The sequence below is a fragment of the Capricornis sumatraensis genome, chromosome X (assembly GCF_032405125.1).
Source record: "Capricornis sumatraensis isolate serow.1 chromosome X, serow.2, whole genome shotgun sequence".
Taxonomy (NCBI): Eukaryota; Metazoa; Chordata; class Mammalia; order Artiodactyla; family Bovidae; genus Capricornis; species Capricornis sumatraensis.
Genome location: NC_091092.1, coordinates 124,127,064 through 124,199,152, shown reverse-complemented (window position 1 = coordinate 124,199,152; position 72,089 = coordinate 124,127,064). Strand labels below are relative to the sequence as shown.

Here is a 72,089-nt window from a genome sequence, read left to right as displayed (position 1 = left end):
AGGGGCTTGTTCCTCTTGCCCGTGTAGAATTTCCTGAGGTTCATTTTCTGAGTCGGGTTAATGACGCTGAGTACAGGCAATGGATTTGCCAACAACTTGAATCTTAGCAAGTTTGGAAACTGTGCCACCTGTCACTTTAGCCACACATCTGGGACAGCTCTACTTTCAACTTCATCCTCAGCTCTTTCTTTTTCCAGGAAGGTCTCAGGCCTTCATCTTGGCCAGGGCTGTATAGTCTGCCTCTGCCACTTTCTCAGAGGGAAAGAGCTCTGTTTTTGTTTTTATTTATTTATTTTTTAATTTTGGCCATGCTGCCCGGCATGTGGGATCCTAGTTCCCCAATCAGGGAATCAAACCTGCACCCCCTGCATTGGCAGAGTGGAGTTGTAACCACTCGACTGCCAGAGAAGCCCCTATTCTGGTTGTTTTTAATTTGACTTTTAAAAAACATACATTTTGTAGGGTGTGGAGTAAGGCTCTAAAATATTTTGAAACCAAATTAACTAAATATGTCAAAAATTTACTGAGTTTGTGTCACTACCATTGATTTATGGTGCCTCCTTTATCATGTGTTAGATTATTACATGTACTAGTGTCTACTTCTTGAGAATATAAATTTTAAATTCTTGTGCCACTCCACTCATGTGCTATACTGGCTCATTTAATTGCATCTCTGACATTTGTGGTATTTGAAAAATAGTAACAATAGCAAAAAAGCAATAATACAAAAAAGTGTTCAAAAATGCCTGTTAAAGAACAGAATGCCCAACCTTGAATTGAACCGATATTGTCCAGAGGTCCTGAGCAGCTGAATCTTTCAAACCTTTCTAAGTGTGACCCATGGTAAGAAATAGATTCTTTTTATTTGAATTCATCACAAGCATACACGTATACACATATATGCAATTCAAACAAAACTTTCTCCTGACAGACATCTCTTAATAAGTGATGGGGCCCGCTGATATTTCTTATTCTATGCCATTTCAGTCCATTCAAAGAAATGCTGGCCAGTGATCTGCTATTTGCGAAGAAGGAATGAGCTGAAACAGTTTGATAAACATTGGACTGGATGAATTCCAAGGACTCTTGGACTCTGAGGTTCTATGATTTATTTGTGGGTCATATAAATAAGTACAGTATTAGGGAGGGCAGATGTTTTCAAGACATGCTCTTATTTTATTTTTATCTCCAACTCTTTATTTTGGAAAATTTCAGAACTACAGAAAAGTTGAAAGAATAGTTCAATAAATGCCCTTTACCATTTACTTAGATTGGCAGTTTTTTTTTTTTAAACCACATTTGCTCCTCTGTCCAAACACATACACACACAATCATACGCATATTTTAAGTCTGTTCTTTTTCCTTTTTCTCTGAACTTTTTATTTATACATTCCTTTCTATTTATTGATTTCTTTTTGGCCTCCTTGGGTCTTCGTTGCTGCACACAGGCTTTCTCTAGTTGCAGGGAGTGAGGGCTACTCTCTAGTTGGGGAGGCTCTAGGGCTCGTGGCATGTGGAATCCTCCTGGACCAGGGATTGAACCCATATCACCTGCATTGGAATGTGGGCGCTTAACCACTCGACCACAGGCAAGTCCTGTTCTTTTTTTAATTTGAATTATAGTTGATTTACAATCTTGTGCTAGTTTCAGGTGTACAGCATAGTGAGTTTTTTTCAGATTATATCCCATTATAGGTTATTGCAAGATAATGGATATAATTCCCTATGCTGTACAGTAAATCTTTGTTCCTTATCTATTTTATATATAGCAGTTTTTAATCTGTTAATCCCATTTTCCTAATTTGTCCCACCCCCATAAGTTTATGGGCTTCCCAGTTAGCTTAATGGAGAAGGAAATGGCAACCCACCCCAGTATTCTTGCCTGGGAAATCCCATGGACAGAGGAGCCTGGCAGACTCAGTAGTTGTGGGGTACAGACTTAGTTGCGCATGTGGGATCTCCTGGACCAGGGCTTGAACCTGTGTCTCCTGCATTGGTAGGCGGATTCTTAACCACTGGACCACCAGAGCAGTCCCTCCCCAGATGTCACTTTACAGCTATTTTTCTCCCAGGATCCAATCAAGGACCTTGCAGTGACTCTCCCATATGAGACCCTATGAAAGAACTACTCAGCTAAGCCCAGTCAACCTACAAGACAACTAAAGATAATAATGTACTTAAAATTTTTTATTGACGTAATTTCAGATTTACAGAAAAGTTTCAATAGTACAAAGAATTCCCAGCTATCAAGTCCCCAAATGCTTTACTATATTTGCTTCATTCTTCTCTCAGTTTCTATCATCTATCACTCTCTATATTTCTCTCCGTAGTTTTTTCCCTCAACTGTGTAAGAGTAAGTAGCAGTATGATTCTCCTTTACCCTTAAATACTTCAATGTTTCCTAAAAATGAATTATCTTATGTAATCATGTTCGTTGTTAAGTCGCTAAGTTGTGTCCGACTCTTTGCAACCCATGGACTGTAGCACGCCAGGTGCCTCTGTCCTTCACTATTTCCTAGAGTTTGCTCAAATTCATGTCCATTAAGTTGGTGATGCTAACTAACCATCTCCTCCACTGTAACCATATAAAACTGTAAAAAGCAGTTATGTAACATTGATGCACTACTGCAGCCTGATCTATATACCTGATTAAGATTTCACCAATTGTCTCCATGATGATTTTATAGCAAAAAGCAAACAGAAAAACCCCAGAAAATTCCAAGATAATGTGCTGTTGTCAGCTATCATGTATAGTTAGTCCCCTTTAATCTGGAAGACTTCCTGAGGTATTCTCTGTATTTTGTATAACACTGACATTTTTAAAAGAACACCCTCCAGTTACTTTGTAGATGCTCCATGGTGTCACAAAAGAATCAGACGTGACTTAGCTACTAAACAACATGAATGTATTCTTCTTACTTTTGCTGAACCATTTGAAAAGAAGTTGCAGACATTCTGATACCATATCCTGAAATATAGTGCTTCATTCAGCTTATATCTCTGAGAATAGGGATACCGTCCTCTAAAGTCACAATATTATCATATCCAGGGAATTTAATATTAATGCAACTAGTGTACAGACCACATTCCCCAATTATCCCCCAGATGTCACTTTTTTTTGGCTGCACTGAGTCTTCGTTGCTATGTGCAGGCTTTTTCTCTAGCTGTGGCGAGCGGGGGCTGCTCTCTAGGCGCAGCGCACAGACTTCTCACTGCGATGGCGTCTCATACTGCAGAGCTCGGTCTCAGAGTGTGGACACTCTTGGAGTTTGTGCACTTTTCCTCATTGTTAGATTCAGATCGTGCATTTGGGGCCAGAACACTTCAGGAGTGATACTGAGTTCTTCTCAGGGCATCCTACCTGGAAGCACATCCTATCGACTAGACCTGTTACTGAGAATGTTAATTTTGATTGTTGGGTTAAGCTGGCACCTGCCAGTAACTATAAAGTTACTGCTTTCCTCTTTATAACAAATATATTTCTTCTGAAGAGATGCTTTAAGACTCTGTAACTATCCTGTTACCACTTCAAATGTTACCTACTGGGTTTAGCACACATTGATAATTATTGTCTGAATCAGCTATTATTATGATAGTGGCCAAATGGTGATTTTTATATTTTCATCATTCCTTCTACATTTATTATCTGACTTTCTACTGTAAGAATGATCTTTCTTTTATTTATTTACTGGTTCGTTTGTTCATTCAGTTAAGTGTGGACTCATGGATCCTTACTTTATTCAATAAATTATAACTCTTAATGGTATTATTTATGTTTATGCTCAAATCGTTCCAGAGTTAGCCAGTAGGATTTCTTCAAGCTGGCTTCTGTGAACTTTTAACATGTCCCCATCATTTTTTGAGCTCTCTTTTACTTTTTAGCACAGATAATCTGCATTCAGTTTGTATTCTCCTTACTCCAGTCATTTCTCCAAGGATTCCTTGTTCATTTTAGTGGAGAATATTATTTGAAAGCTATGATCTAGGTCCTAGGTATGTTTATTGTTACTGGAATCATTACTTCTAGACCATCTCAGCAGACAGAGCTGAGAAACAGATGTATAAATGTAATGAATACATATACACAGTCACACACAACTATATCCACTTCTGTATCGATCTATCTGATATCTCTACTTCCCATCCAACACAGCAATGTTCAGTCGACTCCTCCCTGTTTTCCATAATTGTGGAAACAGAAAAACCTGGATACCATTATGCAGAATATATTTATTTATTGGGTTAATCATAGAAAGTAGTTACAAAATTGCGAACTTTTCCCTATCTAAAAGAAAAACTTTCTTATTAGAGAGTTCAGTATTTGTTTAGAGTTTTTTCTCTTTAGCCTGAGGGCATGTGGTGCAAATTCTGTGTCTCAAAGTTACTAGGATTAATACTCCCTCCCCAATGTTATTATGTTATTTGCTTGAAAAATGCTTTGGTTCATTGGTTTCTGTTTGTATTCAATTTTAAGGTCCCCCTCAATTGTTATTTTAAGCCACTAACTTCTGAGGTGGTTTACCAGGCAGCAGTGGATAACCCAGACACCCATGGCATCATATCATAGGCATAAGATGTCGGTTTGCCCTATTAACAGTGATGAAAAGTTATATCATTTGGCTAAAATCTTGTCTACCCAATTGCTTCATTATAATTAATAAGTAATCTGTGGCATGTCTCATCATTTTTCTTCCATAACTCTTGCCACATGGATTTAAGACCACCATAACAGTGATAATCAAGGGACTCTACTTCAGAGTTACATTTTTCTCTGTGGAAATATCTGCCTTAATGCCATTGGAATACAGACAGAAGGTGAGCTCTGGTAACTGATTGCCCAGCAAGTGGACTCCACAGCTGGCTTAAAAAGGTAGAAATCCAGGTGTGATTAAAACATTTGATTCTATTTGTAGATCAACAGAGTCTGTGCTTAAAACAAACTCTGTAGGTTTGCCAACTGGTGATTCTGACCCCAAATCATGAGATTTGGAGAAAGAAGAAAAGCAAAGAGCAGTCTTTTTATTTTAAGCTGTCAAAATGGAGTTAGGATCCGGTGCCCACTGAGAGAAAGTCTATTAAGGACCTTCTTTCTCTTTCACAGCAATGCAGTTCTTTCCTAGTCAGGATGAACATCCCACTGTACAAAACTAGTTGGGCCTACGTTGCCTTCTTGGTTCCATGTCTCTTCATTTCTGCTTTTGTGTGCTAAGTTGCTTCAGTTGTGTCCAACTCTTTGTGACCCTCTGGCCCGTAGCCCACAGGGCTTCTCTGTCCATGGCATTCTCCAGGCAAGAGTACTGGAGTGGATTAGCATGCCCTCCTCCAGAGGATCTTCCCGACCCAGGTGTTGAACCCATGTCTCTTAATTCTCCTGCATCGGCAGGTAGATTCTTTACCAACAGCACTACCTGGGGAGCCCCTGATGTAAATGTAAATATGTTTGTAGTTGTATTTATTTTATAAGGCATTGTCAAAATATTCACACTTTAGGGACACTGAATAGGGAAGGGCAAAAAAAAGCACAGCATCTCAGAAAGCAGCCCAAAGAACCTAACATAGTTATAGAAAAGACAGAGAATTAATTGCACAGGCTCAGTGCCATTGCCATCATCATCATTTTTAAAAGTAGCCCTTGAATTGGGACTTCCCTGGTGGTCCAGTGCTTAAGAATCCACCTGCTAATGCAGGGAACATGGATTCAATTCCTAGTCCAGGAAGATGCCACATGACACAGGGCAGCTGAGCTCATGTGCCACAGCTATTGAAACCCATGCTCTACAACAAGGGAAACCACCACAATGAGAAGTCCACGCACTGCAACTAGGGAGTAACCCCTGCTCGCCACAATTAGAGAAAGCTGGAGCAAAGTAATGAGGACCAAGTGCAGCCAAAACTAAATAAAAACATTTTTTTAAAAAAGGTGGTGCTCGGGACTTCCCTGGTGGTCCCGTGGCTAAGACCCTGCCCTCCTAATGCAGGGGGCGCAGGTTTGTTCCTTGGTCAGGAAACTAGATCCCACATGCAACTAAGACCTGGTGCAGCCAAATAAATATATATATTTTTAAAAAGTGATACTTGAATTAACTGACAAGTACCTAGGATTACCAGTGTTGCTAAACTGCGGTAAGAAAAGGCCTCCTGCAGTGAACCTGTGTTAAAATTATAAAATACTTTGAAATTTTTCTTTGTATAAACTGTAGTTTTAAAAAGGAAGACAAAAAAATATTTTATTTTCTATTATTACATTTTTCTGGCCTTGCTGCATGTGGGATCCTAGTTCCTGGATCAGGGATCAAAGCACACCCCCTGCAGTGAAAGCGTGGACTCTTAACCAGTGGACCACCAGAGAAGTCCAAGAAAAAACATTTTAAAATCGGGTATGAGTCCACCCATAGGTAATGGTAAACATCTTTGTTTATATCTTTACTCTTTTTCTAGAATGTATATACTTAAAAATACATGAAAATAGGACTGATCTATATTTTCTTTTGTAACGTATTTTTTTCTCACTTAACAATACTTTATGATCATCTTTCTACATCATCACATATTATCCTAGGATATGAAATTGAAGGGTACCACTATATGGAAAGAATGTTGGAATAAAATTGCTGACTAAACTACAAAGTTAGATATAAATGCAACTATTAGTGTTATTTTTATTGGGCAGAAATTCTTTGCAATTGTACTGGACCAAAATATATACAGTTTACTCACAAAGGTGGCGCTAGTGGTAAAGAACCCACTTGCCAAAGCAGGAGATATGAGACGCAGGTTTGATCCCTGGGTCGGGAAGATCCCCTGGAGGTGGAAACGGCAGCCCACTCCGGTATTCTTGCCTGGAGAATCCCATGGACAGAGGAGCGTGGCGGGCTACAGTCCATGGGGTTGCAAAGAGTCAGACACGACTAAAGTGACTTAACACACATGCACTTACAATCTTACCAATCTTTTCCTCAAGTTAACATGTAAATATGTAACTTCATAGAGTCTGGACCCTCAGTTCAGTTCAGTTCATTTCAGTTCATTCACTCAGTCGTGTCCGACTCTTTGCGACTCCATGAATTGCAGCATGCCAGGCCTCCCTGTCCATCACCAACTCCCAGAGTTCACCCAAACCCACGTCCATCGAGTTGGTGATGCCATCCTAATCAATAGTAATTAATAAGTCAAAGTCACATGTTTCTTTGGCTCCACTAACCAATACGTAGCCACTAGCCACACATGGCTACTGAGCACCTGACGGGGTAGTGTGACTGACCAGGAAACTGAAGTTTTAGTTTTTTAAAAACATTTTACTCAGCTTTAATTTAAATTTAACACTGAAGCAATGTAAAATATTTTCCCATTAAATTCAACTTGGTTTCAGTAGGACTACATTTCACTTTGTTACATCAGGTGAATATTACTGTACTGAATTCTGAGAATTGTCTCCAATATTGCATGTAAATTCATCATACAACTAGCTAGTGTCAATGAATGGAATCCATTTAAATTATTTTTTCTACATATTAAGTTTACACTGAAATGTATTTATTTGAATATTTTATAGACAGCACTGTTTACAGTGACACCTTTGTGAAATACTTATACTTTAGATGATAATGTAATTAAGCTATTTTAAAATAAAAAATAGTATGGACTTAGCCCTGGGTGTTCTTTGGAAGGAATGATGCTAAAGCTGAAACTCCAGTACTTTGGCCACCTCATGTGAAGAGTTGACTCATTCTATTAGTCTACGGTATACAGTATAGTACTTCAGTTATTTTTTTCTCATAATACTCCATTACAGGTTATTATAAGATAATAAATATAATTCCCTGTTGTTGTTTAGACTCTAAGTTGTGTCTGACTCTTTCGCAACCCTATAGACTATAGTCTTCCAGGCTCCTCTGTCCATGGGATTTTCCAGGCAAGAATACTGGAGGGGGTTGCCATTTCCTTCTCCAGGGGATCTTAGCAACCTAGGGACCGAACCCACCTCTCTTGTGTCTCTTGCATCAGCAAGTGGATTCTTTTCCCACTGAACCACCAGGGAAGCCCATAATTCCCTGTACTATACAGACTCTTTGGAAAAGACTCTGATGCTGGGAGGGATTGGGGGCAGGAGGAAAAGGGGACGACAGAGGATGAGATGGCTGGATGGCATCACTGACTCGATGGACGTGAGTTTGAGTGAACTCCGGGAGTTGATGATGGACAGGGAGGCCTGGTGTGCTGTGATTCATGGGGTCTCAAAGAGTCGGACACGACTGAGCGACTGAACTGAATTGAATTTTTAAATTTAAAACAAAGATATACTACTGAGGCAGAATTTAATGGGGACGTGGATACTAGCATTAATACCAGAAGAGGAAAGAAAAACAAATTAGAAGAGGGTATTTCATGTAAATTTCATGTAATTTGCTGCAGCAGACCAAGATTTAAAAGCTGTTTATTATGTAAAAATTGTTTAAAGATAGTAAAGTGGATAGTATTAAGAGACATTTTCAGTAAGTACAGAGTGAGTTTGATGGGAGCAGTCCATAGTCCAAAAAGAGTCAATAAAATTAGTTGCCTGCATTCAAAATGAGCGCCCAATAAAAACTGTTAAAAAAAATGATCACAGACTCTGAACTTGTAACTTTGACCAGCTATTTTTTTTTAATGTTGGTTAGCTTTATAATGGGTTGGATTCTTACACGTGAAAGAAAACAGTTTTAGATAGTGATAGCAAAATAAATTATTTCTGTTATGGAAATTCTGTTTTAAAAATATAAAAGGAAGACTGAAAAAGTTATTCTGAAAAAAAGAGAATGATCTTCAATTAAACTGTAAAATAATTGTCTGTAGAATACAAGAGCTTTCTAACAGTACCCAGGATTAACTGATTCAAAAATTGGAAATATTGCAAGTACTTTTCTTTAGTTTTTGATGATTCATGTCTTATTAATACTTTGGGTGTGTTTTGTCTCACAGTACTGTTGTATTTGAAAAAAAAAAAACAATTCGTAGCCTAAAAAATTGTGGCATAGATATTTTTGAATCTTTTACATCTGTCAAAGAAGAAATTCAGTTAAATATGAAAAAAATATATCAGTACTCCAGCTGTTAGGTCAAAATTTTGGATCTCTTGGAATTTTAAAAACAAGAGACTGATGTTTTTCTGGTGACTTCATATCAGTGTATGATACATACTGAAAATATTTGTGCTCCATTCTCTGAAACAGACTCTATGAAAAGCATCATGGATACAGTTGTTACAATTGTTCAGCATATACATGCAAATGCTTTGACTCATCACCAGTTCATGGAAGTGTTGAAAGAAGTAAATAGTAAATTTAATGATCTTGTATTTATTACCGACGCTTCTTGCTTGAGCCACAAAGGGTTTTATAAAGTTTTACTGTGCTGTTAACTCCAATTCAAGATTTTCTTGAAACAAAAGTAGTTCTTGCCAAATATTGATTAACAATAATTAAGAAAAGGCAATGTGTCTTACATGTTTTCTCATGGATTTCACACTGCATATGAGCAAGATAAATTTGAAAGTCCAAGGAAAAGCTTATGATTTAGCTAGACAGATATAAGAATTTATGTTAAAGTGGAAATTTTTTCATGGTTCAAAGCATTAACAGTAATTTTATACACTTTTTCAACATGAATCAACATATAGAAGATTTTAATTGTAATAGCAGTCTGTAAATAGACTGTAAATACTGGAAGAAAATTTGAAGAATGCCTCATTTATGTTGACAAATGTAGAATTGCTTCTCAAAAAGCACAGTACCCCTTGGGTTTAGCGTTAAGAATACTAAGTTAAAAAAAAAAAAAAAGAATACCAAGTTGACACAAATTAGTGCATTTGCTTAACTTGGACAGATGTGGTTTTGAAATTGACATGCTTTAACTTTAAAGTCAAATCAATTCTTAAACTAGTTCTATCAGGGCAGATGCAAATGTTGAAGGAAAATGATTTTTGGTACTCTTTTCTAATATATTGAAAGGATAATATTTTGGATATATTGGGTAAAGTGATATGCATTATTAACATCTATTTTTCTAGTTTCCTTTTATTTATTTCTTATTATGGCTACTAGCAAATTTTAAATCGCATATGCGGCTCCCCTGGACAGCACTGCTCGGAATCAGGTAACACAATCTTACTTATCTGACATCCTCCAGTATGACATTGAAAGAGCACAGGATGGTTATTTTATTATTTGATAAGTAATCTTATTCCCAAATTTTGGATAATTTTTCTTAACATTACTGCGTCATGAGAGACCGTGACATGTCTGAGACTTGCAGTAACTCACCAGGTTTTGAGCCTGTGTCTTTGGAAGAATGATAGCAGTTGAGTCCAGAAAGGAAGTCGACGGCCAGACTGTAAGAAGTCCTTTTCTTTTTTTCTTTAAATTTATTTGGCTGTGCCAGTTGTGGCATGTGGGATCTAGTTCCACTGACCAGGAAGTGAACCCGAGCTTCCTGCTTTCGGAGCACGGAGTCTTAGCCAATGGACCACCAAGTAAGTCCTTGTGAGAAGTCTTTTAGCATTTGATCTTTCGTCTGTAGGCAATTGGCAGCCATTGAAGAGTTTTAGCAAAGGGTTTTTTTTTGTTTTTCCATCATTAGATTTGTATTCCAGAAAGGTAACTGTTGAAGCCTGTGGGGCACGGTTTGCAAGAAGCCAGTTATTACTATGCCAAATAGAAAGAATAAAGACTCAAATGTAGGTAATTGGGAATAAGGGGTAGGGGAAACGATGAGATTGATTTAAGAAAAATTTGGAGATTTGTAGAGTGTGGGAAGTGAAGGTAAAGAGTCAAGAATGAGTCTGAAGTTTTTGATGTGCTCGGCTCAGTGAACGGTGATGGTACAGACCATCACTATTTTCTAACATGTAAATACCTCAAGATTGCGATTACTTGAGAAAGATCAAGTTCAAGAGTTCAGTTTGGTCATTTGGCTTTGACTCTGTAAGGTGTCGGAGAAGGCGATGGCACCCCACTCCAGTACTCTTGCCTGGAAAATCTCATGGACAGAGGAGCCTGGTGGGCTGCCGTCTATGGGGTCACACAGAGTTGGACACAGTGAAGCGACTTAGCAGCAGCAGCTGTAAGATGTGAATATAACCAGTAGACATGTGCAAAGCTCGAGGGAAAAGGTGGGAGCTAGGAATGGAGATTTAGCAATTTTCTGCATCTAGGTGGCTAGAATTGTGGGAGTAGATGAGATAACCTTGGTAAAGAAGTTTTCCACCTTGGCTGCACCTTGCAATCACTCAGAGGGACTGAAAAATCCCAATGCCCAGGCCATATCACCAACCAATCAAGTCAGGAATGAGACCCAGGCATGATAACTTTTTTAAATTTCCCAGGTGATTCTGTTCCCAGTGAAAGGCTCTTGTCTCAGAAAAAATTCAGAAATGAGACAGGGAGGTCAGGTAAGTTAGTAAAGTGAGGATTTAAGTGATAGTATGCTCTGGAGATGAGAGTGGGCAGTTTCAGGAGCATAGCTGCCCTGAGTTTCTTTGGCAAGCTGGTTATGTGGGGTGTACAAATGAAGGGGTGGAATATTCATTGGGGAGGGTGAGTTTGGGGGGGTCATAGTCCCTGATTTTCACCCCGTCGCCACCTTCCCAAGGGGAGGAGGGATTTTTGTCCTTATTTTGCTTTAATTGGAAGTGTCATGGCCTTGGTGCATGATGGGTACTTCTTATCTACAAGGCTAAGTATATTGTAATGACAACATAAGAGCAAAAGTCAACATTCAGATGCTGGAGATTCTCACCTTTGCCCACCTTTCTTTGTCTGCCTCCAGGGCACTTTTCACGCCCTAAATGAGTGCTTTCCTGTAGTCTGGAGGTCTTGCTTTTCTTTTCTGCCCATGGACCCCTGCTGTTTACAAGCTGTGTAGTTTCCTGCCATCTGCCTCACACACCCCTTTCTCTGCTCATACATAGTTGCCTGCCTCCTGTAACAATTCTCATATGCAGCCAGGTGTAAGGAAAGAAGATATGCCAAGGTAGAACCCTGAAGAAACTCAACATGTAGAGAGACAACAGAGAGCAGGGCAAAGAAGTAGTGGAAACCCAAAGAGATTAATGTCATGGAAACTATGGGAAAAGGAGGTTTCAACAATATGGAATAATTTCAAGGAATAAAAGAATCAAGAGGAACTTCCTTGGTGGTCCAGTGGCTAAGTCTCCATGCTCCCAATGCAGGGGGCTTGGTGTTTGATTCCTGGTCAGGGAACTAGATCCCACAAGCTGAAACTAAGAGCCAATGCAGCCAAATAAATAAATATTGAAAAAAAAAACAGAGAAAAATGAAAACAGATTGTCAAATAAGGTGGAAGCCCAATCATGTTGGGGGAAACAGTCCTATAATCATATACATGTGTGTGCACGCACATACCAGTCAGCACCAACATGAGGTTTTCCCCATTATCCTGAGTAACAAGTGGGAAGGACCAGAAGAGGCAAAAGGCTACATTGATCCAGGGTTGGGAGTTTGCAGGGACAAAGTACAAGGGCTTAAGAGGTTGAGGATGTGATGACTAACCATAGAGAGAGAATAAGGAAATAAGGTGAGTGATACGGTGAAGGGAAATTGGGTGGTTTGGGGACTGAAGGTCCTGATATGATCAAAGAATGGGTACAGCACATATACTGGGAGTAGCCAATGGCCTTTCCATGAAGCTGCTTCCTCCTCCTGCCCCACCCCAAGTATCCGGAATTACTGGAGTTGAGATTAAGGAATTGAGGCAGGGCGGGGGCTGAATCTTCCACAGAGAAGTCAAAACTCCACCCAGGATGAGGCAGCATGGCATTGAGGTCACACAGGTGTCAAAGCTGTCAGTGAAGGTGAGCTGAGGCCTGGAGGCCTGGTAGAGAGTGACTAGTGATAAGGCATGTATCTCCTAGGTTGTTGTTTTTTCATTAACTCTGGGAACAGTGAGTTGCAAGTATCCAAAAGGCCCCCTTCCTGTTTTTCTCAACCCTGCACTTTAAAAGGCAGACTGTTTGTTTCCCTGAAGTCAAGCTTGTCTATTACTGAGAGATTTAAACATGTCTTAGATGCTGCTGTGTCATATATAATTCAGGAGCATTGCTTTTCTTTTTTCCTTCTTTTTATATTCTTACATTTTTTACACATTCAATGTTTTTGGTAACTTTTCATTTTGATATAATTTTAAATGCATGCACTAAAAAGCTGTAAAAAGAGTACAAAAAATTCTTTTATACCCTTTATCCAGATTCAACCATTGTTGATATTTTGCTCCGTTTATTTCTCAGTCACTCTCTTTCTCTTTATTTTTACGTTCATGTTTTTGTTTTCCCGCAAACCACTGGTTAGTTGGAGACCTTATAGGCCTTTACTCAAAATGGTTCGGTCTGTAATTCCTAAGAACAAGGACATTCTCTTATGCAACCACGGTACACTGATCAAAGTCAGGAAATTGACCACTGTGATAAAGCTGTGGTTCAATCCACAGTTCTTGTTTCACTTTTGTTAGTTGTCCTAGTAGTGTCTCCTATTTCTATTTTTCTTTCCTGGTCCAAGATCTAGTCCAGACTAACAAACTGTGATTTAGTGGTCTGGTCTTCTTAGTTTCTTTTCATGTGGAACTGTTCCTCAACTTGACTTTGTATTTCTTGACCTTGACATTTTTTGAAGAATATAAGTCATTCATTTTGTGGAAGGTCCCTTAGTTTTAGTTTATCTGATATTTCTTCATGAGTAGATTAGATTCATTTTTGGCAAAAAAGACCATTGTAAGGATGTTGGGTTCTTCTCAGTACATCCCAGCGGGAGGCATATGATGTTGGTTTGGCCCAATTGGAGATCTTACCGTTGTTTTATAACAGCAATGGAAGGTTTTTTGAGCTTTATTTTTCCCATTTGGCAGGCATCTCACATTGCAGTATGATTTTCTATTTTGCACAAGCATGATAATGTGAAGTTTCTGAATTAGTTTTGATTAATTGCAAATAACCAAAGCACAATAACCTGTTTTTTCTTAAAGGAAGCAAGTTTAAAATAATACCCATTCGTTTTTACTTGTGAAGTTTTAATGACAACTGGTATACTTAGATCAAAACAAAATATACTTAGACCCAGCAGGCAGGAGTGGGAGCTATATATATATATATATATATACACACTATTTTAGACAATAATGAGAAAAGTATATATTTGTAAATCTATCTTTTAAATATTAATTTATCCTTAATGATTAATATTATGATTAACAAGGCGCTATACCACGTAATATACTGTAAAACCAGAAGAAACCCCTATGGCATACTGGAGAGAAGTGAATTATTTTTGTAGCATGGATCTTAACAGTAACTGCTGTATAATGATTTTAGGCAGATTCTCAGAGCCTGACAGAGGGGAGTCATGGGACTGGTTGTGCCAAGGGGAAGAAGCTGAAAACTGAGCCAAAGAAGATTTTAAAATAAGAGCTGTGTCAACATGCATAAATTCACTTGCTTTGAAGAAGCTGTAATGGGATCCAGGAACAGGAAAAAAGAATATTTATTGTTTTGCCTTTGCATGCCAAAATGTAATCTCTCCTTTTCTTCTCTCCTTTCCTTAAAACAACAATTATCTGCATGTAGAATGAGTGAGTTTTAAATGAACCATTCAGTGCTCTTTTCTGCTCTCACTTCCAGTACTGAAAGGCAACACCATAGACTAGAAGTCTCCTGACTTTGGAGTCAGACTGACTCCATGCACTTGGCCTCAGTGTCTGCCTTTATTTTCCATTTTTATATTTTAATAACAATCCCTTTTATTTATTTATGTATTGGCCATACCACAGGGAATGTGAAACTTTCCTAGCCAAGGATCAAATCCATACCCGTTGCAGTGGAAGCACAGAGTCTTAACCACTGGATCACCAGGGAAGTCCCAATGTCTCTGTCTTTAAACAGGGGATAAACCTTGTTGGGTTGCAAAGATTAGAAATGACATATGCTTCCCTGGTAGCTCAGATGATAAAGAATCTGCCTGCAGTACAGGAGACCTGAGTTTGATCCCTGGGTTGGGAAGATCCCCTGGAGAAGGGAATGGCAACCTGCTCCAGTATTCTTGCCTGGAGAATCCTATGGACAGAGGAGCCTGGCGGGCTACAGTCCATGGGGTTGCAAAAATTCGGACACGACTGAGCGATCCAAACTTGAATGAGAAAGAACCTACAGTACTTGACAAATACTATGGTCCATAGTCGACATTCAATAATGAAAGCTGCACACAAGGACAATGGAGTTTAAAGAAAAGAACCCTGGCCTGGGAACTGGGGCACCAGAGTCCTGTTACCCGAAAACTAAGTTCATCTCTTGGTGGGTGTCAAGTCAAAAGACACAACCAAGCCAGAGATCGATTAGGAGGAGGAAGGAGTCATTACTTGCAGCAAGTAAGGAGAACACCCACCGGGGATCTTTCCCAAAGCAGTATCTCCCCAAAGACCAAACTGGGGAAGTTTTAAACTAAGGGTACATGCATATTTGTGAATTGGGCAGAGAATTCAGCATACCACTGGGGCAAGGGTTGACAAGCTTTAGGTGACTGAAGTCTTAAGGATCAGAAAAGGTCAACATCCTCATTCCATCCTCCACCTGGCTGCGGGCCTTAGTTCCCACAGAACTCAAAGATAATGTTGCAGATTGTTGTGTATATCCCTTAAGGAGGAACTGGGACTCTGTTTTACTGCTGAGCTATTGTTTCTTGCCTGATTTTCCTTTGTTCCTGCATCCCCTCACTTCCCTTGCAATCGTCAATTACTGAGGCTTGTTCAAGGGCAAGCATTGTGGCCAGGCTTAGATCACAAACTGGCTTTGGCCAAAAATGACTTCTCCCCTTTCAAGAAAGCCATGCCTGGTTCTCTTTCTCTGGGGACCCCCTATCCTATCTGTTTACAGTCCTGTCCCTGAGCCTTCATCTCACTAACAAGCATGTAAACTTGGGCTGTGCTTTTTCTGGATTGTTGTCTCATTTGAGAAGTGATGGCTGGAGAGAAACACAGGCCTAGTTGGAGGAGCACTAGCATGCTGCCACTAATGCAAGCTGGAAAGTTCTTCACTAGAGAGCTGACCAATGAGCTGTGGGAACACAGGTGAACAAGCAAACGAGCAATCGGCTCTGCCTGGATCAGGGGTGGCATTTGAGCTGGCCCTTGAATGCTCATGTGTGGGCTTTTCCACTGGAGAAAGGAGGTGTTTCAGGTGAGGACAAAGACTCAAACGCCCAGCAGATGAAAGGGCATGGTGCTGCAAAATGGTGGCTTATGTCCAATCCCAATGCAGTCAGCTTCTGGGACTATCTCTGACTGCTGAGTTGTAGCAAATACATGTAAGATAAGTGGACCCTCTGTGAGCTTTGCAAATTTTTTACCGCTCCTCTAGGGAAATGGTAACTGAAATGGGAATTGCCCTCTAAACTCCCAGGTACTCACCATTTGGACTGGGGCAAAGGAAACTACCAATTAAACACTAGTCTTAACTCACTAATAACTGATCATTGCATGGGGTGTTCTATGTGCCAGGCACTGTTAAAGTGCTAGTATACTTCTACTAATTTGTTTAATCCTCAGAACAATCATGTGAAAGAGACGCTGTTGCGATACCTCCTTCATAGTTGAAGAAACTTAGAAAGATTAGATCATTTGCCATAGGTCACCTGCAAGCAAATGGAAGAATCAAAACTAGGATCCAGGGTGGTTGACAAAGGCTTTGATCCTAACAATTCTGCAAGCTACCTCCCTAGAGACAGAGGAAGCAAGGAATCAATATGATAGAAAGTATGTATCTATTGTTTGTCACAATTTTTTTATTGAAGTATAGTTGTTTTACAACAGAAATGTATTATATATATGTAACTAGTGCTAACAGTTGAGAATTTAGATACATCTTTGAATATAGCTGTGTGGAGTAGGAAATGGCAACCCACTCCAGCATTCTTGCCTGGGAAATCCCATGGACAGAGGAGCCTGGCAGGCTACAGTCCATGGTGTTGCAAAGAGTCGGACACAACTGAGCAATTAAGCAGGCACTGAGTATAGCTGTAGTGAATGCTGCATTCAGATGAGAAGCCAGGGCATTACTTTTGGGACCAAAACATGTTCTATTATTTTCTTGGTAACAATTTTGATTGTGTCATTATTTGAGCATCGGCACTTAGGTAATGCCTTACAACAGTTTAGTCTCCCCTCCCCATAAGGCGTCATTCTTTGCTGGAAATGAGAGGAAAGGAGGAAATGGGATGGGTTGGACAGCATTTCTTTTCTTTTTTTTTTTCCAGATGGCAATTTAAGTGTTTATTTATTTATGGCTACACCAGCAAGGCATGCAGGATCTTAGTTCCCTGACCATGGGTTGAACCTGTGCCTCCTTCAGTGGAAACGCAGAATCTTAACAGCTGGACCACCAGGGAAGTCCCTGGATAGCATTTCACTTGCAGCAATGAGCACTTTGTAAAGAGTCTCAAGGAGGTTCTCTTTAAAAAGTTTGGCCCTATGTGTCTTCTCCAGGCTGAGCGATGGCGCCTCAGGCTTCCAATTTTCCGTCTAAGTCAGGCTTTCTCAAACTGGAGTAACGCTGTGGGGTGGTAGAGGGGAAAAGGAGGCATAGAGAGGTTGATGAACCTGTCCACTGTCACACAGCTGGTAGGAGGTTTGGTAGGAATTCATCCCAGAAATTGTGTTGTAGAGATAGGCGATGGCTCCAGAGAGGAGGGAGACAGGACACCTTCTCCAATCGCATACTCTCTAATGGAGAGGGAGCGTCTGCTGGTGGGAGGTGGGCAGACTTATGTCCCTCAGCTTTGGGGAGTTGTAAGAAAAATGGGGATGCTTTGAGACAACCGGCAGGATGATCAGAGGCAGCACCATGAAGGGGTGAATAGCCAGACTCTGGAGCCACCTGCCTGGGTTCGAGTCTTGGGCCCAGCACTTATAGCTACATAACCTCTTTGTGCCTCAGTTAACCCATCAGTAAAATGGGGATAATTGTACCCACCTCTTAGGGCTGTTGTAAAGATTCAATAACAGCATTTGAAGCCGAAGGATGCTCTTCTCTGGGAAAATCACAACCGTGAGGCTGGTTTCACAGCAGCCTTCAATTCTGCTCCATTTTGCAAACACTTCACTTTCTCACTTCAAGTCCACTCCATCAGGCATTTACTTAAAATTTGCTATGGGTGATGTAGTTCACTTAATAAAAATTTCTATAGAGCTTTACCTTACAAATTTGGTTTAGTCTTTTTTTTTTTAATTGAAGTAAAATGTATATAACATGGAATTAGCCATTTTACAGTGAAAAACTCCCTGGCATTTAGTACACTTACAATTTGGGCACTTGTATGTAATTGCAAGACATTTTCATCCCCTGCCAAAGGAAATCCCACACCCATTAAACAGGCACCTCTCTTCCCTCCTTCCCCCAGCCCTTGGCAAGCTCTAGCCCTGTTTCTGTCTGTATGGATTTACCTACTCTGGACACCTCAAGTGGAATCATACAGTGTTTGTCCTTTTGTGACTGGCACCTTCCACTTAGCATAATGTTTTCAAGGTTCATTTGTGTTGTGCCATTTATCAGTACTTCATTCCTTTTGTATGGCTGAATAGTATTTTGTTTATCCATTCATCTGTTGATGGAAATTGGGTCGTTTCCACCTTTTGGCTATTGTAAACGGTGCTGCTGTAAACACTCGTGTACAAGTTTCTGTTTGAACACCTGTTTTTCCATTCTCTTAGGTATATATACCAAGAGTGGAATTGCTGGGTTGCATGGTAACTGTATGTGTAGCGTTTTGAGAAATCGCCCAACTGTCTTCCACAATGACTCTGCCATTTTACACTCCCACCAGCAATTCCTCCACATCCTTGTCAACACTTGCTATTTTCTGGCTTTTGAATGTCTTTATTTACTTGTATCAGAGCCATCCTTGTGGGTTTATCTATTGGGGTTCACAATGCTTTGGGATCTGGCAGTGTCACACTTCACTTTACATTGGAATCTCCTGGGTTTTTATTTATTTATTTTAATAACCCAATGCCTGAGCTGCAGGCTCAGGGAGCAGCAAGAGCTTCTAAAGTCCCCTAGGTGATTCCAGTGTACAGCCAAGTTGAGAATCATTGTATCAAGGATTCCAGGCCCCTCTCGGACATATACTCTTTAATCAGAAATTTAAATAATGTTTAACTAGCTAGGCGAGGCCCACATTCATCTGAGAAATGGTGGGGGAGTGATCCAGATTTCTGTCAGCCATTGTAACCCTAACAGCTAAGGCCAGTTCTTCTTTTTTTATTTTTAAGAAAGGAAGTGATTTCACCACAGCTGTACACAGGAGGGAGGGAGGCAGAATGTCTCCAAGGGTCCCAAGTGAACTGGTGAAAAAGCAAAAAACAAAACAGTAAAACAAAGGGCTACTGGGTAGCGCTCCCTGCCGGTCCCCTACCTCTCTTCACAAGGCAGGTTTGGACTGTAGCCCAATAGGTGGCCTCTGGGTTCTTATAGCCCGAGGAGGTGTCCAGTCAGCACCCCCACTTCCCTGCCACCACCATTGCCTTCTCCTTTTTAACACAGTTCTTTTCTGTTTTCGATTTTCTTCTTCCCAGAAGGTAGTTACTATTATTAACTGTGCAGGATAATGTGGTTCTTCTGAGGTTTTAAAAACTGTTGCAGATGTGCAAGTTGGCATGATTGCCAATAAGCAGATGGACCCCTGCAACATGAGTTTTGGATGAGAGAAGTGTCTCACAGTAGGTAGCATTTTGCTAAGAGGGTCACCTGCAGTTTTTCTCCTCTAAGTACTGACTTAATCTTATTGTCATGATCTTCCACCCACTACCACTGGGCCTCCTCCCCACCCCACCCCACCCCGTAGCAACACCTGGGGTGGAAGAGCCCTGCAGCGTGGGGATCCACGGGGCAGCACAGAGAGAGGGTTCAGGGAGGACCACATGTAGCGGTGGGGCCTGGCTTGAGTTCTCTGGGGAACGCTGAAGGAAGCTGGGCATTGCTCTGGATTGGGTGCTGTCAGGAAGCAGGGTTGAGTCCTGATGGGGTGTCTTAGTAACTTTACAGAGAAGGGGGAAGACCAGACTAAGGCTGGGATTGGTGAAGAAGCCAAAGTCGCTCAAGGAGCCAGGACCCAGGGACGTTGGGTGATTTTGGTGGTTTGGACAAGTTCCTGCTCCGTGTTCTCACAAGATTCCGGAGTGGTCCTGTTTTGGTTCAGTCCCATCTTGAACTCAGAGTGGCCTTGTCTGATGTTGGAGTTCTGGGGAATTGTTTGTGTTCAACAGGAGAGTGCCTGGCCAGCTTTTGTCAGATACCAGGCGTTGCTTTTCTCTGTCTCAGGACTCCTTTGGGCCAAGAATAGATGAGGGCAGTCAAGAGGACATTAATCCCTGATGTCTACATTTTTACCATTGCCAAGATTTTGTTGATGATGAGGAAGTTGCTTCGAAAATGCAGGCTGGAGTTGGGTAAGTCTCTTCTGCTTTTTAAAAATTTATTTATTTAAAATGGCTGTACTGGGTCAGATTGTTGCAGTATGTGGGCTCTTTAGTCATGGCATGTGGGATCTAGTTCTCCAATGCGGGGAACCCAGGTCCCCTGCACTGGGGAACTAGATCCCACACCCCAGCCACTGGACCACCATGGAAGTCCTTCTTCTGCTTTTTTTGTTGCAGGATAAGTTGCTGAATTCTCTGATGTGACCACAGTTGCACAGAAGACATCAATCAACTCTAATACAAACAGTTCCCACAAACAAAGTGATTATTCATCCTCTAACAGGCCTTGAAGCGAAGGGCCTAGATTATAAAACCCAGGCAAGCAGAACACCTTCCAGAATCCAGATAGGTACTCACAGCCCAGTTGGAGTTATTTAAAAAGGCCTCAAGCCTTTGATTCCTGTCCATGTCCTACCTTTAACAATCTTGCCAGGATCCTGTCATTGGTAGGTGATACAGCCATTGTAAACATGCTGAAAATTACCCCACCAATGCTGGCTCCATTTCAAGGCCCATTTATCCCTGATGCTATGCTAACATTATGAAGCATTTCTGTTAAACTCCGCTTTTGTTGTGGTTATCTGATGAGTTAATGGCCGAGTGTCTTGATTTTCCTCTCTGTCTGTTTTGCACCTGCAGAGTCAAGGCCCGGCACTAGCTCCGGCCGCTGTCAGCTGTCCTGCCAAGACAAAAGCTGTTAAGCAGGACTGGCTACATAATTTGTAGGCCCAGTGCAAAATGAAAACAAGGGGCCCCTCGTTCAAGATTTATTAACAATTTCAAGACAGTGAGAGCAGAAAGTTAAACCAAGTACAGGACCCTTCTGAGCCTGAGGAGGCCTGTCAGAGCCCTGTTGCCCCTGCAACATGGCAGACAAGGACAACTGGGTTCCCAGGGCCCTAACTCCAGAGGAATGGCCAGAACTGGAGAACATTCCAGGAAGCAAACAGGAGCGGCAGTCTGAAGATGAGAGACTGAAGGCCAAGATAGCAGAATAGCTACTGAAATTGAGGACCCTGGGATCCACAGAAGAAAGCAAACCGTTCAGGGCAACAAACAGGTGGCCTGGGCAGGAGGAAATCAATGTGGGGGCTGAAAGCAGATCCAGTTCTTAACAGGATGGTCTATCGAAGGCCACTGATGAAGAAATTGGCCCAGTTCTTGACGAAAGGTGAAGGACTTGGCAAAATAGCCAATAGGGAGTGTTTGCAGAAGAGAAGAGTTTAATATCTAGGTTCGCCCTGTGCTTGTAACAAGGAGGTAGAGTTCACTGATCTAGGCTTTGTCCGGCCATTTCAGCAATTCCTGAGGAACTTGGGAACGCAGCGAGAGGCACTTAGGACTGATGTGATGATGGAGGCCTTTGCCCAGTGATAGTGTCATCAAGAAGGCTTTAGTGCCCAGATACTGATATCCTCTCCTTTGCACATCTTGTTGAATACCAGCCAGAGCCCCGAAGTCATAGAGAAGCCCGCAGCAGAAAGGTTCACTGCCATGAACAGAGCCAGCCATCAGTGATGGACGAGCAACTCTAGAAGCTGTAATTTCTCAAATTAACATTAACCACGTTTGCCTCTCACTTGCTTCTTCCCGGTGCCCATTTTTCACAAAAAACGTAGGTAACTAACATGTAATACCCAAGAGCTTTCTATTCGGTGCTGAAACGCAGAGCCGGCCCCGGCTGATGATAATGGAACTGACAATTCTAATGGATTAAATTGTAGCATTTGAAGAGTTAAGAAAAAGGCGGCAGTGCTTTTAGACTCCAGGGTGGATCCAAGCATTTCATTTTCTTGGCTTGGCCAGGAAATCAGAGGGGCCTGGGCTTGGGGGCCGGTCTGGGGGAAGTGCGGGGGGTGGGCCCCCCGGAAGTCGTGCTGCGCGGTTTAAACCTAAGGTGACCTAACGGATGGCAGGAGCGCCCGCCCGATCCTCCGCGCGGGGCGCGGCCATTGGTGACGCACGCCGGGGAGCACGGCGCCCACGTTTCCACCATTGCCTTCGCGCGGCCTCACACCCTGCGCTCCGAGTCCCGGGCTGCGGTCGTCCTCTTCTTCCCTCCCAGAGGCGGGCCCGACCCCGCCCCCGGGGCCCCGGGTGGCTCCCGGCGGCCCCTCCCTCCTCCTACCCTCGGCCTCCCCGGCACGGCGCACTCCCCGCCGGCCGCAGCCTGACACGCCGCGCGGCCCCCCCAGTCTCCCCGGCCGTCTCCCCCAGGCATGGCCCAGGGCCTCGCCTCACTATGGCAGCAGCACGGCACAGCACCCTCGACTTCAAGCTCGGCGCCAAAGGTGAGGGCGCGCGCCCGCCACCTGCCCTGTCGCTCCCGCCACCGAGCGAGCTGGGGCCGGCGGGGCCGGGCGGGGCGCGCGCCGCGGGCGGAACAATGCGGACGGCCGCGCGGCCCCGGCTCCGGCGCGGGCGTCTCCCCGGCTGCCGCGTGCACCGGCGCCCGCGCGGAGGCCGCGCTCCTCCTCCCGCCGCGCTCGGTCCCGGCGGGAGCGCGGGGCCCGGAGGGGCCGCGCCGGCTCCCTCCTCGACTCGGACCGAGCCGCCTTCCGGGGCCCGGGTCGTCCACCCGCGTCCCACGAGGGATCGGCCGGCCTCGTGGGGGTCCCCTCGCGTCCCCCGCGCGAGAGGAAGACTCCGGTGTGGGGGGGGAACGGGCTGTTCCCCGTTCCCCGTTCCCAGTTCCCTGAGGCGGGTAAATTCCCCGGGGGCGGGGGCTCCCCTCGTGGGAGCCGGCCTGGGGCAGGACCGCGCCGCGCTCGCAGAATTCTCAGACAACTGCATAGGAGACAGATTCCCCCGGAAAGGAACGGGGCAGGGGAAAAGGAAACGATGATTATATTATTATTGGGCGGGGAGAGGGGGTTGAGGTCCGAGCGCGGGAACTGTTAAGTCTCGGGATCAGGGAGGCTTCGTAGACCGCGAGCGGTTCAGAACAGAGGGCTGGGAAAGTCCGGACCGACTGCAGGAATCGTGGAGACGAAGGGTATTCTGCACGCCTTTTCCTGGTGCTTCTAACACGGGGTGGGGGGGAGGGGTAGGACTGCTGGTCTTTTTTCTGGTGGCTTTTAAACCTGTGAGTGCCGCAGACTTGAATCTGCGCTTCCTGTCCACCCCACTTGGAGGTCTCACCCAGGTCTTGCTTTTTCACTGTCTTCCTCCTTATTGGCTAGAGCCACCTTTTCTGTTACTGTTACAAGCATTACTTTCACACTTTCTCTCCTCCAGCCCAAGCCCCCCCCCCCCCGTTTTTAACTTCTGAGTACTCACTCAGCATTCTTCCTATGTAAACGTTTTCCAAAGGCATAAGATGAGAGGGAAAAAGTAAGACTTTAGGGACAGAAGGAAGACCTACGTTTGCGTCGTGTCTTGACTGGCTCTGGTTGTGACTTTCTCAACCTTTCTGAGCCTTGTGGTAACAATGGAGGACAGTGCACACTTCGTAGGGCTCCCCTGCTCCGGACTCTTCAGTGGAGTTTCTGTAAAACACTGCAAGGTTGTTAAGTAGTATCAGGTTATTTGGGTGGTGGGGAAGTGAGAAGGAGAAAAAAGCATTTCTTAGTTCGCTCCTTTCTGGTGTGGGGCTGGAGATGCCTGGGGAGAATCAGGAGATGAAATGGTGATTGCAGATAGCTAAAAAGGTTTTGTTGAGTGATTAGCCTGCTAGCTTTAGGGCTTAGTGAAGCTTCTAGCATACACAACTTAGAGGTGAGGAGAGTGAGGCTTGGGGAAGAAATAGTGGTTCAAGATCACTCAGCTTATAAGTTGAGTTTTTGGTGACAAGCATGTATGAACACTCACCTTTTCTCATTGAACGTGGGTTTTCTAGGCTGTCAGGAGGGTAATGATGAGGCTGGAAGATTTGGCACTTCCCTCAATCTAAGTGCCCTTGCTTGAAGCCTTAAACACTTTTCAGCTTAATTCAGGCCGTTCCCAATGGCCTTCTGTGTTCCTTTGTAGAAGCCAGAGGAAAAACTAGAGAACTTGTACATTTGGGGCAGTCACTGGCTAGAGAGGGAGAGAGAACTCTGGACCTGCAGTTTGGAAGGGAGCAGGAGAAAGAAGCTGGCAGGTTCGAAGTTGGTGAGGTGGGGAAGTAGTATCTAAATAATTTAGTTGTGTTCAGAGAAAATTAAAAAAAAAAAAAGATTGAGAATTCCCAGCCAGTTACTCTTAATTTCCAGATTGTTAATCTTCAAGATGAAAAAGTTTTGATGGCAAGGTGAAGAAAAAGAGATACTAAGGGGACATGTGAGTATGCATCTATGTTAGATCTTGAGTCCCTGCAGAACTGTTTTGGGAGAAGGAAAACCCTGATTCTTATTGTATTCCCCCATCACTTGATTTTGGGGGGAGTCATGTCACTCTTGGTGTCCTTAGGTATCCACCCTTGTAAAATAAAGGGATCTGGCTAAACTAGGATCAAAGTTTTTGGTTCTCAATAAGGGGCACTTGGTGAGAAGTCTACCACCTGTGAGGTCTCCAAAAACATTTATTTTAATTGATAATAATGAGTCAAAAGACATTACTCTTGGCATGTGAGTATTGGATGTGACTCAAGGGTGAGTCAAATGCCTGTGGAGCCTGGAATCATGTTCTTCTTCCCGTTTGTCAGTAATTCTTCCTATTGCTCCAGTTCCATGATGTGATTTTAATGGAATTAAACTTGAACCACTTAGTTATTTTACCTTGTTGCGATTTTGTATAACAGTTACCGCTGCAAGCCAGCTAGTGCCCAGCAGCCACTGGGCCATTGCAGCCAATTATAGGTTGGGCCTGGCTGTGCCTGTTTAGTTCTGGTTGATGAGGTAACTCAGGAAATTTTAATTTCTGCTGGAAAAAAAAAATCTCATCTTTGATCTTGTAAGTGAAGTATTCGACTGTGAAGACCCTTGAGCCCAGAAAACACTTTGTGATTTCTCAGCCTGAGGCTAACAAGAATAAACATGTCCCACATCGGTACAGCTTAAGCATCTCTGGGCAGGTGGAGGACACGTGGTTCGTTTACATCAGGCAGCCAGCAAGTGTGCTTTATAGATAGAGGAGAGTGAGGTGCGTGTGACTTCTGCCTGCCCTGGCAAGGTAGCAGTCTTCTTTTTCATGTCCATTTCATCCCTGGGCTGTGGATGCAGACCTGTTGGTTCTGATACATTATAGATGTTTGAGAAGTACTGGTTAAATACAATACCTGATTGGTGTTATGTTAAAGGTGGAAAGCTAGTTCAAGTCCACTAGAGGAAAACCAGGCACACGTTTACCTCTAGAATGTGGAGAATGGGTCCGGAGTGGAGAAATGTGGCCAATGCTATTGGGTCCGCCTTTTGGACCACTGATCTATAGTTTAGGTAGGGAAACAAAGTGACTTGTGTCATTCAAATGAACAAATTAGTTTCATAACAAAAACCTTATTTAATAAATTAAGAACATGGATGTTCGCTGATGGCTTCATGGTTAGGATTCTGGGCTTTCAACTGTCATGGCTTGGGTTCAATCCCTGGTTAGGGCCTGAGATCATCCTGCAAGCGGGTGCTACTGCCAAAAACAAACACAAAAACAACATAAGTCTCCCTGGGAATTAAGGGCTTAGCCAAAAAAGGTGTAGGGTAGGGGTTCTTAAATCGTATCACCTTTAACCCTCATTGGGAAAGCCTGTGGAACGCTTCTCAGCATAAGAATTTTAAATGTGTAAAATAACCCTTTTTTTTTTTAAAGAACATCTTCAAAATAAACCCTCTAATATGTGGCATAGTAAATAGTAATATATGCTTCTTTAGTAATGCATTAAAACATAGTCTAGCTTCGGGCCTCATAATTTCCATAATTTTGAAGTAGAGCCATGAAAATAGGTATTTCAGCTATTATTTGATAAACAAAAACTGTGCTTCTGTTGTGACAATGGCCAGGTAGTTGGTAATGTGTGGTTTTACAAGCAGCAATGAATAAAATGTTAAGTTTCAATTAGTGAAAATAAGGATATATATTTTTCTCATCTATGTTCACAGTGCCTCTGATTTGTGTCCAGTGGCCCTTTGGGAGTCCATCAACCCATAGATCCTAGGAGCTCGAGAGAGGACTGGGACTGTCATTTCTCTATATTGTTCCTTTTGGGAGGAGGTTAGGACTTCCCTGGTAGCTCAGACGGTAAAGCGTCTGCCTACAATGCGGAAGACCTGGGTTTGATCCTCTGGAGAAGAAAATGGCACCCCACTCCAGTATTCTTGCCTGGAAAATCCCATGGGCAGAGGAGCATGGTAGGCTACAGTTCATGGGGTCGCAAAGAGTCGGACATGACTGAGCCACTTCACTTCCACTGAGGCCAAAGCTGTAAGCAAATGTCCGTGCTTCTTCAAAACATCTTTTTGAAAACATGAAAGCCAATGTTTACTAGTTGTCTCCTGGGCTAGGCACTGCCTGAAGCTCAGAAGACATTATTTTATGTAATCCTCACAACAGCCCTATATGGTGGGTTCTCTTATCCCCATTTTAAAGGTGAACACATAAGCACATTGAAGTTTTTCTCTTAAGTGGGGTATCTGCGATTCACAGCCCTGTCTCTCTGATTCCAAGGCCTTTTAGTTCATTCCACAACTGTGATGCCTTCTCAGTGGCCATGTCCCCTGCTGCACCCTCCACCAATTTATCACTATGTTCCCTCCGCTTGGTCAGGTGCTGTCGGCATCCAGGAGGCCGAGGATGTTGCTAAACATTGACACAGTACTGACAAGCCATCATACCTGTGGTGCTGAATCTGGGAGGCAAATCATTAGCCAAATTTCCCTGGTCTTTTTTGGAAGTCTCCGTGGTGCGGGCGGGGTGGAGGATGGGCCTTACCTTCCCCTGAGGTTTGTACTGAGGTCGATTAGCGCTGCCTACCCAGCAAAGCCTGTGGCTTCAGGTGACCCTCCCTCCCTGAGTTCCTGAACCATCGATCTCTCCATCAAGCTCCTGTTCTTGTATGTGTTTACTGAGCTGCTTTCTGGTGGAAACATATCATCTTTGTGTATTTTCAGTAGCTATTGCTATAAGCATAAAACTTAAGTCAGTTTTGATTGCATCTAGCTTTTTTGTTCTTTTGTTCAAGAGTAGAAAAAGCTTTCTCCCTTCCCCTTAAGCATTATCATTATCTTTGTCCCATTACACTTTATCCACCACCATGACACCACCCACACCCACACCCCTGATTTAACAATAAAACTTGGGGCGGCTGCTGAGTGGGAAAAAGGCATTCACAGGCCCCACGATAGACTGACATGAATCACAGTCTTTGAGGGCTGGTTAGTACCTGGAATTTATATTTTTAACCAGCTTTCCTCCCAGCACTTCTGATGGTGATTAAGTATGAGAAACACCACACAGTAATAGGATCCTCGTTAAAAACAAAAATCCCCTTGTACCAGAAACCGTGCCCATCCACGTCTTTTAAGTCCTGTGGCTTGTACCTGCTACCCTCTCAAATTCCGTGCTCACCTTTTCCCTGGCTACTGTTCATGGACACAGTCTCTCAACTTGTCTCCCTTGTTGGGGAAGGGCTCAGTCGACAGATCCCTGCCCCCTTTCCCATTTCAAAGCCTTCCTGTGATGACTCATCATGCTACAGAATGACTTGAGACTCCTTATCAGCACTTGCAGGGTCCGTGAAGGTCCATTTCTACCCATTCTGTATCCTCACCCAACATACTCTTGAGTCTCACACTCCTTGTGCTTCCGCATAGCACCTGGACTTAGAATTAATTTTCCAGCAGCCCCAGGGAAGGTATTTTTTTGTGTTACGTAGGTATTCTCTCATACCTTAATTGCCTTTGAAAATGTTTTCTAGTCTGCCTGGGGAGGTCCCTCCTTGGAGTCAGCCTACCTTTGGCATGCTCTTCGCTCCCAACTCTGCAAGACTCTTAAGAGCTCTCTGATCGTGCTCTGTTTGACCCCAGGCTGAATAATTGCACATTGCTCGGAATTCATCTTGTGAGCTTGCCATTTAAAAATTGTGTAAACCTTAATGGTTTTTTCAAGTACAGTTCTGAAACTATACCCATATCTTTAAGCCTATAGAGGTAGCATATGGTAAAATTGTTAATACTTTTGCTTTATATCAAAAATCCTCACCTAGTTCTTACTTGGTAGTTTTCTAGTTGTTTTAGATGCTTTGGAAAGGATGATAGCTGTTTAAGAAATTGACTCTATAATCCAGGTATTAGGAATAATCCCCACCCCAGCTAACAAGAGGTATTTTTTTCAAGTAATCTGAAGCTCTGCAGGTGATGGTTTCTTAAAAAGTGTTTTCCAGTTTAATCAACTGGTAGATGGTTTGTCTTGTGGGTTTTTTGTTTTATTTTTGTGGGGGAAAGCTGGTTTCATTTTGCAGTGGAGGAGTTAGCAGTTTGGAATGTTCTTTGTCTCCTATTTTTTTTTTTTGTCTGCCATATGCAGCATGTGGAGTCTTAGTTTCCTGACCGGGGATCGAACCCCCACCCCCTGCAGTGGAAGTGCAGGGTCTTAAGCATTGGCCTGCCAGGGAAGTCCCTCTTAATTGTATAATGCAAATGGTTTTATTTGAAGGCCTTCCCTACCTTCTTGGGAGGTAGACTGAAGTGCTGTGGTCTCTCAAAACTTTGAATAGTTAGAGCTTTTGGTATTGAACTTGGGACCATGGAAAGATTTGTAATTATGGACTTTGTAATTTGAATTGAGACCACCGTGGTTATAGTAACCCTTGGCAGGTAAGGATTAGTTTGAAAGTTACTGGATTGTGGTTGAGCATCTGTTTAGAAACGTGTTCAAGAAAGCTATTATTGAGTTTAGTTTTTGGAGTCACACATATTCTGGGCATTTTAATCCACCATTTCACTGCAGTTGTAACCTAAACCTGCTGGTGTGCGCTGTGGCTCCAACCACCATTTCATGGTAGTTTAATTACAGGCTCAGTTCTTTTGAAAAGTCGGGAAACCTCCTCAATTGAATTCTGCAAACCAAGTATGTAAACCATTGCACAAATGCTCTTTTAAACCCTTACAGCTAGGCGCTTTTCCAGACCCCGGGAAAAGACAACTCTGCAGCCCTAAGTTGTGGTGGGCTTGCATTTCGTTAAACTGACGATGTCGCTTATGGTCTGGAAAGAGCCCCTGAACTAGTGGCTGTACTTGTGATGAAAGATATTTATGCACTAAGTTGCAAAGTCAAAAGGAGCTGGTAAGATCCAGTAGCATATTCTGGGATCCTGAGCTGACTTGACCCTCTGGGTAGTTTCCCATGTACCTTAATTTCACCCTTTGCATAAAGGCACCAATGATACCAGAATCCCACACATTGTGTTGTTGGGTGGGATGTCCAATAAAATATTTGGAAGAGTGTCAAGCGATACATAAAACACTTCACACCAACTGCAATACTTAGCGCTGAGCACTTTGAAATTCTGCCAGTGGGTAAAGATGATCAGTTATAAAGAGGTGTGAATTTCACTTACTGAAAGATAAGGAAAGTTTTGCTGGCAAAAAAAGAGGCAGAAAATAAAGGGTTGGCATGTGATTGGAAGGTTGGTCTGCTTAAAGGACCACTCTAAGTTACTAAAGCAGAAGTTTAAGAAGACATTTTGATTTTTAAGATAACACTTCCATGGGTTTCTGTTGCATGACTCTCTTTTCCCTTGGAGTGGAAATTTCTCCTGTGAGACTCCTGAGCAGTTTCTAGGCTACTGTTACATTTAACACCAAATGCAGATCACAGTGGTCAAGCAGTACTGATAAGATAATGGGCATTCTGAATTTCTAGAAAATATTAGAAGAGATCTCAAACTGGGTTCACCATGGGGCCCTTTCTCTTTTTTTATTGAGGTGTATTGTATTCACAGTGTCATAATGGACAGCGTCATAATTCGATATGTGTACATATTGCAAAATGATCACTGCAGTAAGTCTAGTTAACATCTGGCACCATACATAATTTGAAAATTATTTTTTCCTCTGGTGAGAACTTTAACATCTCTTCTTAGTAACTTGCAAATATGCAGTATGGTGTTAACTACAGTCACCAATGCATAGTCACCGTGCTGTGTATTACATCCTGTGACTGACTTATGGGACCCCTTTTCTTAGAACCAGTGCTGTGGATCACACTTGGGAAAACAGTAGGGGTTTAACACTGAATTTTTGAACTGTTTAATGCTGTAGCTAAGTGGCCCAGTTAGTTCTGGGGTTGTAGGAAGTCGTGGGCCTGTCAGTCCAAGTGTTTGATGTTCTAAATGGGGTCTGTCTAGGTCGGAGAGAAAAAGAGCTTAACACCAATTTTTCTGTTTGGAATATGATAGGTCATTTAAAAAGAAACCATTTTGTGGATGTTAAATTGTTAATAGAGTTCGCATGCATATTATTTTTCTTTGCATAGAGGGTATGGCTTTCCTTGAAGAAACTGCAGAAGCTGTTCAAGTATTGGTTTATACATTTGTCTTTTTAGGTGTTTTCGTTTTAAGTTATGTGCTCATTTTAGACTACCTACAGGGTGTAGGGAAATGGGGAAAAACCCAGATCTCTGATCTTATGACAAGTAGGTAACCGCTGTTGATGTGTTGGTATGTGAGACAAATGGCTTATTCTCGTCCTATATATAACTGAAGGAGACAAAACTGTGCTGAGATGAAAAGCACTGGATCTTTGGAGCCCAGTTGCTTGAGTTTGGATCCTAGCTTTACCACTTAACTTATTAGCTCTATCACCGTGAGTACATCTTGATGCCTTGGCCTTATTGAGCTGGCTGCACTTTCAGTACTTAGCAGACATTCTTGTCTCCTTACTGATAGCATTCTGTCCATTAACGTTAAGTATGATGCTGGTTGTAGGTTTTTTTTGTAGATAACTCCTTATCAAGTTGTGGACGTGCCCCTCTGTTCTTATTTTCTGGGAGCTTTTGTTTTGAATGGGTGTTGAAGTATATCAAATACTTTTCCTCATCAATTAATACCATGTGTTTTTATTTTCTTCCCTAATTTATTAATATGGTATGTCAGATTGATTTTTTTTAAAGTATTGAACTTGTATACCTGGGGTAAATCACATTTGGTCATGGTACATAATAATTTTCCTGTATTGCTAAATTAATTAAGGATTTAAAGAATTTGTTAAAGATTTTTGTGTTTCTATTCACGAGGGGTCTGGTCTGTAGGTTTCTCTTTTGGGGCTAACTGTCTTGTTTTGCTGTTAGGGTAATGGCTTCATAAAATGAATTTGGAAGTGTTCTCTCCTTTTTTATTTTCTGTAAGAGATTATGTAGAATTGGTGTTTAATTCTTTAAATATGTGGTAGAATTCTCTAGTGAAACTATCTGGGCCTCAAGATTTCTTTTATTTGGAATTTTAAAATTTCAAGTTCAATTTCCTAAGTTATAGGGCTGTTCAGATTACCTGTTTCATACTGGTGGGTTGTGGTTTGTGTTTTTTGAGGAATTAGTTCATTTCCTTAAATTGTCAAATTTATGTGTATACAGTTGTTTGTAGGATTCCCTTATTATCCTTTTGGTGTTTGCAGTATTTGGAATGATAGTTCTTTGGTTCCTAATACTGGTAATCTGTATCTTTTTTTTTTTTTCATCAGTCTTGCTAGAGTTTGTCAATTTTATTGACCTTTGCAAAGAAAAAGTTTTTTGCTTCACTGATTTCTCTATGGTTTTTTGCTTTCAGTTTCATCGATTTCTGCTGTTATCCTGTTCCCTTCCTCTCCTTGCTTTGGGTTTTTTATTTATTTTTAACTGAAGGATAATATTGTGTTGGTTTCTGTCATACGTCAACATGGTTGCTTTGGGTTTCTTCTTCGCTTTTTCCAAGTCCTTGAAGTGGGAGCATAGCTTCGTGAGTTGAGACTTTAAAATGAAGGCTGATACTTTAAAATATTCTTAACTCTCTAGTGTGAGGCTATTCCTATTAGTTACTAATGTAACTTTTATGTATTCCTTAAAATGCAGGGTTCTTAGTTATGCAGGTTATTAGCTGTTATTTTTTTCCATATTTAGTAAGTTGCTAAGTTAAATGTAGAAAATGTTCCTTGGATTATTCCAGTCTCGAATTCTAGAATGTCACTTCTGGAAATTCAGCTTGTTGAATTACAGCTGAGCATCCCTGTGCTTGTTGTTTAAGAATTTAGAATTGGAAAAGATCTCAGACTTGGGTCAGCAAACTAAGGCCCTTGGACCAAATCCTGCCCTTCTGGCATCTTTTTGTACCGTCCTCCAGCTAAGAATGATTTCTGCCTTTTTAGTTTTTTTTTTTTTTTTTTTTTTTAAATTTCCAGCAATGCTGCAGAGGCTTATGGGATCTTAGTTCCCAAACCAGGGACTGAACCCAGGCCTTTGGTAGTGAAAATGCCTAGTCCTAACCACTGGACTACCGGGGAGTTCCCTCTGCCTTTTTAAAGGGCAGTAATTCAGTTGCATACAAACGTTTGTGACAGGACCCAACTCAGCCTGCGAAGCCTGTGGTCATTTCTGTGAGGCCCTTCACAAAGCAAGCCTGCTCACCGCTGCCTTTAGATATCTAAGCCAGCTTCAGAGCTGTCTGGAAAATGTGCAAGTACAGGTCCCAGGTGCCTTGCCATCTGTCGTAGCACATGCCCCTCCCTGTGCCCTCTGTCTTTGTTGCTGTGCCATTCTCCAGCCGCATTCACTTTGCAGGCACCCCCTGGGCCCTTCTGAGGTGGGCAGACTTGGGTGTCGACTTGGCTGAGTCTGGCCTAGCCAAAGCCAGAGCAAAGGAGGGTGCCTGGGCTGCCTCGGGGCATTTCTGACATGAATGTGATTTTTGACATCCGAGTTCACAAAGTCCAAACTGCTTTATCTCTGGAAATCGTATTTCATGGTTGATTTGCAGCCTAGCATAAAAACTCTGGCAGAAACCGTAGCATTTTTTTATAGCAACATACATGTTTTTCATAATAGGTCTGAGCTGGGAGAGAGCCTGCCCACCTAAAGTTAGTGGGAAGAAAGCTGGATATTCATATTGTTTCAGTGAAACTTATTTCATCCTTCCTGGACTTAAAAAAAAATCCTACCTTTTCTACTCTGGGAAAGAAATCTTGTTCTCCTTTGGAGTGGAGTCGAAGGCCGTGCCTCCTTGGGTCAGCCTGTCGGGTGCCCTCCCCCTGCCGCTCTGGGAGATTGGGGGAGGTGGCAGGTGGTGGCTGGACCCCTCTCCATGCCCCGCGGTGGACAGCATTATTGAACTAAAGTGTCATAGGAGCAGCTCGGTCGTCCTGGGCCAGGCGCCTCAGGTCTTCTGTCCTCTAACCTCAGACCCTGTCCTTCCCGTCTTGGCACCTGCTTGTCCTTTTGGGGTTGCTGCTGGGCCTGCTTTAGCTCCCTTGAATGTCCCCTTCCTGTCTGTCAGGGTGAGCCTGACCCTGCGAGAGGGTTTATTGTGCCCGTGACCTCTTCTCCGTGTCCTCTGACCTGGTGATCTTCCTTTAGTCTCCTCCACGGACCTCCGGGCCGGTTGCCTTCTTTTGCCCCTGAAAGCCAGGGTCATGGCGTTTCTCCAGCGGCTCCCAGGAGAGGGCAAGTGGCTTGATGTTCAGCGCCTTGTGGCCACGAACAAAAAGTGTCAGCTCCCCCCCCCCACCAAAAGAAAGCCAGGCTTTTGCCTAGTCTCCCTTTTCTTTGCTTCATTTTATAACTCTTGGTTTTAGCCTCCCACGTGGGCTAAGTCAGGATGTGAGGACTGGAGAGTCCCCCCTCCCTTTGCCCACTGAGCCTTGTGGGTGGTGGCTGTACTTTGAAAAGTCTCCTAGTCTTCAGGGAAATGGCCGTACCAGGAAGAAGAGCTACACTATGGTGGTATTAGTGTTCTGGTTCCAGAGTGTAAAGGGATGACAGTTGTGTCTCATAGATTACTCTTTTTTAAATCCTCCTCCAGTTTCTTAAGGAGATTGTTTCTAAGTTGCTGTTATTTGAAAGTAGAGCCAGGAAAAAAAAAAAATAAAGTAGAGCCAGGCTCCTGCCACTTCCCCAGTAGGTGTTGGGGGCCCACATGACTGTGGGAAATGCCCTTTTCACTGCTTCTGCGGTGGGAAAGGGGAGGCCGGGTGGCAAAGCAATTAGCAATGTGTTGACAGTATCCTGAGTGCACCACAGTGTGAGTTTTAAGAAATAGTCATTGTGGCTGGTACTGTAAACAGTCCCATATGGTTTTCCTTAACATACGTTTGCATGAAAAGAGCTAGGGTGTTATTTCTGTGTTGTATGGCTGTCAATTCAACTTCAATAGGTCGTTTGGCTTAATTTTTTCCTGATTTAGTTTTTCTTCTCTGTGCATATCAGAAACTGTGCTCTGAAAATATGCCCAAAGTGTTGATGTCATTGTCCCTTTCAGAATTCTGCAGCCCCACCCTGATGCTGGGATTTATTTATTTATTTTTATTGAGGCAGTTGTAATTGACATAACATTTCAGGTAATGATTCAATAAGTGGAAATGTTGCAAAATGATAGCCCAGTGTCTGCTTAACATATGTAAGCACATGTAGTTACAAATTACTTCCCTTGTGATGAGAACTTTTCAGGTCCACTCTCCCAGCAGCTTTCAAATAAACAATACAGTATCCATAACTAGCTTCAATGCTGTGATCGCACCCAAGGCACTGCCAAGGGCTGCAGACATGTGTTAGTGGCAGGAAACCATCTCCAAGGCCTCAGACAGCATCTACGTGAGGCCGCCCTTCAAGCACACGCTCAATGATGAGGCTGGTGATTGGTGGGGATGGGTACAGAAGACCACCCCTTGCGACCCCTTTGGACTGGTGCCTGTTTTTTTTTTTTTTCTCCTTTGGCTGAGTGGCTTGCAGGATCTTCATTCCCTGACCAGGGATTGATCCAGCACTCCCTGTAGTGGAAGCTTGAAGTCTTAACCACTGGACCGCCAGGGAAGTCTCTGGGGCCTGTCTCATGGTTGATCGAAGGGTAGAAACTAGCTTCTGGAAGTTTGTTGCTTTGATTACATCCCCCCCCCCACCCCCGTAACTGAGAGTATAAAAGTGCTGTTTGTTTGTTTGAATGTTTTTGGACCACTTTACTGAGAGATATGACTCATACAGTTGCTTAATTAAAGTTCAGTGGTTTTTATTATATTCCAAGTTGTGCGACCATAACCACAATTTTAGGACATTCTTGTCACTCTAGAAAGAAACCCTGTGCCCCTTTGCCATCGCTCCGTTCATTCCTTGTAGATCCCTATATCCCAGGCCTGGCAGCCACTAATTTGCTTTTTGTCTCTAGGGATTTGCTTTTGCTGGCCATTTCATATAAATGGAATCATACAATGTGTGGTCCTTTGTACCTGGCCTCTTCCGCTTAGCATGTGTTGTAGCTTATGTCAATATCACATTCCTTCCATGGCAAAATAATTGTCCATGGAGTAGATAGTATCATACTTTGCTTATTCATTTATAACTTGATGGGCTGTTGGGTGTTTTCACTTTTTGACTGTGAGTCATGCTGCTTTGAACATTCCTGTTGGCGTGGGTTTTGTGTGATGAGATTAATCATCCTGCAGCTGTTATAAACGGGGACTATATGACCAAGTTGTTGAACCTAAGACAGACTGAGGAAGCACCTGCTTGACCTTCACTTTAATCCCTGGAAATGAATTAGGTTTTTGAATGTCTGAGAAGTCTTCTGATACACAGACCTGTTGTTAAAATTAAATTTTTTAAAAACATAATTTTAAATTTAAGTGTGTTTTGATAAACTATGAAGACATCTGTTTATCGTTTAATTTCAGTAATGTGGCCTTGTTGCTTCTGCCTCACAATATTCTTTTTTTTTTAAATCTAGCATACTCAGTGTGCGTTCAAAGGATGTTGTTCTTGAACCCTTAGGCTGTCAGCTGGGGTGGAACGGGGCCCATGAGGAATGCTTATGCTATTTTGTTGTTCTCAGAGTGGTTATGCCAGTGGGGTTGGTAACTCTGGAAGATTTTTTTAAAACATGATATATTTTACATAGAGTAAACTCGAGCGTACAGTTCTGAGTTGTAACCAAAGCATACGGTCCTGTGAACACACCACTGTGAAGATGAGGATACCTGGGAAGACTTTTAAAGCAGATACTCGACTGATTTCCAACTGTATTCGGAGTCCCTTTTCCTTTGCTTCCTCTTTTAGGGGTCTATCAAGAAGACCAGAAAGCTGGTAACCTGTGCAACCCACGCCTGGCTCTTAGGTTCTCTGACACATCAGAGTCTCCGGTTTGGGGGAAAGGGATTCTCTCTCTGCCTTTGTGCTTCCTCTTGTGGGGAGCTGCAAACAGATCTGCCAACAGCTTCAGGGCCATCCTCCCACAGAGAGAGTGCAGATGTCTGAAAAGAGGAGGCGGGAGTAGGGGTGGGCTGTCTGACCTGGATGTGTGTGGAGGAGGTTGATCAGAGGGCTCCTGGTACCAAGTATCAGGGAGGGCAGGGAGCTCTGGAAATTCCAGAGTCGGGGGAGTGGGAGGTGGAAAGGAAGGAGGCTGGGTTTGGGGCCTCAGCCCTTGGGCATGGTGCAACCATGGAAATAATTAACAACCTCTTGGAGCTTAAATTATTCGAGCTTCATGGGAGAGACCTAGGAGACAATAAAATTGGGGGGCGGGACGGTCCTAATTTTTATAAGCCAGGTGCTGCTTAAATGTGGGCGAGCAGAAAGGAACGCAGCCTAATTATGCAGAGGGGACTAGTGGGGTTGTGGCAGGGTGGTGGTCCCACAGAGGCAGAGACTGGGTGTTGTGTAGCTTAAAGCCCTCACACCTGAGGTCCAGAATTTTCTTAGGCGAAGTATTTGAAGTCAGAAAAAACTTAAAGGTGCAAGTCAGGGTCACGGGGTAGAGTCCAGAGTTTTTCTGAACGTGTGACAATTGCTTATTTTCTGAGGCCAGCCTCTCTAATGTAATTCGCTTAGTTAAGGAGGTTACCGTATCTTAGCCTCTTAAAGCTGAAGAAGTGGAAATCTAACCAGAGCATATTTCCCTGCCTTTTTGCCAGGGCACCAAGTGTCATAGGATTTCATTGGCAGGACTCCTTCTTCTGTTTGGGCTAGTAAGCTTGGCTGATGTAAGTACATGGCTGATGTACTTAACTTATGTCCATAGGGCTGCCCACCTTATGGATCAATGATTAAATGGCAGTGCCTAATTTTGAGGGATTGAACATTGGTGCAGGCTCCTTATAGGGACCCTGTAAAGGGTCATCTCCTTTTTTAACATTTGAAGAAATAAGGTGAAGTAAGTGAGGAAGGTAAATATGACATGAGGTGAACAGTGGACAGTGGTCGCTAAACGTCATTCTTGCTTGGGCAGAGTTTTCTAAGAACTTGTGCCAAACAACATTTTTATTAGCCTAGTTTGGATTACCATGCAATCTATTTGAAGTAAGTGAGGGCTGTCCTGACCAGTGAGTTTGAGTGGTGCAGAGAGGCTCTGGTGGGGGACTTGGGGGAGAAGCTGGGGGTCTCTTCAGGCAATCTTAGGTGGCAGGGTTATTAACTATTGGTGGGAAGGAGTAGGGAAGTCTGACCCGGGTTTTGATTCCAGACTTGAGATCAGGACAGTGTGGTGAGCATTAGGGCGGGAAGAAGGTTCCAGCTGGATATACAGATTTGGGATTTGGCCAGGGTAAGAGGAGTGAGGTTCATTCTCCCGAGAGAGGCCTGCCTATGAATGGGTCTCTGGGACAAAATGAGGCAGGGAGATGAAACCTTGTCTTCCCTGGCCTTCTTTTGATAGTGGTGTATTTAATTTGGACCAGACCTCCAAGTTGATTCCTCTTAAGTTCTTGTTGAATAAACACAGACAAAGTGGGCAGTGGTCTGGAAATGAGGACATTGAGTTGCCTGTTGGACAAAGGACACATTTTGCCCTGGGACAGGTCGCTGTGTTGCTGAGCACTGTGGAAGGCTCTGTCTGAGTGCTTCGCTAGTTAAACGTCATTCTTGCTTGGGCAGAGTTTTCTAAGAACTTGTGCCAAACAACATTTTTATTAGCCTAGTTTGGATTACCATGTCGACTTGAATCCGGTGTGCTTATATTTCTTTTATCATTGAATCTATTTTCACATTTTCTGATTTGTAGGCATTTATGACATTGCTATCTTGTATTGCCAAATTTGGGTAACCATTCACACCATATTTTCAACCCAAGTTGAGTAACTCTGTTACAGCAAGTACATTTTGTTTGGTCATGTTACATGTTCCTTACTAGACAGGCATAGAGGTTGAAATTGGATAATTAATTGCAGAGCAGTGGCTTTAGCTATAACTGGTGGCTATAGCTAGCAGGGAGTTTGGACTTTTTTCTATTTCTATCGATATAACCTTTTGGTGACTTGAGTGTGATTAGTTTGGAGATGGAGTTTGGTTTTCTTTTTTGTATTTAGTGGTTTAGATCAGTGGTTCCCAAACATGGCTGCATATTGGAATTTCCCAGGGAGCTTTAAAAATGTGATGCCTGGGTCCCACCCTCAAAGTTATCTATTAACTGGTGTAGGATGTGGCATCAGAAGTTTTATAGTTCCCCAGGTGGTTATAATGCACAGCTAGGATTATGAAAACTACTGGTCTGGGTGTTCCAACAAGATACAAAAATAGGATGATTAATTTAGCCAAATGAATTTTTCATTTGACTCACAAAACATTTATTGAGCACTTGGGATCAAGATGACCAAGAAGGCCGCCTCGTTAAGGCTTTTGAAATTCATTTCTTTGACTTCCAGTTTTCATTTTAAAAACTTGGCTCTGGAAAAGAGATCCTAGGTAGGTGTTTCACCTCTAGCTCTGCTTTCTGGAGTCTTCTCCAAGGGCTGGGAGCAGCTTGGCTGACAAGGGAGCCCCCAGGTCTGGAGGAAGGTGAATATGACATGAGGTGAACAGTGGACAAAATGGCGTGATCCCTGTGTCCCTGGCAAGGCTGGCACGCTTGATGGCCACAGGAGCTAGGCGGCGGTGACCACCGGAAAGGTCATTCAGACCTAGGGTATTTCTACTGAATTGGGAAATAAGCCCACAGTATAGACATACAAGAACACTAAATTGGATTTCTTTTGTAATGTGTTTTCTTCAATTTGCAACCTGGCTGGAGGTTAGCCCCTCTGCCTTTCTGCTAGGATGGTCACCACGCTGGGCTTGGCTAGCAGTCAAGGGCTTTGTGTGTACCAGACAAAGACACCCCCTTTTCCTACCCAAGGGATAGAGTGTGCTCCAGCTCAGCCCCGGGGCTCTGGTTCAGCACACAGCCTGGCCAGTGACCCACGGGGTGGCCCTGCCGGCGCTGCCCCCTCCACCATCATGGGGGTTTGTGTTCAGTTGTGGAATGTGCCAACTGAAATTGGGCCTGAGGCCATTTGCAGGGAGTGATGATTTGTTTTATACACTTTCAAAACAGAAAACATCTGTTCTGGCCAAGGAGGGATTGAATAATTGCATAGTGGCTTTCCTAGTCACAGTTCAAGTACTGCCGGGTGCACTTGTCTTCACCGCCCCACAGCTGGGTCACTTCCACGGTGGCCTGACCCCCCACCCCTGGCTTCTCAGACCCAAAAAGAACGAGATCACATGTTTGCATCAAGTTTGACATTGAATTTTTTTTCCCCCCAGGGGCCAAGTTCAGTCTTAAAACCATGGTTCTGGGGGATAAAATTCAAGCTTCCTCCTTTTAACTTCCTAAAACCACTTTCAGAATAGCAAAGCCAGCTAGATTATTTTTTGTCAAATGAGTTTCCCAAACATAGAGTTTTGCTGGGAATGAGGGAGCCTTACCTGGGGCAGGAGGTCGCCTCTCGCATTGGGCAGTGATTGTGCTCGGGTGGGGCAGTGGTGTGGATGCCCCTCCAGGGGTCGCTTCCTGATGTGGGACTCAGGGCCCCTTCCTGAAGAGGCCTCAGGTCATTTGGCTGAGCACAGGGCTCGGCTAACCCCACACTCCCTGACCCGACCCTGGGCCCCATGGCCTGCCAGGCGGCACCGTCTGAAAGCAGGGGGCCCCTCCCTTTGGGGTGAGCTCCTGTTGGTATTTTTATGAGGGGGTTGAAGTCCCTTTGCTGTGTCCACTTGCTCCTCTCACACTTGGTGGTATCATACAGGTTTCTGGGCGGGGAATGCTTGTCTCTGCCTACACACGGCATGCTATGTAGGCATACACACAGCCTGTCGTTCAGTTTTGTTCTAAATGTTGTCCGTGAGGTTTGGCAGTGCTACCCTAATTGCTCTGTGTTTGGAAATGGAGAAGATGAACGAAATCACTCCTTCCCTGCCATCTTTGCTACTGCATTTGCTTTTGTTTTTTTTAAGCAAAGTTAAAATCTATATTTTGGTGGGTGTATTAGTCAGCCAGGGCTGTTGTAACAAAGTACTACAAACTGGTGACTTCAAGCTGCTGCTGCTGCTGCTAAGTTGCTTCAGTCGTGTCCGACTCTGTGCGACCCCATAGATGGCAGCCCACTAGGCACCCCCATCCCTGGGATTCTCTAGGCAAGAATACTGGAGTGGGTTGCCATTTCCTTCTCCAAGAAGCCTATTCTCTCCCAGTTTTGGAGGCTAGAGTCTGAAAGCAGAGCATCAGCAGGGCCACGCTGCCCTAAGGGGTCTAGGGCAAGTCCTCACTGGCCTCTTCCAACTTCTGGTGGCTCTGCATGTTCTTGGCTGGTGGCCATCACATGCCAGTCTCTCCCTGTCTTCACCTGTTCCTGCTCCTCCTTCCTATGTCTTCCAGGCTTCAGTCTCTGATAAGAACTTATTGGAATTAGGACCTACCTGAATACTCGAAGATAATCCACCTCGGCATCTTTAAATTAACTACGACATCTGCAAAAACCCTTTTCCAGATCAGGTTGCACTCCCAAGTTCTGAGGGTTAGAATGTGGCCATATATTTTGGCGGGGGTGGGGGGGGCGGTCACTCTTCTACCCTCAACAGTGGGAATAGATGAAATCGTCTGGTTTTCAAACGCCAGTTAACTTACATGTTACAAATGTCTGCATAGGCCAGAATAGGACATATCTGCTGCCCAGTGTGGGCTCTGAACCTAGTTTGTAGCCCTCATTCCAGTGCACAGTAAGTGCACTGGAAGGTGTTCCAAATGTCATTGGAGATCAACTCTGTGTAGATTGAAGGAATTCTTCCAGTCCATTTTGGCACTCCTTAGTTTATGGAAGGAATTCTAGTGTAATTTTCTTGTGAAACCACACTGCGGTCAACTGTGGATCTTCCTTTTTTTTTTCTTTTTGCCCTTGGTTTAAGCACAGGCTGCTTTGTTTTGACGCTTCTCAGCCTGCCCTCTTTTCCTTCATGTGGAAAAAGCATCAGCCTGTGGTGGGCTCATGGGACAGTACAGAGTAACTCCTTTTGTCTCATTGTGGTTCTTTATCTTAACCTTCTCAAGGGATGAGTACTTTGGCAGATAACAACTAGAGAATTAATTGCATTTTGCTTTTCATCTAAGTATCATAGTTAGAGGTTCTTGAAGATTCTGGATGCAAGTAAACCTGCAGAGGTTAATGCAGTTTCTATAACCTTGATCTCAGTCCTTGACTTGAGCTCCACTTTGGTGGGGGTTGGGGGGTAGCCGGTGGGATGGGAGAGAGGGGCATCAGAATGCCTAGCAAGTTGTAGCATATTGAATTGTTCAGTTTCTACCAATTAAAAGTAGGTTACTGAGTGGTGCTATTTCTTTTGTTTTTCCCCAATAATAAAAAACAAGGCATCCTTATTGCAGAACACCTGGAATACAGAGTCAAAAGTTTTGAAGTCATTTATGATACCCATCAACAGTGGATGGAAACCCTTTTCTAGTACTCTAGATCCTCATTAAGTTATTTCATCTAAAGTGGAATGTCTTTGATCGTGTTTTTATTTGATTTCTGGCCAGGCTGAATATTTTGTTATGCTATTTCTAGTTGGCTGAATTATCCGTCTGCATTTTTGGCACAGTTCTGTGGTTGGTGTTGCCATTCTTACTGTGTTACCTGGTAATCTGCAGCCTCTCCCTATAGTGTTGAGAAAGTTCTAGCTCATGACAAAGGGGCTAAGTGATGTCCATAGCTCTGTTCAGGGTTTCTCAAAAGTTCATTCATTAAACTGTGCTTTGCTTCTCAGTGTTTCATCTGACCATCTTGCCTTTCCCCCTGTTCTCCAGCTGATGGTGAGACCATTCTGAAAGGCCTCCAGTCCATTTTCCAGGAGCAGGGGATGACGGAGTCAGTGCACACCTGGCAGGACCATGGCTATTTAGCGACGTACATAAACAAAAATGGCAGGTGAGGTGACCGTGAGTGCTCCTATTCGGATCTGAGTGCTTCAGCTCTATGTGTATGTAAAGAGTGGTGGTGGGGGGACATCCAGAATTTTTTTCCTTTCCTCCTTTGGCATCTTTGAGGAGGGGACTAGAATCCAGTGCTTCTAGCTGCGCAGTAGAATCATGTCACAGAATCCCACGTCTAGGCACTCCCCCAGAGATTAAGGCCACGGAGGGTTGCTGTTTCTCTAAAGACCCTCAGGTGGTTCTGTGTGCCCAAGACTCAGAAGCCTCGGGCAGCATAAGCAGTGTGAACTGGCAGGCAGTGATCCAGATGTGCTGTGCTGCACTCGAATGGTTGCTGCTGCAGCAGGTCTGGGGCCGCACCCCAAACAGTGTTTCAGGCAACCTCCCCACGGAGGATGTTGAGACTGTGGGTCAGTTGACCCCACTGTGAGTAGCACTGTAATAAGTGGTTATCAGTTAATGCAGACTGTAGTCAAATGCAGGATGAAAATGTCTGCAAAGAGCTTGATAGGAAGCTAGGGGCATCCAGGAGTTTAAGATTTTGGGTTTTGTTTTCTCCTTAAGACTTTATAGATGATCTATCTAGACTTTTTCTCTGATCAGTATGGAAATGAAAGTTAACCTGAGACTAGGGAAGGAAACCTAAATTAAGAAATGACTGAGAACAGGGGACTTCCTGGTGGTCCAGTGGTTGGGACACTGCTCCCCATGTGGGGCTGCCTGGGTTTCATTCCTGGTCGGGTGCCTGGATCCTGCATGCTGCACCTAAGAGCCTGTACAGCCAAGTGAAAAAGAAAAAAGAAATGACTGATACCAGAAGATACTGGTGCACTGAGTTCTCTGTATTTCCCTAAGTCTATGTAGTATCTTCTAGAGTCTAAAACTGTTAAGAGTCTTAGTAATTTGCACTATTAATTTTAAAACGTGAACTCCTGTGTATTTTTGATGGCTTTCGTTCTTTTCTCCCAATGGAAACTAAGTCCTAGAGTTCCACGAGGTTTCATTAATGTCCCACATTCTCCCCTTTGTTTTGCTAATTAAAAGAACCTCCGCTCCCATCTCAGGCTCAAAAGACAATGTTGTGAGGTGAAGGAAACTTGTACTTTTGAGCTCACCTCCCCTTCTCTTATTTTTTTTGTAAGTCTACGTAGTTCTTCCCTGTGAACATATCTACACCTCTCAAAGAAACCCTAACCCCAGTGCCCTCAAGCCCAAATCTGTATTTCTGACTGCATAGCAAACCCCCATGTATGCATGGAATAGATCCCTCCAATGTATCTAAAGTGATTTCCTCTCAAGGGTCACCCAGACCCTCCACTGTTTCCGTCCTCGCCCAGTTACTGGCAAGTCTCCTGGAAGCAGAGGTCTGCAGCTGGCCTTACAGCTTCTGGCCTCTCTTCTCCTTTCTCTCTGCCCCCCCTCTCCCTGTCCTAGGTGTGGTCCATAACTTGGGGACCACAGCAAATCAGACGTTGCTTCTCTGCCACCTTGTAGGTTCTTCCTCTAATCCAGCTGAAGCCTTGAAGCTCTTGTGTAGTCGCTCAGTTGTGTGCCTCTTTGCAACCCCACGGACTGAAGTCCACCAGGCTCCTCTGTCCGTGAAATTTCTGAGGCAAGAATACTGGAGTGGGTTCCATTTCCTTCTCCAGGGCATCTTCCCAGCCCGGGGATGGAACCCACATCTCCTACATTGGCAGGCGGATTTTTTTCTGCGAAGCCACCAGGGTTCTTCCTGGAAAGGAGTTTTTGAGTGATAAGAGCTGTTGGAAATGGCTTCTGAAAACAGAGAAAAGAAAATTAACGTTTAGTTTACTTTTTTCCTTGGCCTTGCCATGCAGCTTGGTGGCTCTTAGTTCCCTGACCAGGGATGGACCCCGGGCCCCCTGCAGTGGAAGCACAGAGTCCCAGCCACTAGACCATCAGGGAAGTCACTAACGTGCTTGGTTTAAAGACTTGTTTCCACAGTGGTCTTCCTTTTCTCTCACTTGCTCAGCTGGGACCCATCTCCATGCTGCCTAAGATCTTGGTCCTCAGTCACCTTATTTTTGGTCTCCATTCCCCCCCACCCCGCCCCCTTGCAACTTTTCCTCCTTCATTATTTTTGCTTTTAATCAGATGAGGTCAGTGCTTGTCCCCACCTTCTGGCATTCTCTGTTTTCCTGCGGTTCTCTGGTGGAAGATTCTTTGCTAGAACCACCTAGCTGGTTAAGAGGTGGCATTTCTCTACCATTCTTTGACCCCTAGCTCCTCTCCTTTGTGTGGCAGATTGGGGTGGGGGGTGATCAGCTAGTTCAGGAGTACATGAGTTAGTGGTGTCTCTGGCCTGAACTCGATTTTGAGGCCATTTAAGGGCTGAAGGTGAAAATTAACTAGTTGTATTTATCTTTTTTAATCCAAGCACACTGCTTGTATTCTCTGAACAGAATTCTTCATCTTATTTAGTATTATTATTCAAATGTTTCTTTAACCACACCTTATAGTGAGATAAGTGATTTTAGAACTTCCCTGATAGTTCTATAGCTAAGACTCCTTGCTTCCAAAGCAGGGAGCCCGATTTGATCACTAGTCAGGGAACTAGATCCTTCATGCCCCAACTAAGACTGGTGTAGCCAAATAAATATTTAAAAAAAGAAGTGATTTTATATCAGATGTGCACATACATATCTGCATATATACAAATATACATGTCTAATTGAAGGAAAAGTTTCTTCAGATAATTCTTATGCATGTGTGATACACTATTTTTATTTCATAAAAAAGCTGGTCAGACACACTGAATTAGAGGTTAAAGCTTTTCCTGTAAGGAGCTCCTTTTCTTTTCCTAAACAACTCTTTAAAAATGTAAGAAGCATATTTGATCTGCATCCTTTACAAAACATGCCAAAGGCTGGATCTGACTTGCAGGCCTCTAACTCAATGAATGTAGCCACCACCTGCCTGCAGTCAGAAAAACACGGCTCTGTTTTGAACTCCGAGGGAAATTGGGAGAACCGAGTTTGCTCTGCCCCACCCTCCCATCCTTTTAAGGAGGGATCAGTCACTGCTGAGGAACCTTCTTAAAAATGAGATTCACAGGACTTCCTGCTGAATCACTTTCTGGGCCAAATAACCTGTTTGAAAACCTTAGCACTTGATGATTCTGTCTAAAATCTTGCCTAAATGATTGGCCTCCCTGCCCCCATGAAGAGGCTCTAATAAAGCCACAGGGTTAATTATGTTATTTAGGGGAAAAAAGAGCAGTGGTTTTGCTTTTTAACTGGGTTGGTGCCTTTTTTCTTTGAGTGCCATGATACAGTTCCTAACCTTACAATTATGCTCTCCTCTGTAGCTTTGCCAATTTGAGAATTTACCCGCATGGATTGGTGTTGCTGGATCTTCAGAGCTACGACGGCGATGCACAAGGCAAAGAAGTCGATAGTGTCAGTTTTCCACTTTTATTTACTCAAGTATTTAAGGATCACAAAAACAGCTCAGTTCAATGATAAAATCATTTTCACCTAATTGCTGACTTGCCAGTTAATTTTAAACTTGGCTGCCTTCAGATAAATGATTTTAGAAGAAAAATAATTGTTCTTCAAGTGATTTTTAGTAACCTGGTTCTCATCTTTCCCTTGACCATTTGAATAGTGAGTAATGAGTTGACTTTGCACTGGAAGGAATGTAAACCTTTAACCAGAATATGATAGCTGCAATATCCTTGAGCCTTGCCCTTTCCTATTACTTAGGATATCTTTTGATACTCTTGATACCATAGGCTGAAGGGAGATTGGCAGTGGGAGGGGTAGATGGCAGGGGAGTGTGGAGTTGGGCCAGGCCCGCAGGCTGCTGGAGAGCTGGGGGAGGACAATTACATCTGGACACCTGCCAGAGTAACAGCTCTGTCAACATGACCTTCACCTCCTGGTCTGTAATTTAGCTCTCTACTCAGCTTATTTGATAAGCCCATTGATTTCTTTTCTTGTAATTGCAGCTTTTGAACAAAGTAGAAGAAAGAATGAAAGAATTGAGTCAGGACAGTACTGAGCGGGTAAAGCGGTAAGTCCACTCCTGAACGTTCTTTTATATTTGGTTCATTGATAAAATGGGCTTCCTTGGTGGCTCGGATGATAAAGAATCTGCCTGCTAATGCAGGAGATGTGAGTTTGATCCCTGGGTGGGGAAGATCCCCTGGAGAAGGGCATGACAGCCTACTCTGGTATTCTTGCCTGGAGAATCCTGTGGACAGAGGAGCCTGGCAGGCTACAGTATATGAGGTCGCAGAGAGTTGGACACAACTGAGTGACTAAACAACAAGAAAAACAATCAATAAAATAATCGCAGTGGTGGTGTTATCCCTGAGCAGTGTCTATATAAGATGTGGAAGAGATCAGTCAACTTCTGCTTCTGGCCACTTGATAGGTTAATGTAGATGGCCCTGATGGCAAGAAGACTAAGAATGTGTGTGTGTGTGTGTGTGTGTGTGTGTGTGTGTGTGTGTGTGTGTGCGCGCGCGCGCGTGTGCGTGCGTGCGTGCGTGCGTGTGCGTGTGCGTGCGCGTGCATGTGCGCGTGTAAGGAATGTACAGTGAATCAGATGTGGCTGGCACCTCAAAGAGGAGCTAGAAAACTGCTCCTCAACTGTGTCCATTTGAGAGAAAAAAATCATCTATCTTTCCTCAGAGTTCTGGGCCCCACAGTATAATGAAGCAGTTTTAAGAGATTTTGACAGGGTGGGATGATAGAAAATTTGCCTCCGTGCTTTCAGGTAGGATGATATTGACATTGCAAGACCATCAGAGCCAACCTACCTTGAGCACCCCCAGTGGGTATGTTGCAGGAAGGTGGACCCCTTCCAGGGCCCGAAACTGGGCTCTTGTCTAACACTTGGAAGTGAATTGTCCGAGGAGACACATGTGCTGACAAAGCAAGAGATTTTATTGGGAAAGGGCACCCAGGTGGAGAGCAGTAGGGTAAGGGAACCCAGGAGAACTGCTCTGCCTGGTGGCTCACAGTCTCGGGATTTATGGTGATGGGATTAGTTTCCGGGTGGTCTTTGGCCACTCATTCTAATTCAGAGTCTTTCCTGGTGGCGCACGCATCACTCAGCGAGATGGATGCTAGCAAGAGGGATTCTGGGAAGTGGACGGACACGCGGTGTGTAAAGACCTTTCCCGAACTCTTCTGGTTGGTGGTGGCTTATTAGTTCCGTACTCCTTATCAGGATCTCCTGTCATAAAACAACTCATGCAGATGGTTACTATGGTGCCTGGCCCAGGTGGGTGGTTTCAGTCAGTGTGCTTCCCCTAACAGGTTCTTTTCAGTTGATGATAAAGACCATTAAGCTTTTGTTGAGTGTAGCTACTATGCCACCTGTGTCTGTTTAAAACTAAGTTAATAAAAAAAAAATTCATTTCCTTACCTCTTGTCACTAGCTAATGGCTAGCGACTGCCATATTAGACAACACAGAGAAATGTTCTGTTGGACAGCACAGACGTATGTACTAGTGGTGTCAGATGTTAGAAGAGCTTTGATAGAAGTAAAGTTTTGGCATTCTTTGGGAGGGGTAGAGTCTGGCAGGTCCTGGGAATTAAGAATGTGAATTAATCATGGCTGCGCAATAAGTTATTCTGAGCGGTTTGGCCTTGCTCTGCCTGGGTGGTTCCTTATCGGACCCCCCAAAATGTGTCTGTCCCTGGACAGCAAGGAGTTCAAACCAGTCAGTCCTGGTAATCAGTCCTGAATATTCTGATATTCTGAAGGACTGATGCTGAAGCTCCAATACTTTGGCCACTTGATGTGAAGACCCGGCTCATTGGAAGAGACCCTGATGCTGGGAAAGATTGAAGGCAGGAGGAAAAGGGGACAACAGAGGATGAGATGGTTGAATGTCATTACCGACTTGATGTACATGAGTTTGAGCAAGCTCCGGGAGATGTTGATGGACAGGGAAGCCTGGCATGCTGCAGTCCATGGGGTTGCAAAGAGTCAGACAGGACTTAGCAGCTGAACGACAATGACAGCTTGCTCATAAAGGCAAATACATAGATGCAGTAATACAGAGAGACTTGATTAAGGTCAGACCATCACTGTTAGAAGTGACCAGAATACAGACTTCTCCAGTTCAGGGCATTTTCCACCAGAGGGAATCCTTACTGGTTGTTTAAGGATATTTAAGTACTTAATGGTTCATCCTGCTAAATTTGATCAGCCTGGAGGAAAGCCCCAGGGCAGGTGTAAAATAATTAGAAACTTGTTTAACCTCCAACTTGAATACAAGGCAGGAAACTGCCTGTGAAGAGAGCAGGACCGCAGGACATAGTATAGCACTTGGCGGCTTGATTGAAATCTGTCAGAGCAGCCAGACTTCTTTACCCCCCGAGTTCAGTTTACGGATCCTCAGGCCTTTCCTCATCCTCAAGGAACTTGTCCACACCCACACTCTTTTCTGAAATTTCCCTCTTTTCCTGTTTGCAAAGTTTACCTAATCTTTCTGGAATTGATCCATCTGAATAGAATGGGTTCCCACTGTGTCTTTAGTTGGGTGATAATGAATTGGCCAACATCAACATGCCAGATTTTTGTTTTTATTGGTGTGGTTTTTATTGGGGTTACTTCTAGGAGTGAATGAATAGATGAAATGCGTTTATGGGCCTCAGCACTCATGAAATCTGGTTCCTGTGTGGTTGTGCTGTGGGAATTTTTGAAGTGAGAGTGCAGTTACACTTCGATTTCAGTTCAAAACACAGCACAGGCCTTGTTCTTCCTTGTCACTGTTTTTCCGTCTTTTTATAAAATCAGGGTGGAGGGGGCAGGAAGTTATTGGGAATACTTTGTTGTAGGCCCTTTGTTTTTGGCCTCAAAAGGACAAGAATGTTGCCGCTTTGCTGTCTGAGAAATGACATTGTTAGAGACTGAATTATTAACATCTGAAATGATTACTCCCCTGTGGGCAGCATACCTTTAATTTCTCCTACCTGGTGAGAATTTCAGTCTTTGCAAACTTCTCAAAGATGTCCTTGTGTGCATCCCTTGATGGGAACCAGGACTCTACCCCAAGGCTGCCCTATTGTTTCTTCTGACTGTTCTTCCTTTGTGTCCATATCCCCTCCCTTCTCTGATTAGCATGTGTTTGAACCTGCTCCCTGGAACTCGGGGAAGATCCTGGAGGCTGAAGGAAGCCTATTTCCTGTAGTCAAGAAATGGAGGGACAAAGAAAGACTTTTGTGCCTAGGAGCCCCCAGGGTCCTGCTGGGTATCATAGAATGAGTAATTCATCAAGGTGAAGCCATCCTTAAAGATCCTTGCTTCTTTGGATCTCTTTAAAAACGACTGTGTTGTAATACTCTACCTGCACCTAAGGCACCATTGACACATTTGAGAATGGACATTGTTTACATTGGTTTTGTGCAAGAGTTCAGTAACTGCCAATAGCTGGCTGGCTGTCAACCCCGAGGGGTGGATTTCCTCCCCCAGAAGCCCTTGAGTTGATGTTGCTTCCATCCAGTGTCACAGGGGCTCCGCTCCCACCACTCACCAGCCAGGGGTGGGAGACGCTTCTCCCAAGTCTCGTTTGCCTGCTCGCGGGGGTTGTCCTGCCGGGGCAATGACATTTTACAAGAAAAACCAGTTAGCTCTCTAATTCCAACAGCTGCATTTGTTCCAGAAGATGAAGAAGTGGTTAAATCAGGAGGAGTTGGGAGTAAATGATAGTTTATGGAAAGTTGCTTTGTGAATTCAGTGCCTTTGACAGATATTAGTATTTCCTCATGGGGCTTCCCAGAGCCAGTGCAGAAGACATGAGAGATGATGGGTTTGATCCCTGGGTCAGGAAGATCCCTTGGAGAAGGGAATGGCAACCCACTTTAGTATTCTTGCCTGGAGAATTCCGTGGACAGAGGAGCCTGGTGGGCTACAGTCCATGGGGTCGCACAGAGTAGGACATGACTGATGAGACTTAGCACGCACGCAATATTTCTTCACTGAAAGCCTTGTTAACCTGTAACAGGTTCAGACTGTATTCTTGGAAACAAGTGAGCAGGGAGAGCAAAGACGTTTGAGAGCAAGTCGGAGGTAGCCCAGCATTTTAGGTACCTGGGGTTTGCTTACTGTGAACCCCGCTGTATTTGAGGACGTAGAACTTGCACGTGGTTGTGGTGTGTGCGCGGTGAGCTCTCACCTTGTTTGTGTTCCTCTTCATTTGCCAAGCCCCCTTTCTAAGTCTGGTTTTCCCTGTCATGTAGTGACCTCTGCTGGCAGTTTCTAGTTACTCACTCTGTGTAAGATAACTGAGGATTTACAAAAAGGACTGAATGAGAAAATCATCAGTTGGCAGACATTCTCATAATAATTGGTTCAGGCAAGAATCTTCTCGACACCACTGGTGAAGGTGTGTTGAGATCAGGAACTTGACCCGGTTTTCCTGACTCGGATTTCATGGACTTGCCCTCAGTACCCCCTCCCCACACCCTGCTTCATAATTACAAAGGGACAGAAGGTACCTTTGCAAATGGAGGGATCTTGGGGGCATTGGCTTAGCATTACCAATTAGGACAGGCATACATCTCAGTGTCCCTGATGTGATGGTTGCATAATGTGCCAACGTGACCCTACTGAAGAGATCTTCAGGCAAACCCACCTGAGGGATTTTCTGTAGAACTCTTGGCCTGGACTTTGCTGAGATGTGAAAGTCATGAAACCCCCGGGGAAGGGATGGCAGTGACAACTATCTATTTTAGATGAAATGAGGGTAGAAAAGCAAAATACAGTTTGGGATTCTTAGTCAAAAGTAGAATGGTTATGAAGGAGATAGTTGGGCAGTTGGGAACACTTAAACATGGATTCTGAGCTAGGTGATGGTTTTACATGTGTGTGCACTTGGATGAACGTGCTAGTGGCAAAGTGGTGATGCAGGCATTCTTGGGAGTCCTTCCTGCTAGGGTATTTGGGCGTGAAGCATGATGTCTCTAGTGGCCGTTTTCTCCTTCAACTTAAAAAAAATTTTTTTTAGGGAAAATTTATAGCATTACAGAAAGGTTTTTTAAAAAGGTAAATTCTGGAGACTCTCCTGGTGGTCCAGTGGCTGAGACTCCAAGCTCCCTATGCAGTGGGCCCTGGTTTGACTCCTGGTCAGGGAACTGGATCCCACATGCTGCAATTAAGAGTTTGCTTGCTGCAACTAAAGATTATGCATGCTGCAACTAAGACCTGACACAGCCAAATAAATAAATTTTTTTTCAGAGGTGCCTTGTAAGTTATTTGTTTGTTTATTTTGGGCATGCCTGGTCTTTGTTGCTGCCTGGGCTCTTCTCTAGTTGTGGCAGGTGGGGGCTACCCTCTAGTTGTGCTGTGAGGGCTTCCTCATTCTCTTCTTGTGGAGCATAAACTTCAGTAGTTGCTGCAAGTATGTGGGCTCAGTAGTTATGGTTCCGGGGCTCTAAAGCTCAGGCTCCAGTATTCTTGCCTGGAAAATCCCATGGACAGGGGAACCTGGTGGGCTGCAGCCCATGAAGTCACAAAGAGTTAGTGAGTTGGCAACTGAGCACACACACGGAGCACAGGCTCAGCAGTTGTCGTGAATGGGCTGAGCTGCTCCATGGCTTGTGGCATCTTCTGGACCAGGGATTGAACCTGTGTCTTCTCCATTGGCAGGCGGATTCTAACCAGGGAAGCCCCAAGTTAATTCTTAATATACAACAGTGTTGAAATTTGGTAGTGGCCATTCTTACATAGCCCTCAAAGTTCAAGTTTTAGGTTGGTTGTATACTATTTAGGAGTCTGTCTGAGGCTATGTGGCTCCATGTTCCTAGGTCTTCTTTTAAGGCAGCCTCACCTAAGCAGTTTGTTGTAAGGCTCATTCCTGTTTTCCTTCTTTACCTTTTTTTTCCAGATTACCACCCATAGTTCGAGGAGGGGCCATTGACAGATACTGGCCCACTGCTGATGGTCGCCTGGTTGAGTACGACATCGATAAAGTGGTGTATGATGAAGACTCACCTTACCAGAACATTAAAATTTTACACTCAAAGCAATTTGGGAATATTCTCATCCTCAGTGGGGATGTTAGTAAGTATTCCATCTCTACCCCAATCATATAACAAAGTGACAATTTTAGATTGTGTTTTCCTGACATACCACCATTGTGGGTTTGTCCAGGTGTGTCATTGGGCACTGCTGGTTACTTTTGTGTGTGTTTGGTTTTTGAGATGAATATTTACATTAGATTTACCTGTGGCTTGTCTGAGTTTTCATATTTTATAGTAGAGCCATGAAAACTTTGTCTTGACATTCTTTTTTTTTTTATGTATACATAGATATAAAATACATATTTATTAACATTCTCTTACAGGTTATTGTTAAGATATTGAGTCTAGTTCCCTGTGCTATACAGTAGATCCTTGTTGGTTATTTTATATTAATTGCTTATTTATTAGGAAGTCATAGTTGTGGAAAATTTCAAGCCAAAGTAGACAGAACAGTAAGATGAACCCACGTATACTCACCATTGAGTGTCAACAGTGATCAACTCCTGGCCAGTCTTGTTTCCCTTAAACTCCAGTCACTTTTCTCCCTCTCATATTCTTTTGAAGCAACTCTGCTGTTATATTTCATCTGGAAATATGCAATTGCTTGTTAATTATCATATTAGAACAGGCTAACGACTGAATTTTCTTCTAAACTAAACTATATATGTGTATAATCTATGTAGGTAACATGTTGGGTGTTAGATGAGTAGGGATGAAGAAAAGTCCACAATCCAAAAGGAAAAAATACCCACCAAAACTCTATATACTGAGTTTTTAAAGACTGAAAAGGAAAATGTCTGAATTTTCTAGATTCTAGCAGTTTCTGGAATGATAAGTTGGGTACGCTGAGGCTTTGGTTAAGTCACCATTTTGGATGTTTCTCCTCTCTAGATTTGGCGGAAAGTGATTTGGCGTATACCCGGGCCATCATGGGCAGTGGCAAAGAAGATTACAGTGGCAAAGATGTACTGATTCTGGGAGGTGGAGATGGGGGCATATTATGTGAAATAGTCAAACTGAAACCAAAGATGGTGACTATGGTAGAGATATCCTTTGCTGTATAAGAGATTAAGTTTGGTGGACTTTGTTCTCTTCCTCCTTTTTTGTCTTAATACTACAGTTAATGTTATAAGATTACTTTGAACAAAGATTTCAGCTTAGCACCAGTAGCCTTTTTATATGGCTACCAACAGGCCGCCAACAAAGCAGCAGAACTGAGAATTAAAGAGCAGGCAACCTTTGTACCGTGTCGACTGCCCAGCAGTTGCTGAGATGGCTTCTCCATTAGAAGGAAATGCAGTGCCTGTTGAGTGTCCTTGGTGCCCAAATGAAGTTGTTGTCACATTCATCATTTTTTTAAACTTTATGATACCCAAATTAGTGTGAAAAATGTTATGTTCATCTTTACCTTTTAAAAAAGTATTTCAGAATCCTTTGACATGTTCAAATACAGGGGAAATTTCTCCTTAACCTATTTTGAACATTGACCAAATGGTGATTGACGGATGTAAGAAATACATGCGAAAAACGTGTGGTGATGTCTTAGACAATCTTAAAGGAGACTGCTATCAGGTAATTATTTTTACCAGATAAATGCTTTTTTTATTAAGTCAGGTGATGATATGATGTTGTTGATCACAATTGTGCCTTCTTAAAACAGCTTTAAGTGTAATTGGTTAAGAAATCAAATAATTGGAACTCCCCTGGTGGTCCAGTGGCTAAAGATTCCAAACTCCCAATGCAGGGGGCCTGGATGTGATCCCTGGTCAGGGAGCTAGATCCCACATGCCCCAACTAAGACCCACTGCAGCCAAATAAATTAATAAGTAATATTTTTTTTAAAGAAGAAAATTAAGATGATGGATGATCTTGTAGGGGAAGAAAAAGTTTGCTTCTATCCTTCCCATGCTTGCCTGAGACCCCTTGTAATAGAAGCCTAACAAGAGGAAAAACAAGTTCATTAATGCTTTACACTCATGTATACATGGAAGATACACAGGAAAATGAGCAACTCAGAGGTAGCTTTAGAATTTAGGCTAAAATACGATCCTAACAGGGAAAGGGGGACGTAGGTGTCTTAGGTAAGAGTAGATAACTTAGGAAGAATAGACGGGGCCCTTAGAAGAGTAGAAAAAGAGGTGTGATACTGCGTAACAAAGTTTGGGTGTGGTGTCAGTCTCTTCTGCTGTGATAAGAGGCCATCTTCCCTGGTTGAATCCCTCGGGGAGGGATCTATGATACTTTAGTTCCTTTGGGGGCTCTGTCTTTAGGTAGATAAAGGGGAGTTAAGAGGCCGTCTTCCCTGGTTGAATCCCTCAGGGAGGGGTTTATGATACTTTAGTTCCTTTGGGGGCCTCTGTCTTTAGTAGATAAAGGGGAGTTAAGAGGCTGTCTTTCCTGGTTGAATCCCTCGGGGAGGGATTTATGATACTTTAGTTCCTTTGGGGGCTCTGTCTTTAGTAGATAAAGGGGAGTTAAGAGGCCGTCTTCCCTGGTTGAATCCCTCGGGGAGGGATCTATGATACTTTAGTTCCTTTTGGGGGCTCTGTCTCTAGGTAGATAAAGGGGAGTTCAGAGAAAGCCTCTCTCTACATTTGCTGTTCTGAGATAGCCTGTTCTGCTGCCCTTTATTCTCTTATGTGAGTTCTGTATATATTTGTATCCAGGGAAAGTGTGTACATCTCATAAAGAAAAGAAATTGCCAGTTCCAGATGCTTTGAATTTAGTAACATGAATACATTCTTATATAAAAGATTTCATGGACCTTTTAAAAATTATTTCTTTATTTCTGGCAGTGCTGGTCTTCGTTGCTTTAAGCGGGCGTTCTCTCATTGCAGTGAGCAGGGGCTGCTCTCTAGTTGTGGAGCACGGGTTTCTCATTGTGGTGGCTTCTCGTTGTGGAGCACAGGTTCTAGGCGCACGGGCTCAGTAGCTGTGGCTTGTGCACAGGCTTATTTGCTCCATGGCATGTAGAATCTTCCTGGACCAGGGATTGAGCACGTATACTCTGCATTGACAGGCAGAGTCTTACCCACTGCACCACCAGGGAAGTCCTCATGTACCTTTTTATGACCTGGTAACCACTACCTTTTGTCTATTTTAGCGTGAGTCTGTTTCTAAGGCTTTGAGAAGGGATTTAAGAATTTGATTAGAGTGTAGATGATTAAAATGTTTGGCATAGGAATAAGTTTGCTTCTTGCTAAGTAAAGTGAAAGTGAAAAATCACTCAGTTGTGTCCGACTCTTGTGACCCCATGGACCATGGAATTCTCCAGGCCAGAATACTGGAGTGGGTAGCCTTTCCTTTCTCCAGGGGATCTTCCCAATCCAGGGATCGAACCCAAGTCTCCCTCATTGCAGGCGGATTCTTTACCAGCTGAGCCACCAGGGAAGCCAAGTTCCTAAATTCTACTGTGCTTGTAAGTTGACCAATCATTACAGTTTGTAGGATACATTTTGTATTGTATTTTGAGTATCCAAATATTAGTGCCCATACCCACATTATTTGGTAGAGCAAGATAGCTAAGCAAATGGATATTTTTATTTGACTAGAATCTTAAATATGTATCTCTAGTTTTATAAACAGTTTAGAGTGCTTTAATTTGTTATATAAATTACTTACTCCTACCCATGTTCTCTAAGGTGTGTATGTCCAAATTTGATTTCATGGTACACTTGTATTAATTTTTTTAAGCTGAGAGAGAAATTATATCTGTGTTAAAATGTGGTTGTGATAGTTTTATGGGCAAAAGGGAAAGATAACATATTTCACTTACACTATTGTAAAGTTTAAAAAGGGAGGGATTATGCAGCAATTCTAATCCTGGGTGTTTATTTGAAGGAAAGGGAAACACTAATTCAAAAAGATATGTGCACCTCCATATTTATTGCAGCATTATTTATAATAGCCAAGATATGGAAGCAACCTAACTGTCCATTAACAGATGAACAGATAAAAAGGATGTGGTGTATATTACACAGTGGAATCCTACTCAACCATAAAAAAAAAGAAAAAAATGAAATCTTGATATACTTGGATGGACCTTGATGGTATTATTTTCAATTAGCATAAAGTCTGACAGAGAAAGAAAAATACTGTATGATTTCACTCATGTGGAATGTAAAATATTTTTTAATAAAGGAACAAACCAAACCAAATAAAAATACATAGATCCAGGGAATAGAGTAGTACTTCCCAGAGGGGCAAGGGGTAGGGGAGGCTGAAATGTGTAAAGGGGACCAACTGCCTGGTAATGGATGGAAATGATACTTTTGGTGGTGAGCATACTGTAGTATACACAAAAGTTAAAATATAATACTGTACAACATGAAAAGGGAGAGGAAGGATTCAGGTTCTTCAGAGTATGACAGACTTTTCACAATGACTAAAATATCTGCAAATTTGATAATTTGTTTACAAACATTTGCATTGTGAGCCAGACCCTCTGCTTAAGTGTTTTAAAATTTAATCCTCAAAGCCTTATGTGGCTGCTTTCTGTTTTGTAGATGAAGACAGTAAGTTAAAGAGTTCAAAGGGCAATTTATTCAAGATTATAGGGTAACTTTAGAGGAATGTTTCAAATTCATGTCTCCCTGACTCCTTAGGTTGACTTACTTATATGGATTAAGAAAAAAATACAAGGACAGCACATCTAAACCTGCAGTACTATAGAGTCATAGACTGTTGTGATTGGAGGCAGGATGTGGATGTAAGTGGAAAGATTTACTGATTGCCCAGAAAAAAACTTCTCGACTTGCGAGTCCAAGCTCTGAGGACAGAGCACCAAAGGCAGATGGTGACATAGACAGGGGGACCTTTAGAGAAGGAAAAATATTTTACATAGGTTGACTCTTGAGGAAGTTTAGTGCCCCAGTGCATCCCCCTCCCCATTTTGGGAACAGAATAGCTACCAAGGGGAATCTGGCAAACTCTTCTGATGCTAAGAGTTTTCCTGAAGCTCTAAAGGGGAGAGGGTTCCTGGTCTGTGGGACAGCAGTAGGCAAGCCCCTTAGCCATTTAAATACAACAACAACAAAAAGACAAAACAGGTTCTTGGTTGTACCTTAAATGACTATAATGTTGTATGTCAATTATATCTCAATAAAACTGAAAAAAAAATCATTCTGAAAAAAGCATTAAAAAAAGAAAACAAACCAGGTCCTTGCAACTGTTCGTCATTTGAAAACACAATTACTGTTAACCATTTTTAGAAAATGTTCCAGTGTACACCCCATTCCTTTTATGATGGAATAATTTTAATCTTAAAATTAAGGTACTACAGAAAGAAAAATGACAGATTTTTTTTGTATATATGTATAAGATTTGCAAGCAGTGAATCTAGCAGTTTTAAGGAATTTTTGTCCCCTAAATCTTGTCCCCAAAAGATTTGTAGTTGAATGTAAAGATATGAATCTTTATTATCAACACAATGCATTATATATATAAAATACCATTACAAAAACGTACTTAGTTTTGGTTGTGCTGGCTCTTGGTTGCTGTGCACTAACTTCCTCTAGTTGCAGCGAGCAGGCGTTACCCTCTAGTTGTGCACGGGCTTCTCGCTGAGGTGCTTCTCTTGTTGTGGAGCACTGGCCGTAGGGCATGCAGGCTTCTGTAGCTGCAGCATGTGGGCTCAGCAGTTGTGCTGCACTGGGGCTTAGTTGACCTGAAGCATGTGGAATCTGCCCGAACTAGGGATCGAACCCATGTCCCCTGAATTGTCAGGCGGATTCTTACCCATAGTACCACTAAGGGAAGTCCTTAGTACTCTTTTCATTTTTAAGTTTTTATTTTTACTTTATTTTACTTTACAATACTTTTTTTTTTGTTAACATTTTTTATGAAGCCACCAGGTTTTCCTTTTAGGATTCTTTACTTGCTTACCCAGTTCATGGGTATGATTTGAAATTTATTAGAAACTAGGGCATGTCACGGAGAAGGCAATGGCACCCCACTCCAGTACTCTTGCCTGGAAAATCCCATGGACGGAGGAGCCTGGTAGGCTTCAGTCCATGGGGTCACACAGAGTCAGACACGACTGACGTGACTTAGCAGCAGCAGCAGCAGCAGCAGCAGGGCATGTCAAAAAGCCTTTCCTATGAGTCTTCTTGAAGATAAAGCACTTTTGCAAAAGCAGTAGGACAGTAACTGAGTGACAAGACTTAAAAGGTACAGTGAAACAACTGATCTCAATGTAACTGACAGAAGACTTGGTTGTAATAACTAGAATCAGGGGTAACATTTTGTTAGGACACACCAGAATTCTAGAAATTCCATGTTATTTTATTCATTATTTGGCCACACCCTGTGGCATGCAGAGATCTTAGTTCCCTGACCAGGGCTCAAATGCATGCCCCATACAGTGGAAGCATGGAGATGTAACCACTGGACTGCTAGGGAAGTCCCCATCTAATTTTCTTTAAATTATTATTGGAGTATAGTTGATTCACAATGTTGTATTCCATGTAATTTTAAGACTGTGAAAACATTTGCCCACACAATATAACCTGAGGAGGCTTATCACTCATTTGGCAATATTTCCCACGTAATTTAACATACTGAATTGTCCTAATTAATTTAATCTCTGAGATGCCTCAAGGGTTCCTCTGAAGCACCCCAAAGTTACCTGGAGGTCAAAAGAACTTCAGATCGAATTTGATACTTGGGGCATTTGTCAGAAATACTAAAAAGTCAAAGAAGATGATAAGTCGCTGTGAAACAACAACCATTCACCCAACCAAAGTGACAATGAAAGATCTCAAAATAAATACATGAAGTTAAAATTAGATCTCTCAAAAAGGCAAAAGCAGCTTAGCACTCTTTTATTTTCTGCTGGGAAAGCAAAGAGAGAAAACCAAAAATTCAAATTCTAGTCTTGTATTATCAGCCTATTCTTGATAATAAAATTTATTTACTTAAATTCAGTCTAATCATAGCCAATACTGACCAGGCACACACATGAACTTTTCTAAGTGTTCCTTTTTCACCAACTTTCTAAAACTTTCTATATCTATATTATTTTGTCCCTGAGTTCTTTACCATTCAGAAACAACCAACTCTAGGACAGAATTACCTTTTTTTCCATTTAACAAAATGGATTTCCATTCTTCGTACCTGCTTTTACTGCAGACAGTAAAAGCTTTACTTGTGTGTTGAAATATTTCTCTTTTTTAAAAACATTTGAAAAAATGTTTTACCTAGAAATCCTCTTGAAAGTGAAAGTGTTACTTGCCTAGTTGTGTCCAACTCTTTGTGACCCCATGGACTGTAGCCCACCAGGCTCCTCTGTCCATGGAATTCTCCAGGCAAGAATACTAAAGTGGGTTGCCATGCCCTCCTCCAAGGAGTCGTCTTTACCCAGGGACTGAACCTGGGTCTCCTGCATTGCAGGTGGATTCTTCATCATCTGAGCCACAAGGGAAGCTCTTACATTTAATTTACTCAAGTGTTTCATCGTAGTTTTTCTTGTTGACAGATTTTATAACAATATGAGCTTTATTGACTTTCTTAGATGCAATAAAAGTAATGTACTTAATACTTATGACTCTAGAAACATGTCTATATTAAACCAGCACACTTAAAGGCTAGATTTAATACCAAATATCAGTTTAATAGTGAATATTTCCTAGATCATATGACCCTGAAATTCATTCTGACTAGTTTTTTATATTTCTGAGAATTTACATAAGCACTTAAGTTAAAAATAGAGCTCATCCACAAACCAAGCTTAGCAATGCAATTTGGAGATGGATGCACATTGTATTTATAATGTATGCATAAATATGCATATGTCTGTACAGACACAGATCTAAAACTGTACCTGTTTGAGTTTAAAAAGCACCCCCCACCCCACCCCACCCTGGGATCACAGATGATTAAAGTTTCTGCAAGTCCAGGTAGATCATTTTCATCTTGAAGGCACAAAGATCTGCATGTTTCTCCTAGAAAGCTAGCTTAATACTAATTGCACACACAAAAAAACAGTTTCAGAATGTCAGAAGAGCCCCATCTTAGCTGTTTTCAGGGTGAGATTTCCTTCAGTTTCTACATACCTGTCACTCACTCATATTCACATGCTTCTCTTACAAAAGAACTTGAATCAGCATTCAAGTTCCCAAGACCCCCTTAATGAGGGTCAAAACCAGAAGAGAGAACAGTATTAGGACTCATGTACCCAGACACTTGGGCACACACGCCAAATAAAAGCCAAACTAGTTCCAAAAGTCTCCCTTAGATCCAATAGTATAAAAGCCTATGCATAAGGAACTCTATCCTATTTCCCTTCCCATTTATAAAACAATTCTATTTAAAGGATGTTCTAATTTAGAGGGCCATTGGTGTCCAAGGGGTACTGAGGCCAAGCAGTGTTACAGTGAAGTTTTTTCTTTCATTCATGGGAGCAAAGCTGATCTCCCCGTTTTGCAAAGTGTACCCTAGTGGACTACAAGGTGGAACAGAACTGTCATCACCTGTACTTATGCACGGCTGCTGCTGTCAAATACCAAGCAAAGGGCACACCAGTGCAATGCAGAATGGTCTCAAGGTCACAGTTCCCTTGCCCCAGAGAGGAGATACCAATCAGTTCTCCATTAGAGATGAGGCTGAATGACCAAGCCATACTCTTAAAGGGAAAACCCCTTGCTGTAAGTGAAGCCAGTGAAGTTGGGAAGAATACCCTGGTGCAGAGATGAGATCAGGTGAAGTATAGTTCAAAATTGCACTCCCATTCCCACACGGAGGCCCCTGAACAGATCGGTCTGGGTCCCAAGAGAGAATTAGGGTGACTCACAATGAGCCCAGAGTGGCTTGCTTTCCAAAAAGGGGTGAACTCAGAAGGAGCAGGTAGAATTCCCAGCTTACGTATGTGGGATAGAGACCCCAAACCCATGCCTAAGCTGGGTGGGCTGTAGGTCACAACGTTTGTTTGCAAAAAACCTCCTTCCAAAAGGGCAGGCATCACCTGTCCCTCCTAGTTCTCTTGAGTGGAATGAACTCTGGAGACTGTTGGAGATTCAAGGAAAAGGGCTGCTCTTGGCCAGGACCGACCTGCCACGGGCACTGGCCCTTGGGTGGCTCAGCAGATGTGAAACGCAATCTGTGTGCCTGGTGCACAGTGAGGCCAAACAAACTTCAGAGTTTGGAGGAAAGCAAGGTTTCTTGCAAGGGCCAAGCAAGGAGAGGACTTTCCCGGTGGATCAGTGGTAAAGAATCTGCCTGTGATGCAGGAGATGTGAGTTCATTCCCAGGGTCAGGAAGATCCCTGGGAGGGCATGGCAACCTGTTCCAGTATTCTTGCTGGAGAATCCCCATGGACAGTGGAGCCTGGTGGGCTGCAGTCCACGGGGTTGCAAGGAGACACAACTGAGCAGGCACGCAAGAGCCAGGCTTGGTGACCTCTCTTGTTTATTTCTCTATTTGTAAAATGGCGATGATAGTAATTCCTAAAAGGAATTGTTCCACTTAATTGAAAGGCATGTAAAGCATCTGGTAAGCCCGGAACTTTTAGCTCCTGGCAGGTATGGGTGGAAGTGGCTTTTGTTCCTCTGGTAGGTGCTGCAGCCCCTGTGTGCATTTCCCCGTTCCTTCTACAAGTGTTTAACCACTTTCAAATATGTTGGCTCACCTGCATCTATGCCTGTTCTCTCTGGAAGGTTCTAATAGAAGACTGTATTCCAGTACTGAAGAGGTACGCCAAAGAAGGGAGAGAGTTTGATTATGTGATTAATGATTTGACAGCTGTTCCAATCTCCACATCTCCAGAAGAAGGTAGATTCTGTTTTTCCTTTTATTTTAAACTTTTTATTTTGTATTAGGATAAGCTGATTAACAATATTGTGATAGTTTCAGGTGAACAGTGAAGGGACCCAGTCATACATATACACATATCCATTATCCCCCAAACCCCTCTCCCATCCAGGCTGCCCCAGCCAAGATAGTGTTCACAGAAATACGGAAATGTTTTTCTTAACATCATGTGAGAATGAAAGGATCTTAAGACATTGTCTAGTGAAGTTCCTTCATTTATTAAAGGTAGTAAACTGAGGCCAGTGGTGGAAAGATGGCTAGATTTGGCTTTGGTCAGATCCTGTTTTGCCACTAAATGAGCAAAATTAACGCAGTCGTGTGAAACAAGTATAGAAATAAAATGACTCATAATCATACCGTTGAGATATCAGCTTGTTTTATAATTTACATACTGGGATTTTTTTTTAACCTGTACCAGGACAGTCTGGTGACCTTTCTGAGCAACACCAGAGACAAGGCCCCTTCTCATGCCATGCACTCAAAATCACTGCTGGCTTAGGATTTCAGTGTTCATGTTTTTTCTATTACCTTGTCTTCCTGCTGAGTTTCCAGACTCAGGTCCCCACCCTCACTCTTGCAGTTTCTCTCCTGAGATGTGACTGCTTTTCCCCTTGCTTAAAGGTGTTCCCCTTTCAGATTTCAGCCACTGCTTTTGTGTCAAATCTTTATGGGTGGGGTGAGAGCAGTGTTATGTGCATCTGCATTTACTTTTGATTTTGCTTGTATATAGGTGTATGTGCACATGTGTCCAAGACACAAAATATATGACATGTTCTTGTTCACAAGCTCTTGAATATTGGGTCTCATGGCTATTTCTTTTTTTTATTTTTGTTTTTTTTTGAATCATTGAATATTAATGTGAATGTTTGACTTTAGATGTTATTTCTCATGCATGCAAACTGATATCTATAAAACTTAATTTTTTTTTAACATCCAGATTCCACATGGGAGTTTCTCAGACTGATTCTTGACCTCTCAATGAAAGTATTGAAACAGGATGGGAAATATTTTACACAGGTATAGACTTCTGTTTTTTTTCCCCAAAAAATACTTAATAAAAATTTTACATTTTGTGCTTCACACACCAAAATACTTAGACATTGACATAAAGACTAATGATAGCACTAACTATTTAGTTACTTGTAAAATGAAGACTAAATAAAGGTTTAAAGGGACTGGGTATAGTACGACAATATGCTCTTCCAATGCTGGGACAGTACAACTGCTGAAAACAATGGTGAGTGGGAGAGACTGGGACAAGTATATGCAAAAACCTTAAATATTTTCAGTAATCATATTGGTGGTGATGGCATTAGTATTGCTTTTCTTAGTTGTATTTGCAACGTGGCATAAAGCCATTGAGCATTTATGCAATATTTTAATTCTATCCTCAGCATTCTCAATATGGAAGTAGGTAGTTGAAGATGTAATATAAAAGTGGATAAATGAAACTGTGTTGTACTGAAAAATTTTTTTATATCTGTCTGTGTTCTCAAGCAGTAAGTTTGTAAATAGCTGACCTGGCCCTTTTAGGGAATTAATGAGTTCTGTCCTATCCTGTTGAGAGTTTCCCCCATGGCTCAGTGGTAAAGAATCCACCTGCAATGCAGGAGACATGAGTTCCATCCCTGGGTCAGGAATATCCCCTGGAGGAGGAAATGGCAACCCACTCCAGTATTCTCGCCTGGGAAATCCCATGGACAGAGGAGCCTGGTGGGCAACAGTCCATTGGGTCGCAGAGAGTTGGACATGGCTGAGCAACTAAGCAGGCATGCACCTTGTTCTGTTCTGTCCTGTTACCATACCTTCCGATTTATTAAATTTGGGCTTTGGCTGTAGAATGAGCTTCTGCCACCAGATGAAGACACAGACCGTGATTTCTACCCCCTTCCCCCTCTTCCCCCCTCCTGAGAGTGTTTAGTAGAAAAGCCATCATAAACTGCAGTGGCTGCACTATGAACTTTTGCCACAGAGGGAGACACAGACCATGATATATATATATCCACCCCCCCCCACCCCCCCCACCTCCCGCCTCATATTCTCTGGAGTGTTTAGTGGAAAAAACCATCATAAACTGCACTGGCTGCAGTATCAGCTGCTGACATTAGAGGGAGACACAGACCGTGATTTTCTTTTCTTGTTTTTTTGCCTTCACGCCTCATCCTCTAGGAAAAGTCATCAATATAATTTCATAAACTGCTCTGGCTGCAGTATGAACTGCTGCCACCAGATGGAAGCAAAATTGTATTTTCCTCATTTTCTAGCGTATTCTTAATTTTAAAAGAAGGTTTGAAGTCAGTATTTCCTGATACATAAAAATACACATATATATCTTACTTAAGTCCTTAACATTTTGGAAATGACAGCAAAAGCGGCTAATTGGTGATCAGTCTTTTTACTTGGTTGAAAAAGCCCTTGATTCATAAGCAGAAGATAAACAGTATTGTACTCTGGTCCCTGTAATTAGTTTTTAAGCATTTTCAGGAGAACTCTACCCCCCCCCCCAACTTTTTTTTTTTTTTAAAGCATTAGTATATTTAATGGACTTTTATTTTTGATCTTCCCCACCCAGGGACTGAACCTGGGTCTCCTGCATTGCAGGCAGATTCTTTACCATCTGAGCTACCAGGGAAGCCCAAGTATATTTACACGTTAAGAACTATGGGAAAATTCTGAGGAGGGTTTGTTAAAGTAAGCCCTGGGGAGTTTATGAGGCCTGAGATTCATAATGCTGAAAACAAATTGGCAACTCCTTGAATTTGTTTCCAGCCGATCCTGTTTTCTTCCTCTTCCCCCTGCACAGAATACCCCTACAGGTGGCAGTTAGTCCTTGATCCTCTCATACTTGCTGCAAGTGTTGGCACACTTCAAGGGGAACAGACTACAAGTCTACAAGTGGACTTTTATTTTTTTTTTAACCCCTGATGCTTAGGAATGATTTTTAAAAACATTCTAATACTGCCTTTTTAAAAGCCAGCGGTCCATAAACCATGGGCCATTTTTCACCCCTTGCTTGTTTTTTGCAGTTTTCTTGACATACAGCCACGCCCATTCATTACACAGGGTCTGCGGCTGCTTTTGCACTACAGCAACAGCTTGGAGCAGTTGTGGTGAAGACTATATGATCTGCAAAGCTCAAAATATTTTCTCTCTGGCCCTTTGCAGAAATTGCTTACCCTGCTTTACAGGAACTCTACAATGAAACCTGCTCAAACCAAGTGGCCTAATTCCTGTAAAAGCAACCCAAATTCAATGAGTTGGGTTTTCGTAAGTGAATATTTCTCAAGCAGAGCATATATTGATAGAACTGGGTTCTTTTTTGTTTCTGCAAATAGAAATCCCATGGGGCTTAAGTTGGGAAAGAAAGTGAGGCTCTGGCATCTTTAATCAAAAGAGACTGAGAACAGTTTGGATCTAATGCAAACCAGTCAGTTTGCAGTAGACAACAGGTGCTCTTAGGAAGAAAGTGTGACTAGTGTCTTTTGTTGCAAATATTTGCCTGGTAGACTGCTTTCTCAGTGTGGACGACTAATAGAAGCAGTTGCTTGACAGATGGTCACCACACATTTGTTAGCACTAAAGATCAGGCTTTGATCACCTGGCCTTTGCCAACCAGCTTTTACTAAAAACCACCTTAAAGACTCAAGGCTGTGCTGGTTTCTGAGAGTTAGCCAAAAGATGTCTTAGGATGTGCTTCCCACCCCTGCATTCAGTATAGTTGGAAACTCAAGGTGATATCATTTATGATACCTGGGAATCCCATAGTATGTCGGGTGGTTCAAGATGCCATATGGACCACAGGGGCATAGGCCTGTGAGGAAGCAGTAGTCGGGTAAGAGCCACAGCATGCTCTGACTAAGGACGCACTGATGGTATTGCCACAGTGGAACACTTTCCTTATGTAGCACATGGTCCGCTCAGGAAATGCCCTTAATACACTCACACCCCCCTTCCCTTGGCCTGTAGCTTAGAAACAGAGGAAAGGTTAAAGATAGGACAAAAATGGTATTTGGCTTGTTAACTTGGTGACTTACGAAAGCTAAACATCCCTGCCTAAAATTGCTTACATCACCATGGAGATTTTATGATGTCACTAATTTCACTGTGGCTGCTTGAAGACAGCCTTGTCTGTGGGCCACAAAGCTGGGGAAGTCCTCCTGGAATGTGCCGATTTATGGAGCCACGTCTGGTGGGCCAGGGGGCAGAGAGTTGCTTTTGTGGAACTAGAGGCAGATCCTGGGACTTGACTTCCGCCCCTCCACTCCCCATTAAAAAAAAGCTGTAGTTTATTTGAAAGTACAAATGTGTGTGTGACATTCATGTTAGTTATGATACAAAGATATGAGCCCCCCTCCTCACCTCCCCCCACCTCCCACAGACCTCGATGTTACCAGTACGCTTGACACATCTATATTTCTCCATCAACCCCTCCAACCTTCCGGAAGTAACTCATTTAGAGGTGTTTTTTTTTTTCCCCTCTTTTTGAGGTATTTCACATATGTGTGATTTCCTAAATCATCACATTATTTTTGCTTATTTTAGAAGAGATAAAAATGGTGTCATTAAGGAAATAGTCTTCCAGACCTTTTTATATTACAGATATGACATAAACTCTTTGAAAGATGCAAACAATATTAAAATCTATAAGGTAAAAGAGCAGGTGTCACCCAGAGCTAACATGGGACAACAAGAACCTTGTAGAATGGAAGACACTATATTGTGGTTTACCTCCCAGGTGTGCCCCTGCCTTGCTATATTAGTCTCTTCCTCTCCTTAATAGGTGCTGAATTCTGCTATTGGATTGTTGTTACGTATCCCCTATATGTCTTAAGAAAAGAACAGTGTAGTTGCATTTAAATACACAAAAAGCTGAAATGTATCATGGTACTTTTTTGGGGTAGGCATCTGTTTGTGGGGATTTTTCTTTCTTAAACTGCTTTTTGACCATTTGGGATAGAATAAATGGAAACTGTTCTATTTACTTACTATATTCTTTGTAAGGAGGTCTTCCTGTATTCCGTCTATAAAGAGAGAGTATGGTGTCATTTTTAAGATGGCAAGGCAAAGCTTGAACTGTGAACCTTGGTGGTATTTCCACTCTATAGCTTCCCTAGTAGTGAGGTGTTCTAAAAACAACTGGGCAGTGTTTTCTATTTGTGCATCTTAAATTACACATGTGGTGTTTATATACTCTCATTGTGAACTTAATGTTGAAACCAAATTATATGCTGGTCAGAGGCACTTGGGCCAATTCCCACTGCAGGACCCTAGATGATGGGTTACTAAACAGGTTGGCACTGAAGTATGACGACATGCTGATCGAATGTGCTCAGTTAAAACTGCCCAGGCCAGCTCTCAGAATAGTCCTGTCTACCCACTTCCCCATAGCTGGCTGGTTTTTTGATTTTGAAATGCCATTCTTAGGAATGCTTGTATCACAGGATGCTTTATTTGTGAATAATTTTCATCTTGGCTGTTTTGAGGCAGATTGATAATGAAGTTCTTATGAAGGAATGTTATCAGCACGTATATTCTAGTCGTCTTCCAAATGTTTAGAACTTCCAAATGTTAGAACTTCAGAGGTTAAAAGGAGATAGTTGATATTAAATGCTCATCTTGTTTTCTAAATCCATTATGAGAAAATTGGGGGAAAATTGTGCTGAAATGATAAACCCTACCCCAGACCTACTTAATGAAAATCTGCAATTTAACAAGGGCCCCTATGATTCATATACACATTAAAAATTGAGAATGGCAGCTCTAGAATTAGGCAGATTCTGTATGCATTCACCAGCTTTCCTGGGTCTTGGCTACCAGCATTTCTGATTCTCTTCACCATTTTTTTTTAATAGTCATAGAGTGGCTGCCACAGCTCCACATATCACATCTAAGTTGCAGGCTGGAAGAAAGTTGAAGGAGCAAGGTCACTGTGTTTATCCTTGATTTGTCTACAGTCAAATATCACTTATATGTGGAATCTAAAAAATAGTACAAATGAATCTGTAAGAAACAGACTCACAGACATAGAAAACAAACTTATAGTTACCAAAGGTGAAAGGGGACCAGGAGGGATAAATTAGAAGGTTGGGATTAGTAGATACAAACTGCTATACATAAGATAGATAAATAACAAGGACCTACTATATAGCAGAATTAGCTATATTCAGTATCTTTTATAACCTACAATGGAAAATAATCTGAAAAGATGTGTGTATATATATATATATATATATGTAGCTGAATCACTTTGGTGTATGGCTGAAACTAACACAGTGTTGTAAACCAACTATACGTCAATAATTAAGAAAAAGAACACATTTCAAAAAAAAATCTTTATCAGCAGATTTATACTATATTTCCTTGACCACGCCTACCAGCTGGGGAGATAAGAAATGGCAAGAAACGGAGAAAAATTAGAACAATGAAGTCAAGACAAAATGTTTGATAAAAAGTAAACGAGGAAATACCTTTAGTGTATATATCTGGAATTGACTTTTGTTGGAGAAAGCACAAGGGTGTGAAATAGTTCTGTGTCAACATCTTAGACTCTTAAGAAGGTTGTAGTTTAAGTCATTCTGGAAATCAAGAACAGTATGTTTCTGATACTTCATCCTCAATACTGCAGTGACTTTAGGGAAAACTTATTTTGAATGGGTTATGTGTATGAATCTTTGCTAATTGCATGGTGTTGATACAATGACTGTGTCACTAATGAGAAATTGGTCTCACTGCTTTCTGTTGCTTCATCCTCGAATAGTTTGAAATGGCTTGGTAAATGAAGTAGAAGGATAATGAGCTAATGGACCCATAAATAGAATGCAATGCAATTTGTGAAAGGACAGAAACCTTATCTCATTTTCAGAGATGAACTTTTATCTAAAGCTAGAATTGTTCTCATTTATTAGAGACCTTCCAATGAGTGGGATCCTCCATAGGACTTAAGATTCCTATTGTTTGCTTTTCTCTCTTTGATTTAGGGGAACTGTGTCAATTTGACAGAAGCCCTGTCACTCTACGAAGAACAGCTGGGGCGCCTGTATTGTCCTGTGGAATTCTCAAAAGAGATCGTCTGTGTCCCTTCGTACTTGGAATTATATCCTTTGACCACATCATCGTGTTGCCCAGTCAGAACCCCCATGTAAAAAGCATGCCCATTTACCAGTTTCAGGAAACAGAATTAGTTCTGTAGTATACAGAAGGCCCTGGTTTTCAGACTTGGCTGTATGTTGTAATAATACCCTGGGCGCTTGAAAACAATACAGATTCCTGGGTCCCAGCCTCAGATGCTGGGGTGTGCCCTGACACAGCCTCCCAGGTGGTTTGGATGGTATGGCACCACTGGTCCTCACAGTACCACCAGACCTGTGACATCACCTGGGAGCTAGTTAAACAGGCACATTCTTAAGCCCCACCCCAGCCTGCTGTCCAGTCAGAAACACTGGAGGCTGGGGCCGCGTGACCTGTCTCAGCCAGCCTGCCAGGGGATTGACGCGCCCTTCAGAGTTTCAGAAAGCCACCCTAGCTGGAGCAGTCTGGCTGAAGAAGCTCATTGTCCTTTTACGTTTATATTATCCTACTTCAATATTAATTTCTACACTTGGCTTGATGCTGCTTTGCAGTAGAGACAGAGCTAAAAATAATGCCAGGCATCCCAAAGTCAGTGTTGGTGTCCTCCATTTAGTTCCACTTAGTAAAGCTGGTCCCGAGAAATAAGAGAAGAACCTGGAGAAAAGGCAAAGGAGAGCATTGTCATTGGACTTTCATAGTGCATTTCTTCCTCCTAAAAACTGGACAGTGTTCTGCAGACCAAAGCTTCCTCTCCCTGCCTGGCACCTTCATCAGGGTTGCTCTCCAGAGCATTCTGTGACAGTCAGATCTTTGTTTACATGCTCAAAGACTTTTGAAAGCAATTGATGACATCTGGAGAAAAGGTTTCGACCCTCTGGCTCCTCTCTGGTCCCTCATCCTTCCACCATTTTTTCCTTCCCTTCCTCGGTCCCTCTCCTCCCACGTCCGCCACCCTCCTCCTCCCACTCCCTCTGATGTTTCTCTCTCCTTCCCACCCTTCCTTCTCATATTAATTCCCTAAAACATTTTAGAGTCTTTGGAAGCACAAGTGTTCTCTGAGAGAATATTTGTGTCCCTTTAACCTTTTCTCTGCTAAGCTCCCCCGCACCTCGCCCCAACGTCACAGATGGCGGGCATCCAGGCTGCGAAGTGCCCTTGTCTCAGAGGCCTTTGCTCTCATTACCACAGCGCTGTAAGCTTTGAAGTGCTCATTCATCTTCTAATCTATAGGCCAGTAAACAAATTTTAAGTGATGCCTTCAATTACCTCCTCTTATTCCTTGACTCCTTATCCAGGTGGGTATTTTACACTGTTTGGAAGAAAGCTAAACCTTGAAAATCAGTGTCCCCGAGTCATGTGTGCTGCAAATAGCCTTCCTGACCTTTCTATGCTGTACATGAAATCGAAACAAGTCAGGCAATTGATTGTGAATTCCTTCACGTTTCCTGTTTTTAATTATTTTTTTAATTTAAAAATCAAATGGAAAATGTATATTTTGATGAGCTAGGATGATTAGACAGCACAGTGAAGGCTGCTAAATGCACTGAACCCCTAGAATGTGATTTTTGTTTTTGTGTCTGTTTTTCTGCGTGGGCCTTTTTTTTTCTGTTTGTTTTGTTTTCATTTTGGTAGACTTTGAATTTGAATTTGGTTGTTTGGAGAAGTGAACATCATTGTTTTCTTCTGGAGGGGAGTTCTTCATGGAGTTTCTTTCCCACCCAAATTGATATAGATATTCAAATTTGGTGCTTATGAGGAAAGACTTTAAAAATGAATAGCAACGCTTCAATTAAAATTACAAATGAGAAATTTCATGCGTCTGTCGTTTTATTTCAGTCAGGTCCTCTCTTGCTCACTTCTGATCTCACAGAACAAAGGTGTCTCCTTGGTCTTTTTTTGGTTCTGTCCTATCAGTTGGTGCCATTTATCTCTTTATAATAGGATGGCCTTAGGGCCTTTTTTGAACAGTAGTAATGACTTAATTTACCACCTTGGTAAATGATACACAACCTATTACATTCACCACTTCTTCATTATAAAATTGACCTGGAGGATGGGAAAAGATTTGGCCTTACTGTAAAGTTGAAAGGCAAAAGCTTATTTCTCTTAATAAGAGTTTCTCTTCCAACTCTTTATCGGTATATTAGATGTGAAAATAAAGATCACTGTGGATTGCTGCTGTGAACTTGTCTTGAGTTTTTTACATGCACAGATAGAGGATAGTTTATGTAGAGGCCCACAGCCATAGGAGCAACTTCAACTCACCTAAGGAAGTGCGTGTCACTGCTGGGTAGTGTATGTGTGGGTCACAGTTCACATAAAAAGGTAAGTTTATATTGACTCGGACTGTTAGACATCACTGGGTTATCCTGTTGTTTTTTAAAAAGTTTATGCTTTATCGATGAAATGAGTTCATTTACAATGAATTTGTAGGAAGAAAACCGTTA

General features: G+C 42.7%; 1 protein-coding gene across 1 annotated transcript; it reads left to right on the top strand.

The window, feature by feature from the left end:
• The first annotated feature begins 22,677 nt into the window (after window positions 1-22,677).
• On the top strand, window positions 22,678-71,383 carry SMS (spermine synthase). Its single transcript, XM_068962481.1, has 11 exons — window positions 22,678-22,799; window positions 42,644-42,764; window positions 46,098-46,188; window positions 46,740-46,804; window positions 52,635-52,810; window positions 53,662-53,816; window positions 54,253-54,342; window positions 62,421-62,535; window positions 63,512-63,591; window positions 69,552-69,667; window positions 70,938-71,383. The coding sequence occupies exons 1-11, from the start codon at window positions 22,751-22,753 to the stop codon at window positions 70,975-70,977; spliced, it is 1,098 nt and encodes a 365-aa protein (XP_068818582.1). The 5' UTR covers window positions 22,678-22,750; the 3' UTR covers window positions 70,978-71,383.
• Window positions 71,384-72,089: the final 706 nt, after the last annotated feature.

Bases quoted from the DNA above. Each gene is read 5' to 3' on its own strand.
- SMS (XM_068962481.1), top strand. From the start codon at position 22,751: ATGGCAGCAGCACGGCACAGCACCCTCGACTTCAAGCTCGGCGCCAAA. The intron at 46,805-52,634 runs GTAAGTCCACTC...TTTTTTTTCCAG, and splicing joins AGTACTGAGCGGGTAAAGCG to ATTACCACCCATAGTTCGAG. The intron at 52,811-53,661 runs GTAAGTATTCCA...TCTCCTCTCTAG, and splicing joins CATCCTCAGTGGGGATGTTA to ATTTGGCGGAAAGTGATTTG.